Here is a 72,089-nt window from a genome sequence, read left to right on the forward strand (position 1 = left end):
CAGACGGTGACGTTCCTGCTGCATCCAATATGGAGGAGTAAGCTGATTGGACTCAAACTAAAGGAATCTTACTGTTGAAAGCATTCTGATGGTGACTCTGAGAGCCTTGCCCTTGGCCCTTGCTAAGGACATACTGTACACTGCTTGCTTCAGTTTTTTTCATCCCGTGTTGATTCAGGAAAGTTTTAAACAGAGGATTTTTTTGGCGATAATCTACATAAATACATGGTTAATAGGATAATGATCATAATTAAGTAATTCTTTAGTCACATATTTGTATTGTCATTTGTAAATTTATCCTTTTTTAATTAGTCACTAATTAGTAATAGAGAATTTTTAAAATAGAAAAGTCGAAAAAAGGGAAAAATCACCTAGAATAATCCAATTTTTTCTGAATAATATTAATTTTTAATTAATCATGAATAATTTTAATTTTAGGGTCACTCACCTAAGAATATTGTTGCCCAAATATTGATTTGATTTTTTAGATTTATTTCCAAAGATGAATTAAGATAAAAATTTAAATTCTTCAAAATGAAAAGTTAAAATTAAAAAATAAACTTACTTGATTCCTATTTTTAATTTTTAAAATTCTTTAAGATTTTTATAATTTAATTTTGTATTTTTTATTTGCAAAATGATTTGTTTTATAGGTAAGATGTTATCTTGGTGTATTCTTAACAAGCATGCCTTATAGTTAGAATTATTCATAATTAATCAAAAGTTAGGATAATTGCATGAAAAAACGTATCGATTATTTTAGGACAATTTTTTTTAAAAAAAGACTGAAGATAATTTTTAAGGTTGTCACAAAGGAGTTAGCATTTTTTTCTTTGACGCTAAACTTTTACTTTTTAAGCTCTTGATACCTTTTTTTTAGAAGGCAAGATTTTTATGAAATAGCTGATTAGTGTTCACTTTAATATTGTAAATGTAAATTTAAGATTATAAGTGTAACAATTCGACTTATCGTTGACTGAGTAATCTCAATTTCAAAACTTGAGCAAAGGGGTCATCAGTTCTAAAACATAGCTAAATCAACTAATTCTCAATCCAAACATCTAACGAAAATACAAAGTAATCATAAAAGTCACTATAATAATCCAACATAACCAATACAATCTAGTCTAATATACATTTACCAAAGCCTAATACAAAACTACAAATTCTCACGTACTCAGCTCAATATAACCTTCATGGAACTCTAATCATCACCGCTAACCCATCGTTCCCGATCGATTCCGATCTGTAAACAATCTAAAAGATGGAAACAACAGGGGGTCAGGCTAAACTGAATGAGAAGTAACAATCCAAAAACAACAAAACACAATAATTCAAATCATAGGTTTAAAAGCAACATCAGTTTCCTAGATTTATGTGCGCACAGAGAGTCTAGTTGAGAGGAACATCCATAGCTGTAAGGCTATGTCACTCTCGGGTAAGGCTAGTCAATATTTGAATGGCAATTCATCTCAAAACAGGGGAGTAGAGAGACAATGCTCCTCTACTCTGTCAATGACCAGCTCGTAAGCCCGATCCGTTGACCATATAATCATAACAACATAATCAATCAATCACATTTTTGTTTCAATAAAACTAACTTTCCAAAAACATAATTTTGATAAAACATTTCAAACAATAGTTCAGCCAAAACCTTTTAAGGGATTGCTACTACTCACCAAAAGGCGCTTCAAGGAGCTAAGTCTGGTTCTCCGTGATCGCTAGAAAGGTTCCACGATGATATCGCCTCCTGAAGCATAACAAATCACAACATCACGAAAGAGCGTTCGATACTACAATCTAGATCTATATAACTTATTGCACCTCCTCCTACGACTGCGACCTAATCAAGGATTATATTCTAACATTTCTAATCATTAAAGGACTGTGCACTTCTAACTCAAACACTCCATATCATCAAAATATAATAACTGCAATCTAGACTTGTTTAACTTCTTTTAAAGATTAACCGCGTCTCTAATTGAGCTCTTTTTATTTTCCAAATAAATACTATATGTACAATGTAACACCCTCAGAATAGGTTGGACTTTTGAAAACACCTTTAATGAAAAACATGAGCCAAAACCTACTCATGGGAGTGTTATCGCCACATCTATTTCTAATAAAATAAATGTAAGGCTTAACGACTAAGAAATAACTTGATAATTTTAAATGCAATAAAGGGTCTTACAACATAAGAGAAGACTGAAACGCAATCTATGTCTATAAAAAATTTAAACAACTAAAAAAAAAATTAAACTGAAATACGACTCTAATAAAAGCTATATTTCTATGTGATCCTCACTCCACGATTCCCACGCAATCAATAACCTGCAATATAAGAATGCAAGAAAAACAAGGGAAAAACTCCCAAAATCAGAAAATTGAGTAATTCCTACTCCATCCCGTAAAACGATTAAGTTTGAAAATGATTTAAAAAATAAAATATAATCAAATTGAAAATAATTTTAGAAAATAATTAATAGCTGAGTTTAAAAGAAAAACAATTTGAGAAAACAATATATATAATATCACATAAACCAATTTATTAATTTGATATTTAATAATGACAAATACATAATCAAATTTTTTAATTTGAGGGAACGAGAACGGTAGTAGGCCGAGGCTTTACCCCTATACCTACTTCATCAAGAAGTCGTCACCCCAAATAATTCAAGGCCAGCAGAGTAGTCTCAAGGAACCCTAGTGTGCACACCCCTTCTACTTGGATCACAATAAATAGAAGGAAGACCAAACATCGTATCAAGTATCAAAAATAATAATACATGTCGGGAGCTATACTAACCAAATAGGGCAACCTGTTCATCACCCTTATACTTGGATCACAACAAATATAAGAGTTTCATTTCCCTTGTGTTACACTTTACGTGATTTAATATATTTTAATAATCAGTCGCGTGCACACAAACATATAATCAAACATACATCATACATTTTATTTTATGATCATAGGTTTTTCCAAGAAAAATATATCTCAAGAATATTCAATTGCAATATTAATATCATAATATTTTCTCCCAAATTCAATCGCATTTAAAAACATCATTAAAATAATAATATAACTTTCATAAAAATAATAATATTATAAGTATTTCTCTTTCAAATTAAACCGTATCTAATTTCGTTATCAAAATAATAATATAAATTTTAGCAAAATAGTAATTATAAATTCAAGTTTAACAAAAATAATAGTAAATATGATTTGAGAATATATAAAACATAATATCATACAAGATAATGTCATATCAAATCATGCACCCATTTAAACACATTAATTATCACTTAGCACATAATACTAACGGGATAGTCCTAATTAGATGGACATTGAGAATTAGGTGTTACACACGCGATCCTAGACAACTTACGCTCCTAATAATCTCTGTCTATGAATCCGCTTTAATATCAAAATTTTGCCGTTTTCTTGATTAAATTTTAAGCGATTGGAAGATGGAGGGAGTAGTTTGTAGGAGAAAAAAAAGGAAATGTGAGTAATAATGTGAATGAATTAAGGGTAATTGGTTTAATTTATAATAGGTAAGTTAGGTTAGTTATAAGATTTAGAGGGAGGAGTGCGAAGTTATTTGTTAATGGGGAGTTTTTTTTTTTTTTAAATTTCTGAAATTTATTTATTTATTTATTTATTTATTTATTTATTATTATTATTATTATTATTATTATTATTATTATTATTATTATTATTATTATTATTATTATTATTTTAAAAAAATAAACGGATATTACATACAATCATACCAAAACCAAGAATACTCCTAATTCATTCTAAGGATTCCAATTATTCACTACTTCCTCTAATATTAACCCATTTTCAACAAAATTCATACTCAATAATTTCATCATTTCCTACAATGATCAACATCAAACAAAATTTAACCCAACATTAAATCCTCACAAATAATATCGATAAAGTCTATAATCTCAACATTCTTTAAACCCATACAAACACCCTAAGATTCACTTAATTAACATCAATCAACATCAAGGTTCTCTTGTTCCTTTATTTTAAAATGACTCTTTATAAGGTATCTTGAAATCACCATTCCCATAATATACTAGTAACACTCATATCCATAAATTTCTCAATCAAAAACTCATCTAATTAACTCATATTGTAACAACCCGACTTACCGTTGACTGGGTAAACAATGTCATCACTGGGTTCGTTTCCCAAGAAACTGAAATCACACTTCCAAAACTCAAGCAAAGGGGTCACAAGCTCTTCAACGTGATTAACTCAGCTAAATCCCAAAACCAACATCTAACTAATACACAAGATAATCATACAATTCTTCTACAAGTTCAATATAACCAACACAACCAAATCTAATATACATTTATCGAAAAACCTAATACAAAACTACAAATTCCTACGTGGTTAGCTTAATAAACATCCTTGGAACGCTATGCAACACTGCTAAAAGATGGAAACAACAGAGGATCAGATTAAACTGAATGAGAAGTAACAATCCAAAACAACAGTACACAGTAATTCAAATCATAGGTTTAAAAACATCAGTTCCCTAGATCTATGTGCGCACAGGGAATCTAGTTTGAGAGGTGCCCCATAGCTCTAAGGCTATTTCGCTCTCGGATAAAGCTAGTCAATATCTCAATAACAATTCGCTTCAAAACAGGGAGCAGGGAACAATGTTCCTCAACTTCGTCAATGATCAGCTCGCAAGCCCGATCCATTGACCATATCATAATATCAGCATAAACATCCACAACAAAATTTGTCTCAACAATATCCAATTCAAAAGAGCTTTAGTAAAAAGTTTATTTTCAAGAAAGTAGTCTGGCCAGACCCTTTAAGGGACTGCTACTACTCACCAACAAGACGCTTCAAAGAGTCAGGTTCGATTCGCAGCTATCAGCTAGAAAGGTTCCTCGATGACGTCGCCTCCTGAAGCATAACAAACATAATATCACAACAAAGCGTTCGATACTACAAACTAGGTTCATATAGCTCATTGCATCTCCTCCTAAGACCGTAACTTAGTTCAAGCTTTTTTTCTAATACATCTAATCATAAAAGAATTGTGCATGTTCGAACTCAAACCACAATAGGCCATCAAGGCAACATGCTCTAAAATTCATTAACATTTTCTAAAGATTATCCACCTTCATAATTCTTTTTATTTTCCAATTAAACACCAATATGTACCTTTAACCCCAACATCGAAAATCCTCAAAGAATCTGATAATCCCTTCATGAATATCAAAATATTCAACAACACAACCAATATTTATCCCACCATGAATGATTTTCACAAGAAGCTCCTAATTCAATCATGAATATCAAAATACTTAATATTTCACCAATATACCACATCTTTCAACAAGAACTCATATCTCAATGTTATGTATCCTTTCTCTTCAAATTGAATCTACCATCTTTATTCTCAAATAGAGATTTTCATTTTGCCTCAAAGATAGGTACTCTAACTTACAATCCACAATACTCCAAGAATCTAGCAATAATCAACACATTTTCCATGAATTTCAATTTAATAACTCATCTACTAATTCATACACATTCCAAGATTCAACAACATTTAGGGTTTAACACATGAATGAAAGATTGTGCAAGGGAAAGTATATGAATAAGAGCATGATTATTAAGGAAAAGCAAAAGAAAGAAATCAAGAAGGATTACCTTCTGCTTGCAGCAACAAGAAATGAAACAATTTCAGGTTCAATGTTCTCTTTTCGGCTTGAATTTGATGTTTAATCAACAGGACCAAAACTCACTCAATCTTCCCCAAATCGGCAGAACCAAGACAAGGGAGGAAGATTTCGGCTTGATATTTGCCCCAAAAGAAACAAATATAGAGTGTTGATTGTATTTTGTAGAAACTGTTTGCTTCCTCACGAAAAAATCAGTAATTGAATCTAATTGATGTGTCTTGAATCTTCAAGAATGAAAAAGAATTGGTTATAATGATATTGAAACGCATAGAGTGAGGAAGAGGATAAATTTGTTCTATATTCGAAAAAATAGACAAGGATTAAAGATGAAGGTTGTTTCCTTACCAAACTTCAGAGAATACAATGCTAGCATCGAGAAGAGGAAGTCGATTAGGATTGTAGAACCACCGTGAGAAGTGGTGTTCGTGGCTTCGGTGAGATTTGGGTCTGCTGCACAGAGAGGGAGAAAAAGGGAAAGACGGTTTTGAATCGAGAGGAAGAGGATGAAGGTTCTGCTTGCGAAAATCAATCGAGAATTGAGGATGAATCTTGCTCGTGGTATTCAAAGTCTCAAAGGATTGAGCAAGGATGAAGGTTGTCTGGTTTCAGGGTTTAACAAGGTGAGAGAGGGAGAAAGGGTTTAGGATTTGAGAAGAAAGGAGAAATGAGGAAGATGATGAATAGTTAAATGCGTGAAACTGGTTTCTAATTTCATAATTTTTTATTTTATTTTATTTTATTTTTTTTAAGAAAAGGAAAAAAAAGAAGTCAAATTAAGAATATTTTATGTCATGTGTATGTAAGGTCATTCTCACACTGATAATTCTCTTAAACTTACTCGTCTTAAAATATTAATTTTCCCGAATGTTACACATATAAATATATTTCCGAAATTCAGGGTTTAATACATGATAAAAGAATATGCAAGTGAAAGTATGCTAATGAAACTAATCTTTATATGAATAAGCATAAATATTAAGGAAAAGCAAAAAAAAGAAATCAAACCTCACTCTTGATTTTCAAAGTTTGCAGCAGCAAGGAACGAAAAAATTCAGATTCGAAGATTGATTTTCGGTTTGGATTTTGATGCCTAATCAACAGGACCAAACCTCACTCTTGAGAAGAAAAAACAAAAGAACAAGGAAAGAAAGGAATCAAATAATAACACATAAAGATTATGAAGATTCAAACCTTAACTTTTTTTTTACACCAACAATCAACAAGAAGAATAGGACATCCAAGGAGTTTTGATTCACTCGAAAATAATGGCAAAGAGAAAGAATCTGGTGAGTACTCAAGGTGGGAGATGAATGAAATTTAGTTTGCCCTAAATTTCAAGTATCAGGAAGGAAGGGGTGTTTATTCTGATTTCTTTTTGGTCTTAAGTTCGAAGATGGAGAATGGTAAGGTTGCTTGGTTCTTTTGAGTGACTACAAAAATAAGGGTTTAGTTTAAGGACCAAAATGAAAAGGAAAGAGGGTAAGGCTTAAGTTGAAAATATTTATATTATGTATATTTATTTGCAGTTAGACCCAACTTTATGACATTCTTAAACTCAAAGTCATTCTCGTACTAATAATTCTTTTAATTCACTCATTTTAAATAATTAATTTTTAAATGTTACAATAAGTGACTACTTTAAGATTATAAATTATTACTTTAAGGTTATAATTGCTCATTTGAAGATTGTAAGTGATTACTAAGGCTTTAAGAGATCACTTACTCTTATTGGAATCAAAAAGATCAAACCATACTATATCAAAACAAACTAGATTAGATCACATCAAAACAGACCATATTTATTTCGGCTGTTGAGAGAACAATCAACACTCTCAACTGTTGTGATGAGAATGTCTTTTAAGGTTCACAGTAGATGTGAACCACTGGGGAGGCTTAAGTCGCTTTCTGGGCTGTCTCACTATGTGCCCCTGCACAAAGTAACAAACGAGGGCCAAAGTGGGGTCCTCCGGGGGTCCTCCTCCCATGATTAAGTCCATAAGGTCTTAAGAAGACTGTTGTTAAAGCTTGAGCGAATATTTTGTATGAGTTTAAGTGTAGAAAGATATGTTACTCTTGGTGATGCATGGCATCGTGTATTTATAATGGCGGGTCTTAGGAGAGGATCCCAAAACCCTAAGGGCCGTTTTGGTTTTTACCTTGAATGGAATCTTTTGGGGACCATCGAAGAAAGAGGTAAAATGCCTCGTATACCTTTGTGGCATTTGGTGATTTGTTGCTCTCTGCACCATGGTCCCCACTTTCTGTTTTTCAGTACCATTTCTTAGGAAGGGTACGAGGTAGGTGTGGTGTCTCGCCTTATACGAGTGTTGACAACTTTTTCTGAGTACGACTGCAGTTGTCCTATGCCATGTCATTACATTCGTTGTTATCATTCTGTAGGATCAAACATCCTGCAGGTTCTTATGATCTCTCTATCGCTCTGCAGGGTTAATCATCCTGCAGGTACTTATGTTCTTCTATCGCTTTACAGGATTGATAATCCTGCAGATACTTGTGTTCTATCGCTCTGTAGGATTGATCATCCTGCAGATACTTGTGTTCTTCTATCGCTCTGCAGGATTGATCATCCTGCAGGTACTTGTGTTCTTTTGCCGTTCTGCAGGATTAATCATCCTGCAGGTACTTGTGTTCTTCTATTGTTCTGCAGGATTAATCATCCTGCAGGTACTTGTGTTATTCTATCGTCCTGTAGGGTGAATCGCCCTGCAGGTACTCATACTCCGTTTTCAGGGTCTTATGATTAGGGGTTATGTGTTCCAACACATACAATATCAAACCTAATTAGATCAAATCAGACTAGAAAATGTCTAATTAGATAAGACCATATCAGATCAAATCAAATTGGATTAGATCAGATCTTACTAATTTTTATAATTAATATTTATTCTTTAATACTTTATCCTTATAATTAGTGTTATAAAGTATCAGTATTATTTAACTATTTTGCATTTATCTATGTTGGCTATTATTATAATATATATATTTGTCAAGTCGATTAACAATTTTGTGTTTTATTTTTGAATAATAAGAGTACACTTGAGTTGGATGGGAAGATATACAACTAATAGTTTTAAAATCAAGTTGATTTAACTTATAGTTTCCATACAACACTAAAAAATTTAGAGAAATTTCTAATTACGTTCTTATGGCTTCCCTCCACTTCAAAATAAACATTAGTAGAAAATAAATTTTAAATGATGATTTTAATACATTAGCAATGTAAAAGTCCTATATGATACCATCAATGTCGGTTACTATAATATGCTTGGTGTTGGGGATTAAATATACTGTGTATATGAAATGTCTAAAATACCCTTGGTTATAGGGTCAAAAGTCATCATCAGCATTCAAGTCAACATTATAGTCAATGCCAAGGTCATAAATCTGCCTCAGTCCATTATTATACAGTAATTTCCCACTTCCGTTAACTGATGACACTTCTCAGAGTAACTACCCATCATTCCAGACAACTGTTGTCCATCATTTCATTTCAATGGCCATGTTCTCCATAAGGTAGCAATATGGAGATACCCAACCACCAGTTGTAACAATCATGGCGGAATCTCTATTAATACTTCCTTCTTCTACTAAAATCAGGTTACGTGATCTTACTTTCACCCTCATACTTATAGTTATCCCTTATATTTACCTTTCTTGGTATGACTTACCATCGAAGAGGCATTTTGGGACATCAGCCTCCGGTTTAGTCTTTCTTTATGGTTGCAGGTACACCATCTGCAGCCGTCAAATCATCTCACTTCCCTTGATTTGAAGGTACTTCTTACTTAAAGTTCCCTTTACAAAATTACTGTTTCTTAGTAGAAACACTTGGTATACATAAAAAGAAATTTGAGAGTAATTTATGTACGTCTTTGTTATAGATTGAGCTAATATATGTTAATCTATATAGTAGATATCTAATAATACTCTTTTTATTACTAGGGAAATTGTTCTACTATGAACATGAAAATTTTGCAGTTTAATAATATACTTCATTCTTTTTTTTTACTTGCACCCAAATTAAGTTTTGTACTGTTCATCATTCTATGATATTTTACATATTGCGAATATTATACGAGAAAAGAATATAGTCATGTGGGATTTTTGTCTTGTCGAATATTTACATAATATCAAATATTTATTATTTTTAGTTGTGTATAACTAATAGAAACTAGAGAAGGTCTAGTTTGAAACAGCTATTCCTTAAAGACTCAGTTTCACTTTGTTTATGTTAATAAGCACCACAATAACTAGAGGATATGATGGTTCGAATTTCGAAATACTCCACATAACCAACTAAGTGTGAATTCTAAGTTAGGAATACTCTACTTAACTCTACTTCACGTGTAAATTAAGAAGAAGGACTACTCACTTTCTCCCTAATCTCTTCAAATATAAACTTTGACACTTAATTCTAAACCAAGAATAAGTTAAAACAATAAGCAAAGCTTAAGTTCAAAGTTTGTTCGAATAATGCAAGTCTCATTTTGATTAATCATATTTATGAGTATATATACTACTCGTCTTACAACTCTTAGCACACGAAATTAATTCTTTTATGACTCCTAGGATTCTTTCTAGTAAATGGGAAAAAGTAGACTCTTAGCACACGAAATTAATTCTTTTATGACTCCTAGGATTCTTTCTAGTAATCATATTTTTATTTTTTGTCATTTCAATAAAAAATATACAAATATTATAAAATACTCCCTCCTATTCATTGATTTAGGGACATTTTTTTATTAGGTCAATCCATTGATTATGTCCCATTTTTATTTTTGTTATTTTTTTTACCCTTTTACCCTTACTACAGCACAACAACACATATACTACAACACAACAACACATATAATCAATGTCCTTTATAGAAAAAGAGAAATTTTTACCCACTTTAAAGTGACCTCTACCCTTCCTTGATTTTGGTGCAAAATTCAAATATCTCTTTATTTATAAATAAAAGGGAATAGTATAAAACGGATAAGAGGCAGGTGGGTATCTCTAGGCATATAGTTCTAAGACGGGTAAGATCTCACATCATAACCTACCAATTCATGGCAAATTACACTTTTTATACCAATAGCTCTTAACTACTTCCTCCGTTCCATAATACCCGCTACATAATCTATTTTTGGCAATTTTATATTACTTACTACATTTTTGTTTTTAGTAATAAAACAATCATTTAAAGTTCTACCTACCGCTATTTTTATCCTACTCTATACTCTATACTCTATACTCTATACTCTATACTCTATACTCTATACTCTATAATAAAATCTTATACTATACTCTATAAAGTAACCTAACAACTTATTTTTCCTTTTTCTTTTTTCAATTAACAATAATTAAAATACTATACTCTATAAAGTAAACAATCAGCTACAGTGTAGGTCAATCATTTTTCTTAATTCCCGTGCCCATGCAAATATAGCGACTAAAACATCATTGAGGAAGTATATCCACAAAAGTTATACCCACGCGGATCCCGACTCTACCTAATTTTTATATTAGAATCTAAAGAACCATCAAATCATTTACCCTAATCTTTAATCCGTCATCACAGCACTACATTCGAATTATTATAGGCGTTGGTTGACAATTTAGCCACAAATTGTTGATTTGCCTTATGTTGAACATATGATATTAAAATCCGGTTACCTTTCACGATAATACCTCTAATTTATTAGAAGCATAAAGCATTACACATATGACACATATTATATACAAGCAAACTCATAAAAGTATTATAACAATTTTTTTTGATATATGTAAAGCACTATTATTACACTAAATACCTTGATTAAAGCATATCATGTTCATGTATGTTTATTTAATTAGGTTAAAATAAAATGTCTAACAATTTGAAAAATAAACTTAAAAACTACTTTACAAATTTGAATACAATTTGCATATACTCTCTTTGTCCTTATGGATATTGCAACAAAGAGAAGAAAAATTGAATTTTTAGGGGATTACGGGCACTTAAAATATTTTGTTCTTTAGTTTAATGAAAGTGATAGGAAATTAAAATACAGATTGAAATGTATGAATGATATTAAAAGAAAGTTTAAAGATGTTAACAAAATTAAAAGAAGGTATGGTGAAATCAAACTCCACTTAAGAAAATAACCCAAAATTAAAGAAATAGCCTAAAATAAAAATTAATGCAAATTAATGAGAAGTACGTCTTTAAAATTCTTGTGACAAAACAAATTACAAACCCAAAATAATAAAACTAATTTCTAAAAATTATTATTGAAAAAACATATCAAATCTTACATTTCCCAACTCAAAACAATAGAGCAATTCTTATAAATAAGAGACTATGATGATGAGACAAATCCAAAAGCACACATTCATATGACATTCTGTTTAAAAAAATCTCAACTAATTAGTTTTTCGTCTATTATTATTATTATTATTATTATTATTATTATTATTATATATATATATATATATATATATATATATATATATATATATATATATATATATATATATATATATATATATATATATATATATATATATATAGCTTACCAACTGAATTAACTGAGTTTAGTTTTCGGCTTTTTCATGCGGATCTGACTTTGAAGATGATGATTGAGGGTAAATGGTGGGCCCAACATATCCATCCATAAATGATAACCAATCTTCATCCATCATTTGCATGTCCATGAGATCATTAAAAACACTCTTTTCCCCTTCTAATGAATGATCCTCATTACTTTTTTCGTGCTTCAAAATGTCAATCCTCTCATAAATCTTGGTCAAAGAATCATTAACCACCCAATTAAGATCACTTAACTCCAATAAACTCAAATCTTCAATACTCTTACCAACCAAACACTGGTGCATAATTTGAGTCACCTCTTCAACTCTATTATCCCTTTGTTGTTTTTCCAAGTGTTGCTCTGCTTTAGTCAATCTCTGCTGCAGAAAATCCTGATGGCTAACCATCTTCTCCACTTTCTCAATTTCCGGCAATTGCTCGAAACATTCGATCATTTCTCGAGCCACAGCGTGTGTGGGCCACACAACAGGATGAGGCTCATATGGAGTTTCAAGGATGGCACAAGCTTTGACGTCACATAAGGTTGTGAGTTCATCCATCTTTTTGAGTAAACCATTCTTTCGTTTTATGTAGGATGCCTTTCGCCCAGTGTCATTCACTATGAAGGCTAGTTTAACCTTCTTTCTTGGCATGTTATTGTTTGAGATAAAAAGGAGAAAAAATGGGTGTTTTTTTTATTTATGTGATTTTTTCCAATGAGATATAGGGTTTATATAGGGAATTAAGAGTTCAAGCAAAGCTTTTTAGTTCATTACTAGTTTTTGCAAATAATTTTTTAATAAATTAAATATTAGTCCCTCAGTTCTCTAATGAAGTTCCCACAAGAAATATTCGTGTATTCATGGGAATTAACAAAAATAAAATCATTTAGATAGTAGATATAATATTTTATTAAATAATAAATTTAATGGAAGAAAATTGAGAATCATAAACATTAAAAAAATAATAGTAAAAAAAGTTAGTGGAAAAAATATGAAGACCACAACTAATAAAAAATATATTTATAAAGTTAGTGGGAAACATATGGGAACCATAATAAATATAAAAATATTAAAATAAAGTTAGTGGAAGATACGTAGAGACCATAAACATTGTTTAAATATTAAAATGAGGATGAACAAGTTGAGGTATTCATTCAGGTGATCAGGTCGGTTTCGGACGGGTTTCATTCGTTTCGGTTGTATTTCAGATCGGTTAAATTTCGAATGCGTGTTACGATGGGTCACACTCGGTTCGAGTCGATTAGTCACGTTTCGGTTGAAGATCGGTTGTTCGAGCTATCGGGTTAGCATCAGTTCGGTGTCGGTTGAAGTTCGTATCGAGTTTCAATCAGTCTCGGGTTGTCATCGGTTAATAATTGGTTCATTTACCGAGTACAGATCGAATTCGGGTATATTTACAGTAGAATTCGGCTACGAATTACGAATTACTAATTACTATCGATCCAGTCAGTACCAGATTAAGTTGTTAGTCATTTTTTAATTGATGATAAGGTTCCCTTTACTTAAAGAAAAATATTTAAAATGCAAATCAATTAGTGATCATTATTACATTGTTACTCGGGTTTGGAGCATGATTCGAGTCGGTCATTATTAGGTTCGGGTAATCTCGGTTAATGGTTATGTGTCAGTTACAGCTCGGGTTCAATTTTTCCATTTTCGGTTGTCAACCGGTTCAGGTATGACTTCGGGTCGGGTAATGTCGGTTCATAAACCTAAAAAAGGAACATGTTTTCGGGTCGGTTTACTTTTGGTTTTGATTCGGGTTTTCATGTCGGGTCAGTTTTAAACAGCTCTATGAACAAGGTTATTTTGGTCCAAAATTTGTGATATAATTAGAAAGATTATTTATGGGACCACAATTGAAATACCAAAAAATGATAAATAAGAATTGCTTTAAGGAAAGGAGAGACTATTATTTAAGGTGTGTTGAGTGTAGCATTTCAAGTAGCGTTTAACGGTTTGTTTTAATTCAAAAGTACTAAATGAAAATTATTAGTGTTTAGGAAGTTGACATCAGTTTACAAAACTTAATAATTGTAGCGTTTGAACTAACAGTAGAAAATAAAATTGCGTTTAAGAAATAAATATCAAAGTTTAAAAAATAAAATAAAAGATTTGTAATTTTCTTAATTACAAAAAAAATTGATATTTTTTAAAAAAAATTCTTTAGTTATGTGGACCCCTTTCATTTTGACTTTTAATTTATTGTTTTGGTCTTTGATTTAAATGCTCTGCTTTTTATTTCATTTACTATACGTTCTACGTTCTTCGCAGGATCATTTAGTATTGTGTAATATACTGTCGTTTTGATTTGAGATTTGATTATTCCATTTCTATATGTGATTTCTTTTTGACTGATAATAAATTAAATAATGTCAAACTTAATAAATAAAAAATTAAATATCTAAACTTGATTAATTAACATAAGATATTATATTAGTATAAAAACCCTTATAATAGACGAACTATTTAGTATGAAGATACATATAAATATAATTTACCTATATACTAAAGATAAAGTAATAATTGTTAAGATATGGTGTTATGATAATGTTTGATTGTGTAACAAACTCAAATAATTTGTAAATTATTGATAAAGAAGTAATAATTGTTACGATATGATGTTATGATATTTCGATTTACATTGATCAACATTTAAATAATCTTACTAATCACTAATTATCAATATTAACTGATATGTGCATTTATTTGCACTTATATTCAGGACTAGAGTTATGTGGTTTTAATATATACTTGTATATTTTTGCCTTATAACCTCAATATTATGTTTTATGTATTTTTGACGCAAAAATTGAAGTTTTTTAGGTCTTATGAGATGATAAGAGGGTGAAGGCTCTAGAAATGAACTATAAACCCTAACGAGTGATAACAGATGAAAAAATGCACCAAGAGAAGCCACGACTCATTGCTCAAAAGAAAGGAGTCCAGATGAAAGCCACGAGTCGCTACAAAAAAACCGACGATTCGTTGCAAATTCCCTGAAGTTGCAGCAGGAGATAAATAAGAACGTGACGACTCGTCGTAAAGTTTTTGGAGATTATTCTTAGAGGAAGTAAGCAAGGGATGACTCATCGCTTTTCAGGCGACGAGTCATCGCTCGTATGCACGTTTTTCAACGTTTGGCAGTTATTGTTTTATTATTTTATCATACTTTTAGGTTTGTTTGTTAGTTACTGATTGAAAAGATTATTTCCGAAGTATACAAATAGTACAAATAGAAAGTTAGTTTTAGTGTTTCAAATAAGTAATAAGAATTTTTGGAGAGTTAGATTTTAAATTCTTTTAATTTTCACATTAAACTCAGTTTTCTTTATATTCTTCAATTTTCTAGACATCGAATGTAATTATTCATTCCAATAAAGTCTAATTGCCATTAATATTTGTGAGTGTTCTTGATTCTTGTTCTTTTAATTTTTTATTACTTGCTTTCTAATCAGTTTCCACTAAGCAGGAAAAAATTAATTTAATTTTGAAACAATCGCTTGAAAGTTTAACTTTAGTGAATTAGTATTGATATCAATATGTTGATCATAATTATAATGGTATTTGTGAGTATGAAATGTATAAAAATATAACTTTAAAGAATAATGCAAGTATGATTATTGTGATTAAATTTATCAAATATATAATTTTTTTAAAAAAAAATAATTAAAAATAATTTATCGAATACATTACTTTTTCATTTAATTAAATAAATCAAATTCTAGGTTAAATATATAGAATTGCTATAATAAATTATATAAATACTTTACCTAATTTAGCTCTAATTTTAAAAATAATCAAATTTTAAATTAGGTAAATATTGTCATTTAATCAACAATCACCCACTAAAATGATTCTATTTGTTAAGGTTCTATAAGGATGACATTTGTCATTTTTCAGCATTTTTATTAATATGAATAATATCGATACTTTGATTATAATTTACTAGTATTTGTGAATATGAAATCTGGATATAACTTCAAAGAATAATGCAAGTATATATTATCATGATTAAATTTATCGAATACATGACTTTTTTAAAGCAAAAATTAAATGCTTATTTTTCTAAAATTATTTATCGAATACATCACTTTTTCATTTAATTAAATATATCAAATTCTAGGTTAAATATATAGAATTGCGATGATAAATTATATTGATATTTTATCTAATTTAGCTCTAATTTAAAAAAAAATCAAATTCTAACTTAGGTAAATATTATCATGTAATCAATAATCTTCCACTAAAATAATTCTATTTGTCAAAGTTCTCCAACGATAGCATTTGTTATTTTTCATTTATGATTTTTATGTACATCATTATTTGTGCATTGAAATTGAGGGCATATGTAAGATCATAGTGTGATAAAGATTTTCTTAATGAATCATAACAAAATTATTTGTGGTTGCAAGATTTATTACTAGGATAAGATTTGGGTTGTGGTATTATTTCTTGCCATATATGTTTAAATTGAAGCAAATTCTTACTTTTTTGCTTATATATTTGATTACATTTGTGATTTGTTAATAAATTTAAAATTTTCACAACCATTGTATATAGACATATACTTTCTCCATTATAAAATACTCAATACATTATGACTATTGGCATTTCATTATTCAAGCTTATTTTATATATTACGGTTAATGTGTAAAAACAATTTACTCAAGCGAGATCTTGTTAGAGTCGTCTTATCGCATACTATCATGATTTTAATTTTTTTATAATTTTTAGATGTGAGTAGTTCAATATATAATTAATCAAAATAACACATTAAATTGTGCAAAATATCAAATGTAGCAAGTATAATGGAACATAAAAGTATAATGAAACGGGAAAGTATAATAAAATAATTTTGTAAATAGATCTTTTAGTATATTGGACTCTAGGGTTACGACTAGTGAATAATTATTTGTTAGAGTAAATAACATATATCCTAGGGCCTTAACAATCAGCTTAAGGTGTTATTTGTAAATAGATTGTTTGGTTGAGTTGGTTTCTTAACATTATTCATTGTATCAAACAATGGATTTATACCATCATGTATGAAGATTTTATTGATAGTATTTAAAGGTGTTATAAACAAATTCGACTATTCGATATTAACTTGATTTTTTAATCAAATTTGACTTGATTCGACTTTAAAATAAATTAAAATATATGTAAAACTCAATCAATACATAAAATGCAATTCTGAACCAAATTAAAATATCGGATGCAAAATCGACCTAATAACTCAATTAATACCTCTAATAGTATTATTGATCCTATTGATTTTGCTATAGATGCGTGGGCGTGAACGGTGGATCAGACTTCTTAAAGTTTTTTTAATAAAAACATCTGACAGAGGACTTTAGGTGAAAATATATTTGAAATCCCGCTATTTAGTTGTCGTTATTCTTGTCGGTGTATCGCCATTATTTAATGAAATTTCCAAACCGCCACTTACCCCTAAAACATCACTAAATTTACTATCAAACATCAACTTTCTTGAATTGAAAGCTTAATTAAATAAAAAACTTAACTACGTAAACGACATATTTAGGTAATTTGTAAGCAAATCTTTTGTTTTTTCAAATTTTAAAAAATAATTTCTGAACTAGACCAAATCGCACAAAACGTGTTACAATGCTTCCTTTTTAAATTTTTTCTAAAAATCCTTAATTATTATTTGATCATTAAATAGATTTTTAAAAATAAATAATAATAATAATAATAATAATAATAATAATAATAATAATAATAATAATAATAATAATAATAATAATAATAATTTTAATAATAATAATAATTTTAATATTAATATTTATGTTGTGAAATATTAATTAGTTAATTATTAATTAGTTAATTATTCATAATTTTTTATCAAGTAATTAATTAGTTTAATAATTTTTTTCCGAATAATTTATACTCTATTAAATATCAAAATGAAGCAAAAGCAAAACTCGCTCAGGAACTTAACTCCAGATTAAGGCCCCTCGAGCAGCCAAAGCTCTACAAAAAGCTCGAGCTATAGCTGTATGCACCCACCAAAATCAAAAATCTATCTAGTTATAAGCATCTCTATCATTCGGTTACTAACCCTCCCTGCAACTCTAAAAACAATATCATTAACTGCATCTTTGATATTACAAGATGAATATCAAAAACATTTTTGTTGCACTACTTTCACAACCTATAATCATCTCGTTCCAGACCCCAACAATGAGTTTAACTCTATCCGTTTTCTTTTTGTTCAGTTTGTTCATCCGCATAATCTCATCTAGGAAGTTGGTTTCTTCGAGCCTGTACTGTAAGAACGAAAACACACAGCTTCTCACCTATTGAGCCAACCTGCAGTCATAAAGCAAATGATGCGTAGTTTCTTCTCCTCTGTTGCGCATAACATAGTCTGTATCATCAATCTCCATCCATTTGCCTATTCTGCCTTTGGTTGCTAGTCTGTTTTGTATCGCTAACCATGTAATAAACCTTGCACTAGATTTAGGGATATTTTTGATTATGATATACCCCCATTGGACTTTGGGAGCATCACAATCAGTAGATCATACACTTTCTCAATCTCGAACTTGTCTCTCTTAGCTATTATGGTTTCCCATCCTCCTAATTCGGCTATTATATCCCGTTGCATGATGATTTTTTTAAAACTTCAAGAAGCATGAACCGATACCCTAACGTTATGGACATATTTTGATTTCATATAGTAAAATGTGGACCCACCTAACCCAGAGGTTATCCTTTTTTCTTGGTTAAGTTTCACAAGTGCTTCAGAAGAGCCGCTTTGTTCCACTTATACATATCTCTCAAGTTGACACCCTTTTACAAAGGGTAAGATTATTAGGTCCCAAGCCACTGTTGCTTTCCTGAAATTCCCCTCTTTTCCTGTCCAAATAAAATATCGACAAACATCCTCTACCAATTTGATAAGCTTCTTAAGTAGGCTGAAGATTTGGGTCCAAAAATTTTTCATATCCCCAATTACACTGCAGACCAATTGGACTTTCCTAGTATAAGAGAGCAATTTAGATGATTAGTACTTAACCCCGCTCAGGATTTTATCAACTAACATCCTGCAGTCCTGGGTATTCAACTCTTTGGAATGAAGGGGAACCCCTTCTATGTTCAAGAGAGCTACAAAATTGTCTTTGGTTTGCCTATCAATATCTGCTAGACATACATTACTTTTTCTCGCGTTAGCTTCCAACCCTAAAGCCTTGGAGAACCTCTCAAAAGTGTTCATCATGTTGCTCACAGAGTTAGCATCAACCCTGTAGAACATGAGGAGATCATCGGCAAAAAGAAGATGGATAATGCTCGCTTTCCTACAATGAGGATGGAAACGGAAACTCGGGCTATCATTTATCCTTTACATTAGTCTCGACAAGTAATCCATACCTAAGGCGAATAAATAAGTAGAAAGACGATCTCTTTGGCGCTAACTTTTCGCGGCTGCAAGAGGCTTTAGAGGGAGCCATTCACCAGAATAGAGAATGAGACAGAAGTGAAAGATTACTCCATTAGTTTCATTTGAAGGACGCATTTTCTTTGTTAAGTTGTATTTGAAAGACTACTCCATTAGTCTAAAGGACACCTTTTCTTTATTAAGTTGTATTTGAAAGACTACTCCAGTAGTTTTTTTATGCTTTTAAATTATTAGTATAATATCGATAACAATAAAACTTGATAATATTATGAACTCTGTCGGAGGTCCGAGACTCCATGCCGGAATAAAGTTGGAGTTTGCATAATTCGACTTTGAGTGGAGGTAGACTGAAAAATATAATTCGAGTGGATAATTTGACCGGATTTTGACCGATTTCCATCCCTAAAGCTAACTCACTACTAGAGCTGTTCAAATGTGAGCCGACCTGGAACTGAAAGTTACCTACCCCAAAAATATGTTATTTTTTAGATTTACCGAACCAACATTATCCAAACCGAAAATTAGAAAACTGAATCGGAACTGCAAAATCGATTTTTATAACTGGTAAATAACTATTAACGGAGATTACCCGAATCTAAGAGTGATCGAATTGACATTACTCAATGCTTTATTATATAGATAATGGTCATATCATACATACTAATAAAAGAATTGAAAAATAAATGTTAGAAAATAACAAAGGACATCCTTAGGGAGTCTTGACAAATAATAGATTTGAAAATATTTAACTAATTTAGGATTCGATTTTTTTTAAAGTTTGGAGCTAAATTAGGTAAAGCATTTCTATGCCTAACATAATATTTGATACGTTTAATAGAATGAAATAGTGACATATTCGATAAAAAAATTGTAAAAAAACCAGTATTTATTTTTTTTTAACAAATCATGTATTCGATAAATTGAATAACGATAATATGTACTTGCATTATTTTTGAAGTCATATTTTTATATATTTCATACTAATAAATTTGTGCATTGCACAAATTTCTATGCTAGTACACTATTCGTTTTAAAGGCAACCCTATAATATTTTTGAACTACCGAAGATAAATAATTCCAAATACCAACATTGTTATAAAAATATTTGAAAAGGAGATGTTAATAAATAATAATTTTGTTATCAATTAAAACAATTAAAAATAAATTGATAGAACAACTGGTAATTATTTTTTTCGTAAGTAAATAAGCTTATATCAATAATAAAAAACCAACTATAAGCAATGCCTTTTTGAAAAGTAAAGCCTGAATTTGATTTATGCCGAAAAAATCGAACTAATTATAGACTGATGACAACCCGACTCAATTGATACTCGACTCGAGTTTCAACTGGTAAAGAATCGGCGTGAACCCAATAACACATATAGTCCTTGTTAAACCGACCCGTAACTAACCAATCTGACCTGATTATGACCCGCCGCGGCATACAATTAAACTTTACCGATTCAAAATTCGACCAAACCGAATAATACAGGTCTGAAACTAACCTCTGTCACCGGAGTATTCAACAAAGCATGTAGCAAACATGTGTCTAAAGTTGAGTGTGGATGTGGCAAATAAAAAGTTCATTCCAAAGATTATCACATGAGTGGACAAAACAATAAAGTTCAAAATCTCAAACTTTTAATATTTTGGTCTAAAAAATTAAAAGCTACCGGGACAATTCTTGCTGGTATCAATCTTGTATGACTGGGCATGAGAGATGGATCAATAATCAACCTAGTATTGTTCCACTAGTCCATTCTGGGTCCCACCAAGCAACCTACACCACAAATTTGATTTTGTTTTCCTGTTTTTGTGGGACCATTTATGACACGTGGCCCAATCACAATTCAACTTTTGATGTTCTGCTCTCCACCATGAATTCTCCCCCTTCCCACAAGTTTTGTACCTAATCCAACTTGTTCTTCTATTTAGTCTCCTTTACCCTCCCTGTTTTCCATTTTTACTTATACCCAATTGCCCAATTCAATCTTTCTGCTTAATTGCCATTGGAGCTTTTTATTACCCTACAATTTGCTCAACTTAATTTCAACTAGTTCTTCTTCTTCTTCTCCATTTGGGTAATTGTTAAGTGTTAAGAGGTAAGTTACTTATCATTTCCTTTCTGATTATTGTAATTTTATTGAATTAATTGGTTGTCAAAACAAGTCAATATGTTAGATCTGATAATTTCATTGTCTTTTGTACTAACTGAATTCATTCAAGTTTTGCAATATTCTTGAATAAAATGTTGTTTTCTTAGATGTAAGAACTGTATTATTGGGTTTAATTTGATTTAGTTTATGAGTTTCTAATACTAGTTATCACTTTTCTAGACTTTGTTGTTAATAAACTCCTCCAATCTATTGATTTGGTCTTTAATGTTTGACTCCAACTATGATTTATCCTTATGATTCATGTTGATTGTGATGCTAGATCTATGACTAATTAACTCATACCCAGAAAAAGAATTATATATATGTAAGCTTCGTAGATAAAAAATGAAGTATTTATTTGGTAGTTATTGTAACTAAGGAGTAATTTTTTTAATACTTCCCCCTTTTCTTATTTTGTTTCTTTTATATGGAGTTTTTATTTTTTAAATTTAGTGGGTTTTATTTTTAGGATCTTATTAACGGATGCATGTGTGCTCTTTAACAAGAAAAAAATTAATAATAAATAGTAAAATAGTATATATTTTAAACTGTTTAATACTCCCTCCTATTCAGTCTCATTTAACTTTTTACGGATTCTAAGGAGAGTTAAAAGTGGAACCCTAAAGGTAGAAAAGAGAGTGGTATTATGAGTTTTTAATGTAATTGAGGAAAATTAATATGGGTAATGGAGGGTATAATTGAAAATAGGATAAAGCTACTAAGGGCATAAAAGTTAAAAACTTATATCAAAAATAGAATTGGGACAATTAAGATGACTTGACTATAAAAGAAAATGGGACACATAAGGCAAATAGGAGGGAGTAATATATAAGTATCAATTATATTACCTAATATATTGGCATATAGCGCAAAATTTGAAATTTATAACCATACATGCTATATATATTTATAACCATACATGCTATATATATATATATATATATATATATATATATATATATATATATATATATATATATATATATATATATATATATATATATATATATATATATATATATATATATATATATATATTATTATTATTATTATTCTTGTTCATTAACATCTCAGGGCATTCTTTAGCATTTGCCTTGTATCTATTATGATGAAAATTTACCGGAAGAAAGGATCATAATTAATAGGTGCATTAATTTTAATATAAAAAAAATGGAAACTATTGAGGTAAGCACAACAAGTAACATTTACAGAAAATTAATTATAGGAAATTAGTGAAGAGCCATCATAGGTAAGGATTAATTAAGAGGAATTTTTCTTTATATGATTAAAAGAAAAATATAGAAATAGTGACAAAGAAAATATCAGTAATTTTAAAAGTACCAACGGCCCGTTTGGTAATCGGTACTAAATGGTGGGAATGATAATGGAATGTTAGTGTAATTTTGGTAAGAATATCACTTGATAAATGTAATGACCATTCTTATTCTCCTTCAACAAGCTCATTTTCTTCACAAAATTCATTCCAATTTATTACCACTTAAACATGTGGTATTAGGTGGTAATGAAAAATTGTGAACAAAAAAACTTTTTTATGTTCAAACTTTCATTACCATGGTGATGACATAATACATAGCATGAAAATTTACATTATAAGTCATTCCCATTACCACCATTTAGTACCACTAACCAAACGGGCCGCAAAAAGAAGAGAGGGATAAGTAAAAAGTTGGTTTGGGATTGAGATGCTTCAAGTTCATATGTGGTCTAAAATCTCGCTCTTTCATGTCCTTATTTTTGTGTATTTTTGCCATAAGCTAGGAAGGAGTCATCACTTGTATCTTCACAAAATCAGATTACCATCTTTTCTAGTTAGGCAGCTGGAAAGTAGTGTGTCAAGTGACAGTAAAGGTCAGGCATTATATTGATATAAAAATGATTGAATCCGACTCTTCAAACTCTACCTAAGCGAGAGCTACTTGGCATTTTTATAATGGCTTCTTGTATATAATTTTTAGATACAGAGCCTAACCAAGTTTTCTCTTTACTTCTCCCAGAAACACATTGATTTTTGTAGGTTGATGGATTCAACCCATTACCCAATATTATTGGTATTGAGGCTTTGATATTGTTGTTTACTTCTTCCAAAAACGCTGGTTATGTTTTTATTTTACAGTGTAAGAGTAACATCTGGTCTTGAAAGTTTTCGTTGATGAAATTTTTGTTCGATTTTTTGTGGTCACAGATAAATATGACAGAATGGTATTATGGACATGATGGTAGTGATCTACTTGTTGTCAATGATCAAGAGTACTTTGACAGGCTTCCATCACCTGATAGTTGGTTGCAGTGGGAAACAAGTGGAACTGGAGGGAACTCTGCTTGGTCAAACACGTTCGATTCTGATAACCTTGTGAATAAGAAACCTCAGCAACGTACGATGTTTAGTAAAGCGGGAAACAAAGAGATACGTCAAGCGGGAAACAGGCTTCCATCATCTGAGGACTCTTATTCTATCAGGACTTCTGCTGCTGCTGCAGCAAGTGTTGGGCCGGACTACTACAATGATCTGATAGCACCTGATTCAGCAGATGACATATTCTTGTACAGGCGTAACCTATGGAGTTTATCATACTTGCTTTAATGCGTGTAGGAAATCATGATGTAGCAATAGTATAATTTTTAATGCTTACTATCTCTTACTTCTTTGAACTAAGGCTTGTTCTCTTCAACTTTTGGTCAAAGAATCAGTTTTGTTCGATAAAAATCAGCTTTTTAATTTTGATCCGTTAGTGTAAAGTTTTGTTGATTAGAAATGATATCGAGTCTAAAACTTAGCGGAAGAGAACAGTGCCTAAGGAAGGAAATTGGAGATCCTATTATAGCTGAAATTACATTGTTCCTAGCATTTTCATGATATGTTAATGGTGAATTTCCAGTTATTTGGGAGGTCCAATGGGAGTACACATGAATTTTGTATGCTCTAAGCAAATTCTGGTTATATATATGTCTTGTTTTTCGTTTAGTTTCTTACACTTTCAACTTGTATTTTGGTTTGTGATAGGAGTTCCTTGCTCAATGATGATGTCGTCCCATTACAATCTATCTACCTTGCAGGACCATCGAATAGTAATTCAATAAACAAAGTGATGGATTTTCAGAGCAAGTCTTGTGATACGAATAAGCTGGTGCAGACCCATGTATCAAAATCTGTGTCTGGAAACAGGTCAGATCAGAGTTTTAGTCCATCAGTAAAGGTGAGACTTCTGTCTAAACTGATACAATATTCATTATTTGCTTTCTTACATGGTAATATATCTTTATTAATTCACATTTCTTTTTTGAGGTACCGGAGACTATGGACTTGGTTCCTTCTGATTACAAAGCCTCTGGTACATTAGATGTTAATGTTATGTCTTCGCTTGAAGAATCAGTGCTGACAAAGCTCGAGAATGTTCGAAACCAGGTGAAGCAAACTATAGTAACACTATATAAACAGATTTTCAGTATGTTACTTTGATCAGTGGTTGCTAATACTATGTCAATTCCTTTTCTTTTAGTTGAATGACAAGACTAGACTTTGCCTGCGAGATTCCTTATACCGACTTGCTAAGCACTCAGAGCAGCAAACATCAGGAAATGATCTTGTTGAAGGCTTTTCTTTCGATGAGCATTCATTTCCTAGTGGAGTGTGTTTAAGGTACACTCTGTACCATTTGTACGTAGTATAGAATCTTGAGTGAAATGAATAATCTGCCGTGCCATTTATCGACAGTCCAATTCTAATTATGTATGTTCGGTTCCAGGTCAGGAGTAATGGAGGGAGCTGAAGCAGGAACCAATTGTATTGACAGGACTGTAGCGTCCCTGATGTTTAGCAAAGTTGATGCAAATGTACAAGATCATCTTCCTGTGTTGTTGCCTGAATTTGCGCAGAGGGACACATACTTTACTGCAACGGGAGCATATGACTACAATGAGGCAGCCCTGGCAACCTCTGATCTATTGGCTCAATGTGAAGTTCCTGTCTTAAGCCAACAAACATAAGGTCACTCCAATCCGAATGCATTCTGAATTTCGACAAACACAATGTAGATACTGATGTACTTAGCAGCTTCTTCTTAGGTCAGTTTGCAGGTGCACTTAAGCTGCATTTGTTGAAGTTTTGATTTTTACTGTATTTGAGGGTGTTAATTAAGTTTTTGTTTTCTAATGTGCTCTTTTTTTGTATACATAAATGGCTTCATAAGAAGAATAACTTCGTGTGATGTGTGAATATGTCATAGATTTTGAACTTCATTCATTACCTACGAATTAACATCATTTGTTTTTTTCAACTCCAGATTTATTAATACTGTATGGTCAGAATGGTAATGCAAATACTTTATAATAATGTAGTTTAATTATAAACTATTTAATTTAATTATCCGTTAACATAGAGTTGAGTAATTATTGTCTCAGTTGGAGCAAGTATCACATCTTTTACAAGATGATTTGATCGATTTTCACACAGCCCTCTCTTCAACATACCATGTAAACTAGAAAATATTTCAAAAAAAAAAAAAAACATTATAATATTGTCCACTGAAGCCAGGTAAAACATAACTGAGTTCTTTTTGTAATTGACAAATGTAAAGCCAGCTAAAAACAACAAAAACATTCACGCCCAAGGATGATTACGGGTTAAGATCTTATTAGACCTACCCCTAATTTTAAGTTATGGATTCTTGTTTTTGAGATCCAACAGGTTTGAACCTAGGGTCTTCGGACCTAGATACAAATCAGATTCTCTCTTTGAACTCATTTAGGATATAGACCTGACAGACGCACTTTATTTCCACATCATTACAACCCAAAATCAATATATTTAGTAATTTAGATGTATATACAATCTATAGACATATATTTAATACTAATAAAACCTTTAAATTGTGTAGGTTTGAGCATAAGTAATTAAGATTCATTTGGATCCCATACCCATCTGACCCTAACGGTATGAGTTTGAGTCTAAAATTTTCATATCCTAAGGGCATACGTCCGGGTCAGGATCTACCAAAAATTAATGGGTCTATGTCTAGGTCTGAGTCGTGTTGGATTTGATCCATGACCATCTATAGTCATGCCTTCATAGGTTTGGCTCAAGTTGAGTTATAAATTGTAGCCTTATAATGTACTTCCTCTGGATTTTAATAGTTGCTACAGTTTCTATAACAACTACTGTTTATTAACTGATCTTATTTGGTATATATTTTATAGTCAAGAGAGATTTTATTTGATTCGTCTTAACGCATATTTTCATAATATTAACTTTTTAAATTTTTTATCATATGAAAATAAAAATATTAAAAATTAAAATCATGCTAATGAAAAACAAAAGTATAATTAGTTGGCTTCACTTGAGATTTTTTGTGTAACAAGATTAGATGCAATAATACTTGGCTTTATCAATCTCATTCGCACCCGTATTGCCAGCATTTAATTCGGCTCATCCCCATCCCATATCGGATCTTCCCCAGCATACTAAATGGCCCATATTTATCTTATACCGCTCCATCCTCATCCCTCCCAATTTCTCACACTACTACATAACATGCTTTTAGCATCATTTAAATTAAATATCACTATTTTAAATTTTTAATAGTATACATAATAAATTTAGTGATATTTATTAGACTCTTTAACATCATATTAAAAAATCATATTAAAATTCTTCGCGACATAAGAAATGTCACTATAGACTTTAGTAACACTTACATATGCTACTAAAGGCCAAATAAAGTATAACTAAATCATTTTATAGTAAAATGTAGAATAAAAACCGACAATTATTATGCTAAAAATATAAATTAGTGGCATTTAATGCTATTAAATCTAATGTGGAGAAAAGTTAAATTTGTTGTAGTGTCAAATTAAATGATCTTATTATAAGACTGTTTCTATTGGGCTAGCGCAATATACATTTTCAGTTTCAAGTTAATTACTACCTTATAGAGATTACTTGCAATCTTAATGTGATCAATTATAACTTTAAAACTCCTTCTTAATTTGCAAGTCAATACTATGATTTGTATCTGAAGTAGGGATGCAGCCGGGGCGGGTCTAATAGAAGACCTGCCCCATCCCCGTCCGATCGGGGCAGGGATGGGTCCCGATTTGATGGGTCATGGGGCGGGTACGGGTATAAAATTCATACCCACCGCGGGGATGGGGATGGGGATGGGTTTTAGGTGATAACCGCGGGGATGGGGATGGGAATGCAAAATGGAATTGGATAGTGATGAGATTATTCTGGATTGATTTGCTTTGGATGATTTTGAGTTGATGTTGAAATACTTTTGTTTTAGACATGTATTTTTGTTTGAGACTTCGGTTATATGTTTGTTTGAGACTTTGGATATGTAATTGTTTGAGACTTTGGATGGGTGGTGGGGCGGGGATGATTTTAGGTACAAATCCATCGGGGAGAGGACGGGGAAAAAGTTATACCCGCCACGGGGATGGAGACAGGGATGGGTATTGCATTAACAGATGGGAATGGGGATGAGAATTCCAATACCCGCCCCGCCCCGCCCCGTTTGCATCCCTAATTTGAAGGCCCCAACAAGATAAAACCAAATTAACAAAAACTGTATGAACCATAAAAGGGTGAGCGAATGAAACACAATTTAAACTTTTTGTATACGGTATACAAGAAAAAAATACATGCAACAACTCAAAATCAAATACTTAAATCAATATGTATTAACCTCTAGAACAACATAGATAAGTGCATCACGAAGTACAAACTAATTAAAAGTAGCTAATTAAGACCAAAGCTTATCATACAACACATGCTCACTAACAAACAAATTACAATAACATTACATTTTTTAAAGAAAGATCAATAAAAAAAACTTGGCTAAATTAAGTATTTTTGATTTACTATTTCAGTCCCATTGATTTTGCAACAAATCTTCGAAAATCTCTCTCATAAGAAACTTAATGATTGCAAATTCTATCGAATAGAGCGAGTAATTTTACTTTTTTTTTTTGCTTTTAAAATTATCATATTATACATTAATGAAACGTAGAAACATCGGGAAATTTCAAGCTAGAGCCGGCTAACTTTTCTTCCATGATTTGACCCAACCTTTGAATCATCTCCTTACTTAAAAGATTAACCCAATCACCCACCTCACCTTTCCTAAATAAGCCCTTATTGTCAAAATTAAGTATAGATATCCCATTCTTATTCACTTCCAAATCCCTCATCTTCTCTAAGCTACACAACTTTTTAATCTCCTCAACATCTCCATTTTCTTCCTCTTGGAGTAAATGGGTACCCTAAAAACTCACCTATTCTCCTAATTTGAAGAGATACATCCATTTTCAAGTCTTCATACTTCAAAAACATGACTTTTTGTGGTGTCTTTAAGCTTTCTTCCCAATAACCTAACATATGATCCCAATAAGGACCATACCCTATAAGACCTTTACAATACATATCAAAGGCTTCTTCCAACGAAAAAGGTCCTAGATTACTAGGCCTTATTTTCTTCATAAAATGCCAAATTGACACAAAAGTATCAAATGGGTTTCTACATATATACACAATCTTAGTATTAGGATTGTTTTTGATGGTTTTAGGTAAGGAATTGTAAGGTACATGGGAAGCAAAGAACCTTGGAGAAGGAAGATTTGATAAATTTGGGATCTCATTGTTAGCATAAACCTTGTACTCAAAGAATGGTACAAGATCATGAGGGTTAGACATTAACAAAGGGTGATCATGATCTTTTGATTTGATTTCGAATCGAGCTCGGGTAACAATGGCAAAAACTAGGGCTTTAAGCCAAGTTGTGCCAGATTTAGGCACAGTGACGATGATTACATCACTATCTTGAGCCTTAAAATGGTTTTGAGCGTTGATTATGGCTTGAATTTCTTTGGGTTGACACCAAAAACCTTGAAAAAGGTAAAGATGATGAGTTCTCCATCCTTTTACTTTAGGAAGGGAAAGGAGTAGTTGCTTGCAATCTTCTGATATACCTTGGAAGTCTTCTTCCTGATTCATTATTTCTTCCTGGTTAATTATTTCTTCCTGGATGTATTTTTTGGGTGGCTACTAGCAATATTTGGGATGAAGGTCAATTTTATTGAAATTTATGGTTAAGGTTTTATTGATATATGTCTCTCGAAACTCTATATTGGAAGACAATTGTACCGACTATTAGTATAGTAAAGATTCTAATTCACGTTAAGGCCTAATACTTACTACAGAAATACAACTAATGCTATACAAATACGATTATACGACGACTAGTACTATACTGATACAACTAATACTATACAAATATGACTATTAATACGACTAATAGTGCTAATACGACATTAATACAATAAATATTATGCTAATTATATATTATACGACTAAAACAATGATACAACTAACATTACATTAATGGTATACTAATACTACTAAAATTATACTAATACAACTAATTAATCTCATCATAGTAATCATAGAAATATACTGATTGATAAACCACTGTAACACGTGGCAGATGTAGAATGAGAGTTAAGAAATTCTAATTATTCGTCACGTGTCACTTTAAATTATATTCTTGAATTAAATGTTGTTTTTTCTTATTTGCTCAATTATCATTTACTCTAGAGTCTTTAATACTGATTTTTAGCTTTATTTAGATTATTATAAAACATCCTTACCTCTGCCTCACATTCATTACTTATTTTCATCATTAAAATATATAATAATTTAAATCTTCATTATATTTACGTATAATTCATGTGGGACTAATATTGAAATTATCTACTTTGATTGAGTATGTAATTTTTTTTAATATAATTATGAAATACTTTTTTATCTAAATAATTAATAATTATGCTAAGAAAAAATTATCAAAATAATTAAAATTACTATATATGTGAAACTTTAAAAAATCTCGTGCATTGCACGGGTATTGCACCAGTACTATAGTAATACGATTATCATTATGCTAGTACACTTAATACGACTAATCATATACATATTATAATATAAGACAACCTTGTCCACGTGTCACTCTATCATGCTTTACTCTATTGATTACATCATTTTCATCATCATTTCACAAATATGATTTTCATCATCACCTCATCACTATACTCTTCAATTACCTAACCTTCAAGAAATTAAATAAGATAGAACACATTCTTATTCTATAGATTGATGTGTAGCTGATTGAGGCAACTTTATTTAGGACCATCCCTTCAATATATAGATGTCTTACAAACAAGTTATCTTTGGAGGAATATGTTCAAACATATACTTTGCACAAAGGTAATGTTGAACATTAGACTTCTCATTTTATATTATTAATATGATTGTATCATTTTACTTTGCACAAAGGTAATGTTGAACATTAGACTTCTCATTTTATATTATTAATATGATTGTATCATTTTTCAAAGACTACTTAAATTTTGCTGAATGAGATTGTAATAATTATTTCCACTTCCGCTAACCCTATGACTGAGATGCACGGTATTATGGTTATCTTTTTTTAAAAAAAAAAATTATTTACGTGTCATTCATAGAGGTCATGTTTTGCCTTTTTGTTCTAGGGTTTTGGTTTGATGTTGATTGGTGCAAAAGATATTATTTATGCTTAATTTTCTATTGTTAATTGAAAATCTTTTTTATCTAACTAAACACTCTCTAGATGTGTTCGTCACATATTTCAATATTTCGTCATAATTTCAAGCTTTATTTTGGATTATTTGGTGTTAAATCATGGTGTTTTTATTGTCAAAAAGATATAGTTATATTGTCCAAAAGTTATTGTTAATTTTTTTTACATATCATGGTGTCATTAATTATATATTGATATTTTGAGTTGGTAACATCAAAAATATATATTTTAACATAGATGTATATGTATAGCCAATTGTCCGTTCCTAAATCTTTTTCCTATCAAGGGATTGGAACAAGAATAAAGGTAAGAAAATAATCTTTTTTGAATCACCCATGCAGGTGTAGTTGTCACCAACTCTATATGAAGTTCATATACCAAATATAGCCATTGTGTTTATTTACTTTAATAATCAATGTAAAATTATTTGTATCATTAATCAATTATTTTTATATTATTTTTTCAGTATAATAAAATTGTACTCCCTCCTATTCTTTTTACTTGTTCCATTTTCTTAATGGGTAAAGTCACCTTACTTGTCTCATTTCCTTTTTTGTCACTGATTTTTTTACTTAAGTACCCTTAATTCACACACGTAAGAACCAAAATACCCTCGCTTACACTACTTACCCAAACTGATTATCTTCATAATCAGTCATTAACATCCCTAATGATTCCCTCCCTTTTAAAATCACTCCCCCCCAATCCTCATCCTGATTGAAACCCTAATGCCTTCTCTCTCTCTTCACCATCCTTGTGTGTCTCATCTTCATCTTCCTCCTTCATTTCCATTGTTACTGTGTGTCTCGATTCTCCTTCATCTTCCTCCTTCTTCACTTTGTGTGTCGATTTTCCTTCATCATCTCCCTTCCCCTCTCTCTTCTCTTTTTTCTAGTGTTCGATTGAAACCCTAATACGTTTGGGGTTTTTTCAGATTTGGGTTTTTTTTGTATTGCTTCTGGATTTTCGAATATGGAGTCACCAAGTTCTTGTCTTTCGTGGTTGTCTTCATCCCAAGACAGTGATCTAATTGGTCCTCCTAATCCTTGGTTTGACTTCTACAATCGAGCTCCTCCGACTCCTACGAGCTCTATTGAAACGAATCCTAACTGGGGAAGAACTTTAACTTTTGAGGATAAAGAAATTGAGAATTTGTTTGATTTACAACTAAATCTGCAAGATCTTTATATTGAGAACTTTTTCCCTTTCTCGATGAAGAATCATTGGATGATGATGATTTGATGTCTAATTTTGATGTTGGAGGACAATTCTCTCGTATGGACAAATCTTTCCTTTTTAACTTATGATGATTTTATGTATGTGTTTTTTATGGTATGCATGTCTGTGTTGGTGTTCTGATTTTTTGCCCTATAATTTTTTTTGAGGGTAAACATTTGATTATAGCTACAAAAACCCTAAATCAACTTATTTTTCCACCAATCTAGGGTTTTCAGTTCATAAGCCACCAAACATCATGTTTAGGAGGCTATATTCTTACCAGATTCAGGAGGCAATTACTATGGTTTATGGGTTATCTGTGATGAGAACATTTCGTTCTCTGAGATGAATTTTTTCGATTTTGTTTTTGAAGCCTTCAATAATCTGTTGAAGCTGTCGTTTTCATTTAAATGTTTATGGTTAAATAACTTGATGATTTATTTTGCTACATCATGTTACACCTAAACATTTACCTAACATAGTTCACCCAAAAGTGAGTATAAACATGTAACCCAAAAGTATACTCAGATCTGTCATATATACATGATACTTGTGTTCATGCTACTGGTGCTGGTTGTTTTGATGTTGATGCGTATGCCACTGTTGTTGGTTCTGTTGTTGCTGTTTTCTCTGTTGTTGTTGGTATTGGTTCTGTTGTTGCTGTTTTCACTGTTGTTGGTGTTGTTTCTGTTGCTCTTGGTGTTTCTGTTGGTGCTGTTCTTTCTGTTTGTGCTGGTGTTTCTGTTGGTGTTGTTGTTAATTGTTGTTGATCAAAAAATTGTTCATCTTTGATTCCCAAGTAAAATAAGATGACCTCAAATGTATTTTGATCCACCTTTGTGTCCAAATAACGAAGTGCCTCGTAAATAAATTCCCTTCGTACCCCCAAACAATGTGGAAGTCTCCCTTCTCTTGCAAGCTTTGCTTTGTTCAGGTGTGGAATGTGATAATCTATACTACCTAAGTTCTTAATAACCTCAACTTTACATGCTTGTAAAGTGATCCATACAAACTTCAATGCATTTGGTTTCAATGCATTTGGTTGTAGACTCTCAAATGTTGCATTCACTGCCTTAACCAACTGTGCATAATTGTCTGCTGATTTTTTATGCTGCAATGCTTGTATAGACCTAAAAATCCTAAGTCTAACAAATTCATATCTGGTGAGTTAGGAGGTTGTTGCACTAAGTGGAAAATAAATCCATCAAGTGTTGCTGCCTCTCTAAAAACTATGTCATCATCTAAAATGTGTGGCTTAACATTGTCCTGTTGAATGTATATCATTTTGCTTAAATGTGCTGGCCATTTACTTCTAATTTCAGGTAGTATCTTGTACACAATCATATCTCTCGTGTGATTTTTAGTGATTGATTGTATGGGTTTGGTCTCTGGCTCTCCTCTGTTCCTGTTTTTTGAACTTCTTTGTGCTGGCACTTCTTGTGTAAAAGGAAATATGCCTATCTTTCCATCATCAGCTAACCTTCATTACAAAAGATTGGTCTAGCAACAGTACACATAAACATGATCTTAGGCACATATCGTTTTGATTGGATTTCTTTATGTGGCTCTACCTCCCAAGTGTGAGATAAGATGTTTGTTGTGTCCTAGTGAAGTAAAACAACTTTTCATGTATGTGCACTACATTTGACATGTCATTAAACTTGAAATTGCTTGTGTTCTCATCTAAAATGCAACTTGTAAGACAAAAAATTAACTTGTCGAGTTTACTTTTGTAACGGTCCGGTTTAAGTGGCCCGGAAATCCATATGAAAATACAAATTCCAGTTCACCTTTTTGGACATCAGAGAAGACTTTTCTCTAGGACCGTCAACGTTCCGTCGATAAAGAAATATAGATAAAACAAAAAAAGTACCAGTGTGAAAAATAATAAGTCAGCGGAAGTTCTAACGTACAACTTGAGAGCCTAAAGGAGAGCCTAAAGGCCTCTAAACCAACTAATTGAAGTAGCGGAAGCGAAAAGAAAAACTACTTTATATCCTGGTACATACATTCTACTCATAATCTAATACAAAAGATAATAGCATAGTCTTGATGATTACAGGTTCTAAGTCAAGACCTCACTCCAGATCCCACCTGCAATCAGCCTACTAGTCGTCGTAAGACAACAAAAGTAGGTTTCAAAGAAACAATTCGATACACGTCAGAGACTTCATACAAATATCAACCAGGTTGAAAAACATGCAATGTGTTCATCCTAGCATGCATAGGCTCTAATACATTCATAATTCCGATAATTCCAACTTGTAACGTTGCCCGTCCTGTTCGGGTCGTTCAAGTATAATCATTCATTATTAGATAATTTCTAACTTGAAACGTTGCCCGTCCTGTTCGGGTCGTTCAAGTATAAAACCAATCCATTTGGTGGAATACACTTGGGAGAGCTAATCCCAAGGCAACCACCGACCTAAGACGTTGCCCGTCCTGTTCGGGTCGCCAAAGGCTAAAGTATGCATACCCCCATGGTGACCGTAATGATCCAAAACTGCCATGGGAACAATAATTATAATAATCCAAACCAATCGTTAACCCCTTTGGGTAACATAACCAAACGTCAACCCCTTTGGGTGACAAGCACATAAATTCAATTTTCAATTAATTATTTCATATTATTTGAGGTGTCTAATCCTTATGTGATTTACAATGCCTCGATTAGAAATGAAACAACACTACTTGCACAACCACATAAACAGTATGGTCTAAGCGTGTACCTTTAAGCACTGCAACCAAACAACGTTTAAGCACGATAAGAATTTCGCCTTCTTATGAATCGAGGTCCTAAATAACACACACACAAAACGGTCACGTATTAGAACGTGTTTACACATTTAATCCACTCCATACTACTAAGATATTACTAAGACTTGATAATTTTAAATGTTTTCATCCAATTTCCAATGATTCCAAATTTAATTTCTGACCAGAAACTTTATTGGCCATTTCGGACAGTTTAGAAAATTCAAATGAAAAATCCGACTTCACCACTGCGTCCGGAATACATCAATTACCTTGGGTACCAAATTTCATAATTTCTAACATCCAATTACTATTTTTAATTATTTCAACCGTTTAACGAGTTTTTTTTTAACGCATCGGATACACAAACCAATAACAGAACACGACTAACGTTTCCGGATCGGCACCTTTACCGGGACAGAACAGCTGCTGCCCGAATATTTTTTTATCATTAATATTATTATTATTTTTATTTTTATTTTTATATATAAATTATTCAAATGATTTAACTTTTAAATCCTATGTCCAAAATACATCTAACAAAATCACATTCACAAAATCTTTCAAGAAACTTAAAATTTCATAAATTATGATAATTAAATTAAATACTTAATTCTCTTGACAAACTAAAATTTTGTAGAGAATGGTAAAACCCAAATCACCCTTTTAAATCAAAACGTATATGTATAAACACAATCCTTCAAACAAATCAAATTTTGCTAAAGGATTTATAATCTCTTGAATAACTACACTACTTGGTTTATACCATTTAAATTTCATCTAACAATTGAAATTTTGTTAGAGAAAAGTAAACCATAAAAATTATTTAAATATCAATATAACTTTAATTCTTAATTCTTATAACAAATTTAAATTTAATTAAAGAATATTGATCAAGAAGTTCTTTTCTTAATCCTTTTAACAAATTAAAGTTTATTAAAGAATTATTACAGAAAATTTTCATATATAAAAGAAAAATATTCAATCCTCTTATAAGTCATTGGATATCATCATACATAAAATATAATTCTTTTTAGAAATCTTTGTATATAAAATCTATAATTAACAATTCAATTAAACTTACCCTTTGATCAAAAGATTGGATTGAACAACAAGAATTTTTTTTTCCTTTTGAATGTGCCGAATTCAAGGAGCAAAAAGGGAGAAAGAATTTCTGAATTTTTTTGTTTACTTGAAGTTTTGAAATGGTGAGGAAAATCAAAGGAGTTTAAGGATTAATAGGCACTTAAGATAATGGCCATAATTGTGCCATAATACACAATTATGAGAGGAGTTACAAGACTCCTCCCATGCCTCCACCAACTGGCCACCCCCTCAATTTCCCCTAATTATTATTATTATTATTTTTTTAAAAAAATATTAATTAATTAATTAAGTAATTATTATGATATTGTTAAAACAGAAAAGAAACGTTACGCGATGACATCGTACGTGATAAAACTCGTTACCGTTAAAATTTAATTACTTTATTCTTATAATTATATATGTAAAATATTATAATTTAATAATCTTATTTATTTTTATTTTATTATATTTTCTTTTTAAACCCGATAAATCATGGGGTGTTACAATTTTTGTCATTAAGAAACAGTTTTATTGCATTGGTGTGCTTTCGAATGTACTTCTTCTTTTTCCATCTCCAAACTGTGCTTTGGCTAACCTCCATGGCCTTTGCAACTGCAGTTTGACTTGTCTTTTTTGCTTTTTCTAGTCCCTTGAATTTTGTGTCATCAAAGGGAATCTCAGTCCTTGACTTCTTCCCTATCCTCTTACTGTTGACATTGATTTGGAATTGATTCTGTTGTTATTGGTGATTTATCTGTCCCCATATCCTTGATATTGTCTTCCTACTCACATTGTACTTCTTCGACATGTCACCGATGACCCCATGTGTTGACTTCCCTTTACTGTTGACTGACAATAAAAGTTAATGCATTATTTGCTTCCTACTATAATTATCTAGCTCTCTTGATTTTTCCATGGTTGTACTTGAATTTTGGTTGGTGGAAATTAATAAGTGATGATCTATTCTTTATTTAATGCTCCCCTTATATAGTTGCTATTTTGTTCCCTTCTTGGTTTTGGGATTTGGCGTCTCAGATTTTTACTTGTATGTGTTGGTGTTCTCTTACTTGGCGTCTTTCTAAAATTTTTGGGTTTTTGTTTACTCTTGCTTCCTATTTGGAATTGGCGCCTCTTTGCTGCCTTATGATGTTACTGCTCTGTTGTGTTCTTTGTATCATGACTGATTCCAGTGTTTGATGGCTTTGTTTCAAAATCAAAATGTTTATTTTTTTCGTAGCTATTTAATCAATTTTGAACACTAAATACATACCGTATTTTTTTTTTAATCTGAAGTCAATGAAAGATTTAATATCCACATGCGCATGTGGCGAAAGGGTTGTTCGTTTTCGGTTGCCGTTCAAAAAACGTTGAAGAAATCAAGGAAGAATTAAAGACTTAGTTTATTTTTTCAATTTATAACGTGTACTTTAGTTTATGTAATTTTTTTGTAATTTAAGTTAAGTACTTTTATGCTTTGTTAATTAAAAAACCCGAAAATGTATTATTGTCAATTAATTTTATTGAAAATGTGAAACCCAATTTTCTCTCCAAAATTCAATTATATCTACTTTATTTAACAAAAAGGAGGAAATCATTAACAATTAATTCAATCACTTAAAATACCCCAACTACCACTTATTTGGTGGACCCCCTGCTACTCTTAATATCCGTGCCCAACTCAAATGTTCCAAGTAAAAAGAATGGGATGGAGTACATTTTAATTGTTTAAATTTGAATTTGTATTCTTAATTAAATAGTTATATACATATGTCGTTATTGTTTAATCACGTTCATAACTTAACCAATTTTGCGATTAGCAACATTGGTTAAAAATATATTATAAATATATTATAACAAAACCCTTTGAATATCGTGCATAGCACGGGTAAATACCTATTAATATAATAATACGACAAATAATATGCTCATCCGACTAATGCTATGCTAATTACATGTTGATACAAATAATACCATAATAATATGACTAATATTAAACTGATACTACATTAATATGTATAAGACTATACTTGTACGGCTAGAGGTGTTCTAAACAGACTTGATGACTTGACATTTACCCGAATCTTTTAACCAAATTCGAATATGACTCGACTTCATAATAACTTTAAAAAATATAAAAGCCAATAACATACGATCTGATTTTGAATTGACCAAAAATACAACTAATATTAAAAATATAAGTCATTAGTCCATATCCATATGTATATAAAGTTCATAAAAAAATCAACAAAATAGTTTGTAGCCTAGTAGTTGAAGTGTTGAAGTGTTGTATATGGCCTTTGTTGCACGAGGTCTAAAGTTTGATTCCTAATTCTTATAACTTTACAATATGGATATTTTAAATAGTTTTGCCATCACTATTTTTAATTATTATTTATGTATTTTATCTCATTTTTAATTCTACCCAAATATTTTAGCGACTTTATATTGTAAAAGTAAGATAAAGTATTCTAAATAAATATTTAACTTATGATAATGTATAAAGAGGATATACACAACATTAAAAAAACGTGAGCAATGTGTATAATATTTAAAGCTAAATTTAAAAAAATTGTAATAGTTGAATAAAATTTATTATGGGTCAGTTTGCTTTTATTAGGTAGCGATTGATACATGAACGGTGAAATCAAGTTTTGGTGATGGCAATATGGTGTATGTGACAAGTGTACATCGCCTTCCATGTGATGTGACTTATTTTGTATATTAAATAAATTTTTTTTAGAAAAACTTGTTGGCCAATGTTGGGTAATTGTATTTAGCCTCATTGCGACTTGTTTTAATTTTTTTAAAGGTTTTAAATAAAAAATTATGAATAATGAAAAATTTGAAAACTTTTTTAACATTTTAAAAATTTTTTTGTCGATATTTTATTTTATTTAACTTTTTTTTTAAAAAAAAAAACTTGCTATAGAAAGTCATTTTATTACCGAGTTTACTCTAGGCAAATACCCTTAGAGTTTGGATTATTCATGGTTAATCAACAAGTGTGTTATTGTAGGAAAATCTTGAAAATATTAGATAATTCTAGATAATGTTTCCTTTTATTTCAACACATATTTGAACATATTTGAGAATATACAGTGTTGGTTCTGATCATGAGTTGAGTAGCCGACTGCCTAGGGCATTTAGAAATAAGGGGCCTCAAATATTACAGTGTTATAAGCCTGATTCTGAGCAACACTTTTAAGTGATTAGTTTGTAAACTTTTTTATATTTGAAGTAATTTAGAATATAATATTACAATATATTTATCATTGAATTATTTCTCTAAGTGGAAAAACTTTATATTTTGATATGATGGGTTAAAAGCTCGTGAATATCTTCTCAATAAGTTTCCAAATTTTATTAAATTTTCTTAATTTTTGATTATCCCTAAACCTGATACTCCATACTCCCTAATTTAATCAAGATTGAAACAAACCTTTCTTTTTCTTGAAAATGAGTATTAATATTAGTGGGGTTTCATGTGATTTAATGTTTATATAAAAAAAAGTTAATGATATTTACAATTCTTAGGCCTTTACATCAAAATTAACAAATTTTATTAATTACTAAAAATTTAAATTTTTCAAGAGAATTTAATTTAGAAATTGGAAAACAATTAATATTTTATATAATTATTTTTACTTTTCAAAAAACAATAAATGTTAAAGTAATAAAGTATAATTAAATTTTTATGTTTCCAAAGCAAAAATTATATTAAATTACATAAATAAAATTCAAAATTCTATCTTACATACAAATCTTAGGACTGTATATATCATTTTCCAAAAAACAAATAGTGAATAAGAGCCCCCAATTGATTAATGTCTAATGAGCTCTACACTATCATAAACAATTCCTGGGGACCCATCTACGGATGTGCACGGGTTTAAACCTAGATCAAACCCGTTGGATCGGAGATCGAATTTTTGAATATGCTAAGATCAAACTAAAGGACAGAAGATTTTTAAATATTTTAGCAAATTAACAATCGTAAAATAAAAATATTTGAGTTAGATTTTTTCTAAAAAATAAGTAATAATATAGAGCCTTTTATTTTAAGTATATACATAAAAATCTCAAATATCCTCTTAAATTATATACATAAAAATCTCAAATATTTCATATGAAAAAAATTGCTCTTAATCAATTAATCTTATGTCAAACGAGGGCTAATCAAGATTATTTGAAAATACTTTTTAGGGTTATACTTGGATTGAAAAAAATTATTTGTATAAACTATTGGAGGGTTATTATTTTCTAAAACTATCATTTGTACAATTCTATATATCTTCTCTAATTTGAATCCATACAAAGGTAACTAGTTCCTCGTCTCTTTTCTTAATTAAAATAGAACATTGTTGGCTAAAATCGCGATTCTGATATACGATTCTACGACTTTACGATCCAAAAACAAGTGAGCGATTTGAATCGTAGGTAGAATCTTAAAGTTGTAGAATCTTACGATTCTAGTTGGAATAAAATTTTTAGAGGTAGAATCATAACTCTATTCTACGATCCTACGATTTAACGATTTGATTCTACTAATTTAGTATCAATTATTATTAATTTTTCTTATGTACCATCTTTCACTAAGCTCATTCACATAAATAAATAAATTTCAAATTTTCCATCATGAAAACTATTAAAATATAAATTACTTAATTTGTATGAAGATTTAAACTAATTATTAAAAAGTTATTTTTACATTCTTAAAAATAAAGTCAAAGAAACTTTAATTCATAAATTTAAACTTTTCAAATGGATAATAATGATAACATACTTGATATTTTAATATATTTAAGTTTATATGTAGAATCATATGATTATACGATTCGATTCTACCTCTGTAAAATTACTTGGAATAATCCAACATTTTCATGATATTCCTATAATAATCTCACCTATTGATCAACGATGAATAATCTCAACTTTGAGGGGTATTTTCCTAAAGTAAACCCGGTAACCGGATGACTTGCTATAGCAATTTTTATTTTTTTTAAAAAAAGGATAAATTAAAATGAAATGTCAAATAAAAAAAAGTTAAAAGAATGTTAAAAAATTTATAATTTTTATATTATTTAGAAATTTTTTATGTGGATTTTTAAAATTTTTCTCTCATTTTAAATTAATTTTCATTTTATTTTTTTGTGAATTATCTACTATAGCAGATCATAGGTGGAATTATTGTAGGAAAATCATGAAAAGGTTGAATAATTATAGGTAATTTTTCCTATTTTAATTATATGAAAAATTTAGACACGTAAAAAAAATTATAATTAATTTTGGAGTATATGTTAGTTATATTTGTTTTAGGGACCAAAATATTGCATATTAAATTAGTGTAATATTATTGTTCATAGTTGAATATGAACTAAAGAAACCATATATATTGATTTTTTATTTTTGTATTGTGCTTCCACTATTTGATAAGTAGTTTATAAATTTTACTTTATTTTTGTAAATAATAATAAAAGAATGAGGCTACGGTACCGCTTAACCCTTGTACCAATCAATCCTCCCCTAGAGTGAGGTGTCCTAGTGAACATCAACACAAGGGTGTCACAACACCTAAACCCCTTTGCTGCCCTTGAGATTGAATCAGATGATATACATAGGGAGGAAATCAGTATACAGAAACTTCCAATCAAAGCGTGGGGGACTTACCCCATCGATGATAATGAATAACATTCTTATATGGAATGTGAGAGGGCTAAATAAGGTAAATAAACAGACAGAAGTGACGAGATTCATTTCTAACCACAAACGTCAGCCTATTTAGCCTTCTCGAAACCAAGGTAAAGCGGCAAGGATTAGGTGCCCTTTATAAAAGAATTTTCCCCTCTTGGTGTTTCACTTATAATCTGGATTGGCATAAGGAGAACGTATCATAGTTGCTTGGAAAAGTGATGAGATTAGCGTGGATATTCGACATTGTAGCAGTCAGGTAATTCATGTAGATGTGACCCCCCTAACTGGAGATAAATTCTCCTGCTCCTTTGTATATGGTGCTAGTGATAAGAAAGGGAGAGAGGACCTATTCACTTAGCTAGAAAGCATTAAGAATCACATTGTTGGTCCGTGGCTACTTATGGGTGACTTCAACTGTATAGCCAACATAAATGAAAGAATTGGTCGAAGACCTCGTAGTAGTGAATTGGACCCCTTAAGGAAACGTATGGAGACTTGTGAGATTCACGATCTGAAAAGCACTGAGAGATTCTACACCTAGACTAATAAGCAAGAGGGTACTGCAAGGGTCTTAACAAAATTGATCAACTTATGGGCAACCACTCTTGGAAAACCACCTTCCTTATGGCTGAAGCTGTTTTCCTCCTGGAGGAGCCTTTGATCATACTTCGATGTTAGTCCACTTCTTCAAACATCATAGAAGGAGCCGACCATTCAAGTTCTTCGATCATTGGGGGAAACGTGAGGATTTCGTGGGGGTAATTCAAGACATATGGAATACCCTTATCCAAGGCCCAAAGAGTCATCAAATCATTCAGAAACACAAGCTTATTCAAGCTACCTGAAAACATAAATTCAAGAAGGATGAACAGACAACGGTGATCTTAGCTGAGAACAATCTGCTTAATGCTCAAGTGGAGGTACATGCTCATCCTACTAATGTTCATCTTATTAACCTTGAATGTAAAATGCCAGATTTTCTTCAGAAGGCAAAGGAGGATCGGGATTCGGCTCTTAGGCAAAAGGCCAAAATTACATGGCTTACCTTGGAAGACGAAAACACCAAGTTCTTCTATCAGTTTATCAAGCACAGACATAGATCAAGCACCATCAACGTGCTTCAAATGGGTAAGGAGATCATCAGCGAACATGCTAAGATCTAAGAGATCTTTCAGAAATACTACACTGATCTCTTATACAAAGATATAGAAGATATACGTCTAATCAAAATGAATATTATTCAAAAGGATCCAGTCCTCATAGCAGCCCATCAAAAACTGTTTTCCTTGTCGCTCTCCGAGGCAGAAATTAAAAAGGCATTATGGAGTATTCCTGAGGATAAAGCTCCCGACATAGATGGTTTCAATAGTGGTTCTACAAAGCTTCATGGCTAGCGGTAGGTAGGGATGTAACCAGAGTAATCCAGCAGTTCTTTAAATCCGGGGTCCTACTGAAGGCTTGGAACGTATTGGCTATCGTTCTGATCCCAAAGACTCAATGCCCAAAAGGCCCAGGGGACTACCGACCTATTTTCTATTGTAATGTCATCTACAAATGTGTCACCAAGCTCATTTGTAGTAGGCTCAAACTTGTCCTAGGGGTCATCATAAGCCCTAATCAAAGCGCACTTGTGGAAGGTCGCAACAATTCTCAACAATATCCTCCTATGCCAAGATGTGGTAAAACACTACGGAAGGAGAAACTACATGCCTAGTTGCCTACTGAAATGGACCTCCGAAAGGCCTATGATACTTTGAATTGGGGCTTCCTAAAGGAAATGATGATTGCCTTCAACTTCCCCGCCCGGTTCGTAAGGAGAGTTATGACTTATGTATCTTCCACCCAATACTCCCTTATCATGAATGAAAATCCTCTGGAAACCTTCAAGGCTAAATGCGGAGTCAGGGAAGGGAACCCATGTCCCTCCTACCCTTTGTCATAGGCATGGAGTACCTTTCAAGGATACTCACAACAGCAGGTCAATTTGAGGGCTTCAGTTTCCACCCCAGATGCTCCAAGATGAAACTAAACCCTCGATGTTCGCGGATGACTTAATGTTATTTTGTAAAGGGGATATGCTTTCAATAAAAATCCTCTGCCAAGGGGTGCAACTCTTTTCCTCTAGCTCTGGTCTCGAAGCCAACTATACCAAATCAGGTATTTACCTTGCAAGGGTCAGGGAACACTTCAGACATATGCAACTAGTACCCTTGATTTTACTTTTAAGAGCCTCCTTGTGAAGTACCTCGGCATGCCTCTCACCTACAAACGGTACGCAGCAGCTGATTGTGACTACCTCTTGGATAAGATGACTAACCGGATTCGTTCATGGTTTGCCAGAAACCTCTCCTATACAGCCACACTCCAGCTGGTTAACTCGGTTCTTATTAGCATCTCTAACTACTGGAGTCAAACTGTTATTTTTCCCAAACGAGTCCTAAACCAGATCAATGTTGTGTGTCGTTCATACCTCTGGCATGATGAAACAAATAACAGAGCTCCAAGAAATGTGAATTGGGAGAAGGTCTGTAGGCCTAAAAAGGAGGGTGGGCTCGAAATTCGAAACCTACAACTCTGGAATTTAGCAGGTGTAGATAAAATAGCCTAGCACATAAGCACAATGTAAGACTCTTTGTGGGTAAAATGGGTTCATGAGGTGTATATGAAAGGTGGTAGATGGGACCCCCATCACTGCGAGCTGGGTGATTAAAAAGTTATGCAAGGTTAAGGAGACCCTCAGGGAATGGATGGAAAGCCCAAAATACTCCATTGACGTCGTCTACAAAGACCATAGGAGGACTACAGATAAAGAACGCTGGGCAAATACCGTATGGAACCGTGTTGTCATTCCTAGAAGCCGATTTGTGGTGTGGTCGCCTACCATGAAAGACTCAAAACAAAACACCGGCTCAAAAGCATGAGAGTGGTGGATGATGGTATATGCCCCATCTGTGGAACTCAACCTGAAACGATTGAACACCTCTTCTTCAACTGCAACTTCAACGTTTAATGTGTGAAAGCCCTTAAAAGTTGGTTGGGCATTAACTGGAACATCAGGAATATGAAAGATATGCTCCGAAAACACTATATACCCAAGGAAAAATCGTGTTTCATAGTTGCAACCTTCTGCAACCTCATATACGCTATTTGGAATGTTAGAAACGACACGGTATGGCATAAAAGGGTAACGACAGTTAGGTGGGTAGTTGACACTATTAAAGCAGACTCCAAAATCAGATTCGACTCCCTATCTCCAAATGGGCCCATTGCATCCTGGTTGAGGAATCTGTAGATGAGCTTGATCTTTCTGTTTTTGTTGCCTGGTTCGCCATGTTTTGTTTTGCTGCAACAAGGCCCCTGCGGAAAACTAATGTCTGTTTCTTTTTTTGTGTTTCTTATGCTTGTTGGCTTAGCTCTGAGTGGTTTGTATGTACTTGATGATGCAGTTTTCTAGGCCAAGCTTGTATCGCCGTGTGAGGCGTTTTTTGAGATATTCCAGTTTCTCACGTGCACATGAAAAGTGAGGCGAGAAAACCCTTCATAGAAGGTGGGCCTCGTTTTCACACTGATGCAATCGATAGGGAGAACTCTAGATATCTGGGTTGCCTTACCCCGATTGTAAGTATTTTGTTTTGTGTTAATAGAAAATCGTTTGTCAAAAGTTAATAATAATAATGATGATGATGATGATAAAATTTTATAATTATCTAACTAAAATTTGATTGGTTTTGGTGAATTAGTTTTAGTTGGGTGCAAATTAGGCAATATCTTTTCTAATGTTGTAGAAATTGAGTAAAGTGTAAGTCTTCAATTGTATTGTGGAATAGTTATCTTGGATTTGAGGGTATACTTTTTTGTTAGAATGTGTATTATTAACGTTAGGGATTCTATAGTTTGTAGAAAAAAGGTAATTAATCATTGTATACAATAGCCTACAATTAGTTAAAAACAACCATTTAATTTTATTTTAGTGATTTATTAGTATCAATGTACTTATATTTAGGTGTGGCAGTGGCCTAGATTGATTAATCAAGAGATAAAATCTACTACTTTGCTCACGTTTTAGTGTTGATAGAACTAAAAACTTGTAATTTTGGTGATAATGGCAATTTATCGGTTCATTATTTGAGGTTATTGAGTTAATTATCAAGCTTTTGGTAAATTATTATTTTGGACCAAAATGATTGTTTTTTTTAATGTATTTTATTTGATAACATTATGAATTTTCAATTTTATTATTACTTTTGAGATGTTAGGAATTTCGTTGATGTAATTGTAATTTGGAGTAGAATAATACTTTCGCTAGTACCTCTTTGTCAAGAATGAATAATAGGGTTGACTTTTATTGACTACATCAAATTTGAAGTTGACTTTATTTCCAAACTCAAACATTACTCAAAACATTAGTTTTAGTATTTATATAAAACAATTTGGAATTTATTAGTTGAAAATATTATATTTAAAAAATAAATTTTATTTGATAAAGTATATGTAAGTAATTGAAAGTTGGTTATTGAGTGTAAGGCCTATTTTGACGGACGATTAAAGTTAAATATCTTTTGTGAGAATAAAGATATAAGAGTGTAAGGTCTGTTTTGGCATATCTAAATGGTTAAAACATGATATATATATATATATATGTGTGTGTGTGTGTGTGTGTGTGTGTGTGTGTGTGTGTGTGTGTGTGTGTGTGTGTGTGTGCACGCGCGCGTGTTAATTGTTGTCGTCCCGGTACCCAGTGGTGTAAGGAAAAAGAGGCATCCCATGCTAGGGGAGAATTGGTCATTCTTCGACAAGTGTATTTTAGTTGACTAAGGTTTCGCTTGACAAAACTTAGAAGGTGTTAGTATAAGGCCTTCTTGTGGGCAACTAACACCGGCGTTCGATCATTCTCCACTTGTTGTTTTTGTTTTGGATATTATGAAAATATACCTTTTTCAATTTACAAAGTTATTTAAATTAATATATGAAAGCTGTAATTGTTTTAAATTTGTTTCTCGCACGTTGACTTGTTATTTTTGGATTTATTTATACGTATAACTAATAAATACATGTGTAAGTTTTTCTTTGTAATTAGAGATGATATTGTATTTGTATTATGATTAGGAAGCACAACTAATTACTCCCCGCTGATAGTGGATCTATATTTTATACAGATGGTAAATGATTACATGATCTGCGGGCTGAAAGTGTGAGAGTGGACTTAGAACTTTTCTAGCTACCACATGGTTTGTTGCTTTTACACTTTGAGACTTTTATTTCATTTCTTTTAAAGGAGTTTTGCTCTACAATGATGTAATAAGGCTTAGAAACTTTATTTTTTATATATTTTTAGGTTTGTAAGATTTATATTATTGTTGTTATTTATTTAAGAGTAAGTGACAATAATCTTAAAGGTTATTTTCGCAAATCTTTTCTTGTTTAGAAAGATGGATTGTTACAACTAGTGAGTGTGCAGTAACAATATCATTTCCTGGAGGCGACATATTTGGTGTAATTTGTACTTTCGAGATTGTCCTATTGTTACTAATGGTGAAGAATAATTTGTGGATCTTATTATAATGCATCTTGAAGATTTTGACATTATTTTAGGGATGGATTAGCCGAAGAGGTATAAGTCTTGTTTTGATTATGCACAACAGATTGTGACAGTTAGAAACACAATATAAAGCAAAGAGTTCCTTATAAGGGAATTGAACTGAAATCGGGCATTCAAATCACCTCAGCAATGAAAGCAGCTAAAGGGGTGAAGAAGCATACTTGTGCAATGTGGAAGATAAGAAGGCTCATGAGCCAATTAATTCAAATTCCTATTGACAATAAATTTCTAAATTGTAACATCTCAGAATAACTCGGGTCGTACGAAAAGAGAAAATGACCTTTTAAAAACGAGACAACTATAATCCGAGTCAAACCGGGATGTTAGAAAACAGTTTAAAACGGTTTTGAAGTTAAGGAAAACGTGCGGATCGAGTTCTATTAGCGTTATTAAGAACTACTAGATAATAAGAAATTCTTAGCAGCGGATAAGAACGAAAAGTTAAATCTACTTATTACAACTTGAGAACGAAAGTCGTCTCATAAAAACCAAATGTTCTTTAAACTAAATTTTGAAGTTCTTATTAAGACTTCTCTACCCTAATAATTTATTTCTTCAAGGGACAATCCTCACTCCCCAGACCTGCAACTTAACTTACTGCTAGTCATTGCCCAGATAGGAAACAACATCATCGCAGGGTCGTTAAGACCAAAAGTACACGTCAGCAAACGTCGCATACCAAATAAATAATAACACAAGAGAAAGTTTTAATTAATTAGCTGACAATTCACAGAACCGTACGCTTCGATCATGCTTATTAAGAATATTTATTTGCATGTAAAAGTTAGTCAGCCATACTGCTGTACTATCCAGCCATACTGCCGGTACACTCCAAACTCCATAAGTGAGACAATACATTAGGGGGAGCTAACCCCTAAGCAAGCCTCTACCATAGACACTCGCCTTACTTCGGTGCCTATGGTTAAGTATGCATACCCCCGCGGTGGCTCATAATGCCCTCATATACCGCGAGTTTAATTCTTTTCCACCAATTGACGTCATACTACGTCCACTTTAAAGTTAGTGAGGTCATACTACCTCTGCTTATCAAAACAATGTATAAAAATTATTTATTCGAAAGATAACATTATCCGTACTATATATCCATGCCTTACTTTTGTATACCATTATTATATGATACATCGGACTAATGCGAACCACGCTGCGTGTACATACCTTAAGCAAGATAACCAACTCGCAAGCGTCTTAATCAATTCCCGGTCAGGAATCGACTTCCTACAAGGTTCAATCGTATTCGGGAAATAAGCACACATACACATTTTCCTCAAATCATCCATAACACACATATACAATCACATCCATACCTAGAATACTACACCCAACATGAACATCCATCACATACTATGACATGGTATATACACAAAACCGGACAGCCTATACAATCTGTCCAGAAACTCATCTTAAAACTGTCAAACTGAAAATCCGACTTCACCGTTGCGTCCGGAAGGCGTCAAAACCCCCGAGTACCAATTTTCATAATTTATAACATAGTATAAGTATTTTTAACTTAATTTTAAAGCCAAAAATGCTCCAAAAACACAATTTTTCCATCATCTTCAAAACCTACGGGATCTCATTTTTTTATCACAAATATATAAATTTCAATGCTTTATTCCCTATTAAATCTAAACAATAAAATTTACATAATTTTCATGATCACATTCAAAAATAAATTTTAATTATTTATTTATATTTTTCTCAAAAATAAATCTTTTTACACCAATTTACACACACAAACACACCACACATATACATGTATATTTCTCTACCAACATTATAAATCTCCACTATTTATCAATAAAAATAAAAATAAATTTCCATCACCACATATATTTTTTTTTTATATGAGCAACCATTTTTTTTTTTTTGTATATACATATATATATATATGTTTTTTTTTCAATCATTCTTCAAACAATTCTTCATACACATGTAAACATATCTAAAACCCTAAAACCATACATTAATTTAAATGGAAAAACATCATACTTCCACACATGAATTTTAAATCATGAATAAATCATAAACTATAAAATAACACACATAAAAATCATAGAAATTTAAATTAAAATTTAAAAAATAAAAACTAGATTAAGGATTACTCACAATTGCTTCAAGAACAAAACACCAAAATTGATGAACCAAGGTGGAGGATTTAGGCGTGAGAAATGTAGTGTTTTGGGAGTGTTTTCTTACTTGCAAATGGTTTGAAAATGAAAAGATGTAAGGTAATTAGGAGATTAAGGAAATAAAGGAATTAAGGAAATTAAGGCAATAATTATAGAAGGCAATAATTCCTTGATCTTCAATCTTCCTAAGAGGTTACTAATCCCCCCTTAACCCTCCATATGGCCGGCCAAATGATTCCACTTCCCATTTATTTATTTATTTTTTTTTTGTTTTTATTTTTATTTTTATTTTTATTTTTGAAGTTAAAGATAGATTAGGAAAAAGATTTGGGCTTAAAATGATTTTAATTGCCTTAAAAGTTGAAGTCTCATGATTTAATCTACTAACAAAATAAATAATAAAAAGAAATATATATTTTTTCTAAAAAGAATAATAATAATAAAAATAATAATATTACTAGCAAATCATTTAATATATCGGGAAAATATCGGGGTGTTACAGACTACCCCCCTTAAAAAGGTTTTGACCCCAAAACCTCAACGTACAAACACAAACACACAACAATCACACACATAAAAAAAAACGACAAAACATGCACACAACAAAAGAAATAGATCAAAATAAACCTCAAAGCGCGTAAAACGCAAAATTCTACCGCTTCCTACCCCCCTTAAAAAGTTACGTCCCCGTAACTTACTAACCTGAGGAAAAAGATGCGGATACTTCTCTCGCATTGAAGCTTCTGTTTCCCAAGTTGCCTCTTGTGACCGATGATTTGACCATAGAACCTTAACCATTGCAACATCTTTTCGCCGAGTACTGCGAACCTTTCTATCTAAAATCTGAACAGGTTGCTCTTCATAGGTGAGACTTTCATCAAGTTCTAACGGTTCCGGGTCTAAGACATGCGAAGAAGCCGCAACATAACGTTTTAACTGGGAAATATGAAAAACGTCATGAACTTTACCCAGCGCATTAGGTAACGCTAACCGGTAAGCTAACTTCCCAATCCGCTCCACAATATCATAGGGGCCAATGAAACGCGGGCTTAACTTCCCACGAGCACCAAAACGAACCACACCTCTCATCGGAGACACACGGAGTAGAACTTTGTCGCCCACTTCGTACTCATCAGGCCGTCGTCGGAGATCGGCGTACGATTTTTGTCTATCCTGGGCTGCCTTCATTTTTTCGCGAATTAACTTTACTTTCTCAGTCATTTGTACAAGCATATCAGGTCCTAAGGTGACAGATTCAGTAAAATCATCCCAACATACAGGACTACGGCACTTACGACCATAAAGTGCTTCAAACGGAGCCATTTGAATTGTTGCCTGATAACTGTTATTATAAGAGAATTCCACTAAATCCAAATGTTCATCCCATGAACCTTGCCATTCCATGGCTATTGCTCTCAACATGTCTTCTAGTATCTGATTGACACGTTCAGTCTGACCATCCGTCATAGGGTGAAAAGACGTACTATGAAGAAGAGTAGTTCCCAAAGCCTGCTGTAATGATTTCCAAAAATGTGACAAGTATCGAGTATCACGATCAGAGACAATAGTACGAGGTATTCCGTGATATCGAACAACGTATCTAATATAGGCACGAGCAAGTTGTTCCATATCCCACTTACAGTTCATCGGAATAAACCTTACAGACTTAGTAAGCCTATCCACGATAACCCAAAGAGTATCATTACCAGCTTTAGTTCGTGGCAACCCTAACACGAAATCCATAGATATGTCATCCCACTTCCAGACCGGGACTTCTAGAGGTTGCAGTAACCCAGCTGGTCTTCGATGTTCACTCTTAACCTTTTGACACGTTAAACACTTGGAAACAAATTCAGCAATATTCTTTTTCATACCAGACCACCAAAACATGCATTTTAACTCTTGATACATCTTATCCCCACCAGGATGAACCGAGTATCTAGAATAATGAGCTTCGTTCAATAATTTTTCCTTCAAGGAGTCACACCCATCCGGCACACACCACCGTCCCTTAAAACGAAGACTACCGTCCTCATGAATTGTAAAACCTTCAGCTTTCCCTTCACTGATCTGCTCCCGAAGTTTAATGAACTTTGGGTCTTCCAGTTGCTTAGCCATAATCTCTTCGAAAAAGGTAGGTTGAATAGACAAGGCACTCAACTTGGCTTCCAATTCCCCTTCTTGGATTATCTCCAAGTTCATTCTCCCAAACTCCTTACACAACTCCTCAGAGGTTATTAACGCTGAGACGGAATGCCTCGATTTCCTACTCAAAGCATCAGCGACTACATTCGCACGGCCTTCGTGATATGAAATCTCTAAATCATAATCACTGATAAGTTCTAACCAACGTCGTTGGCGCAAATTCAACTCGGATTGAGTGAACAAAAATTGCAAACTTTTATGATCCGTAAAGACCTTGCATTTGACACCATAAAGGTAATGTCGCCAGATTTTCAATGCGAAAGCCACAGCAGCTAACTCCAAGTCATGTGTTGGATAATTCACCTCATGAGTCCTTAGTTGACGTGAAGCATACGCCACCACCCTTCTATCTTGCATTAAAACACAACCTAATCCATGTTTAGAAGCGTCACTGTAGACAGAGTATTCCAAGGATGGATCAGGTAAGGTCAACACAGGGGCTGTAGTTAACTTCTCCTTCAACAACTGAAATGCCTTCTCACACTCCTCAGTCCATTCGAACTTCTTTTCTTTCTTCATCAAGGCTGTTAATGGACGAGCGATGCGAGAAAAGTCCTTCACAAAACGACGATAGTATCCTGCTAATCCCAAGAAACTCCAGATATCTGTAACATTCCGAGGTGTAGACCAATCCCGAACAGCTGCTACTTTTGCTGGATCAACGGAAATTCCTTCCTTAGAAACAATGTGACCCAGAAAAGCCACTTGCTCTAACCAAAATTCACACTTCGAAAACTTAGCATACAACTGATTCTCTCGCAGAATCTGCAAGACTATCCTTAAATGTTCTTGATGTTCTTCTTGGCTCTTGGAATATACCAAAATATCATCAATGAACACCACCACACACTTATCGAGGTACGCGTTAAAAACCCGATTCATCAACCCCATAAATGCTGCAGGTGCGTTGGTCAACCCAAAAGGCATCACGGTAAACTCGAAGTGTCCGTATCTGGTTCTAAAAGCTGATTTACTAATATCCTCCTCCTTGATACGTAACTGATGGTACCCTGACCGCAGATCAATCTTGGAAAAGACTCCTGCCCCTTGCAACTGATCAAAAAGATCATCGATCCGTGGTAACGGGTACTTATTCTTAACAGTGACCTTATTAAGTTCTCTGTAATCAATACAGAGACGCATCGTTCCGTCCTTTTTCCTTACAAACAACACTGGGGCTCCCCAAGGCGACACACTAGGTCTTATATAACTCTTCTCTAACAACTCCTCCAATTGGATTTTCAATTCTTCCATCTCCCTTGGGGCCATTCGGTAAGGAGCTTTTGAAATCGGTCCTGTCCCAGGGATTAAATCAATCGAGAAATCCACGTCCCTTCTTGGCGGCATACCAGGAAGTTCTTCTGGGAAAACATCTCTAAAATCACAGACCACTGGAATGTTCTCAAGCTGCAACTCCCGCTCCCCTACTTTACTTATACTACACAGAAACCACGGTTGCCCTTGCTTAATTAACTTCTTGACTTTTAATGATGATACGATTTTTATCCTCGGTCCCTTAGGAAGACTCCTATATTTAACCTTCTCCCCCCTAGGTCCACTTAAGGTCACTGACTGTTCTTCACAATCTATTATTGCTTTGTATCTACTTAGCCAATCCATCCCAAGTATTACATTTAAATCATCCATTTCTAGAGAAAATAAATTACTTGGAAATTTCACTTTCCCTATCTTAACCGGCACTTCACGGAACAACGTATTACATTGAAAAGTCTCCCCAGAAGGAGTAGAGACTGAAAAAGATGTTTTCTCGGGGTTCTCCAATTCTAAATCTTTAACTCTAGACTTTGAAACAAACGAGTACGATGCACCAGAATCAAACAGTACTTTAACGGATTTTGTATTAATACAGAACGTACCTATGACCACATCCGACGCTTGCGCTGCCTCCCTCGAGTTAACTGCCGAAAGCCTGCCGTCGTTCTGGGTAGAAGTAGTAACACCTCCTTGATTACCACGTTGGCTTGAAAAGAAATTCTCGTTTCTAGCATTTCCCGGTCGTTGCTGAACACCGGAGTTATTTCCCAGAAACCTAAGGTTTGAGGCACCTCCCAAGTTTCGGCCAAAACTTCCACCATTGTGATTCCCCCTTCCAGCTTCATTACTACTTCGTCCGTTAGTGAGTCTTTGCTGTTGGAAACCTCTATGATTTCCCCCTTGCAACTCTTGTTGTCCTATGCGAGTATAACACTCGTACATTCTATGGCCCGGCTTACCACAGTAAGAACAGTCCACTAACGCCCCCCGGCAGTCCCTTCCTGGGTGATTCTTTTGGCATCTCCTACAGTTGAAGATTCTTTCCTTCCCATTACGATCATACAAAGGCTTCTGCATTCTAGCCTCTATTCTCGAATTTCCCCCATTCTTGCTGTTTTGACCAGAATGGAAACCTTTCTCCTGAAAGCCTCCAAACGGTTTGTGCTTCTTAAATTGATTTTGGACTTGATTACTCGCATTCGTATCATTCTGAAACACGGGTTCTTTTCTCTTTTCTCCGTTATGGCCCAACTTCTCTTTTTCCTTCCTAATAACATTCCCAATCTGCGCAGCTCTCTTATATAGCTGGTCTAACGTATCATATCTATCAGTCTCAATGTGTTTTTGGATCTCATACGATAGACCTAACTCAAAACGCTGTATTTTCTTTCCCTCAGTTGGGACATCGTCAGGGCAAAACTTCAAGTATTCCATAAATTTCTGATAATATTCATCTACCGTTAGGTTTCCCATTTTGAACCTAGCAAACTCATTTGATTTGTCCTTCCTAACATGAGGCGGATAAAATTGGTCCCTTAACGCCCCCTTAAATCCTTCCCAGCTTAAGTCACCGTCGTTTTCTGATATCAACCTCATCTTACTATGTGTCCACCAATAGTCAGCGTCTTCCACTAGGAAAAACGCGGCTTGGTCAACCATGAGCTCAGCAGGACATCTCACCACACTAAAAAGCTTGTCAAATTCTCTCAGCCAGTTTTCCAACATAGAAGGTTCACCTTTTCCACTATAAGTCGAGGGTTTACTCTGGGCTATTCTCTTACTAATTGACGAAGCCTTTTCCTCCAAGGATTTCGGTCTCGGATTCCTTGCACCAGCTAGGGCCTTAACTAGGTTTCGAAGCACGCGATCAGAGTTTCCTCTTGGCACGGACCTTTTCAAAAAGGGTGGCATGATGGCAGGTATACTGCATTAGGTTAAACAAGGTATGTAAATACATTTCTATAGCGTTTGAGGTTTAAGGAAAAACTCATTCTGTTATTGCTCTAAAATATACAAGGTAGTAGCCCTAAAGGTAAAAAGGTTGAACAATGAGTCTATAATCAGATTTATTCATTTTTCCATAAATACAACACTGAATCGATCCTACTTACTAATGTTTATATTTTTAAAAACAAAATTCAAATTCAAAACAAATATACCATATACTTCCAATCTAGAAAGAATACTTGGGTATAAATTCCCACATAGTCATTGTTCAAAACTACAAAAGTCCGAGATTAACAACCAAATCATTTAACCAACAAAATTGTTCGCAATTTATTCTACTAAGGAACTAGACATACGAACTCTAACACATGCATAATCAAATAAAGTAAAAAAAAAACAATCAGGCAAATAAAGGTGACGCATCCATGCGGTCCCGATCCTCCATGTATTGATCAGGGTCAAAATCAGCATCACCAGAGTCATCGCTAGACGCGCTATCGGAATCAGATGGGGTTCTTACAGATAAGGAATCACTCACAGTAAGTCGCGCTACGGAATCAGAAAGCTCTACAATTATTGGCTCGGGTGGTTCCTCCTCCCACATCATGATTTCACTCTCTTCCTCGCTCATAAGATCCTCTCGCCTCACCGGCCAACCCCCTAAAATAATTACCCCGCTATCATCATCACTCAACATTCCATCTCTATCAGCTAGTTCCCCCTCCTCATCAGCATTATATCCATCCCCTAAGTTATCCTCATCAGGATCTTCTACCACTCCTAAAGAGACCTCCTCCATGAATTCTCCCTGCTCCTCATCAGAATTTCCTTCGAAATCCTCCTCAAATTCCTCTTCTGGGTCCTCATCGGGGTCCTCCTCCGGATCCTCTTCTGGATCCTCTTCTGGATCCTCTTCGGGATCCCTCTCGAAATCCAACTCATCGAAGATTATAAATGGCACTGAGTTTGGGTCTACTACGGGAACATCCTCCTCATTATTATCTCTCCTTGCCCCACTAGGTTCTGGAACGTCAAGTACTCCGACCAGACCCTCAGTTTGCACTGCTCTTACCCTTCTGTCAATCTCTAGGTGAAACTGGTCACTCCTCTCTTTCAGTGCAATCATCTCCTCTTCCATTATTCTTTCATACACTAATTTGGACCTTTTGTAGATCATTTCCATTCGTCGGGTGTAATCCAAATCACTTTCTCCCTCTTTTCTATCCCAAATTCCCAGAGCCTCTATTTTGCATAAATATCTAAATATTTTGCATAAATATCTAAAGCCCCTATACCATATGGCTTCGGCATAATTAAAAGAGCTAAAGGCATAGTTAGAAGCATTGTTATAAAAAGGATACATACACCCAAGTGTATCCCTATGGGGTGCACTTGTACTTTTTTTCAAGAAGAAGGATGGGAACATGAGACTATGCATAGATTATATGAGCTGAACAAGACCACAATTAAAAATCAATATTCGTTATTGAGGATAGAGAACCTTTTTGATCAATTATGGGGAGCATGTGTTTTCTCAAAAATTTACTTAAGGTCAGGATATTACCAACTAAGGAATAGGAAATAGGGCATACCTAAGACAACATTCTGAAGCTATATGATCATTATGAGTTTGTCATGATTCCCTTCAAACTCATCTATGTTCCTCATCTTTTCATGGTGTTGGTACTACACCAGTGTTGGTAGTGCAATCGAAAAATGACAATTTCATGGTGAACACAAATGCTTCTAAGTAAGGGTTAGGGTGTGTTTTGATGCAAAATAATAGGGTGATCGCCTATGCTTCCAGGTAGTTGAGGATTAATGAGAAAATTTATCCAACCCACTTAGAGTTAGCATCTGTTTTTTTTTTTTGCTCTTAAATTTTGGAGACATTATTTGTTTGGACTTTAGAGTGATTTCAGTTGTTCATTAATCATAAAAATCTTAAGCATCTATATAATCAGAAAGACTTGAATATGCACCAACATTAATGGATAGAATTTCTTAATGAATATGATATGGACTTAGCTTACCATTCTGAGAAAGCCAATGTTGTAGAAGATGCCTTAAGTCGTAAAACATTTCATAGTGCATGAGATATGGTGGAGATGAAGGGGAAGAAACTTAACTAGGAATATTGAATGTATTAAGTTTACGACCTAATCTAGTTTCTGAGATTTTTGTGACTCAACGTAATGATGTGAACTTGGAGAAACTTTGAAAAATGTCAATGAAGAAAGAGACAAAGGCATTTAAGGTGCATAATGATAGTGGTTTAAGATTTTGGGATCAGTTGTGTGTGTTCGCAAATGATGTGTTGAAGAAGAAAGTTTTGAATGAAGCTCATAACTCTTGGCATTCGGTACACCTCGACAAAACTAAAATGTTCCAAGAATTAAAGTCTTTTTTGGTGCATTAGGTTGAAGAAAGAGGAAGCTTTTTATGTGACCAAGTGTTTTACTTGTCAAAGGGTGAATAATTTGTATCAGAGGTCTCCAAATTGACACTACCTTTTTATATTCCCGAGTGAAGGTGGGAGTCAATATCCATAGACATTGTGATGGTTCTTCCAATACACAGATTGGGATGAATGCAATATGGGTGGTGGTTGATCGTTTGACTAAATCAACTTATTTTCTACCTATGAAGAACACTTAGAAGTTAGTTCATAAATGAGATTGTTCGGTTACATGAAGTTCATAAATCTATAGTGTTTGATAGAGACCCAAGATTCGAGGCACGATTTTGGAAGGGACTTCAACATGCTATGGGTTTGAGATTAAAGTTTAGCACTACATTTCATCCGTAGAAAGATGGACAAACAGAGTGTATGACACTTACGTTGGAGGAAATGTTGAAGGCGTGTGCCTTAGATTTTAAGAGGATTTGGGATGAACATTTATTCTTAGTAAAGTTTTCCTATAATAATAGCTATTATTCAAGTATTTAGCATGAATCCTTGTGAAGCATTGAATGGGAGAAGGTGTCGTACTATGTTGACTTGGTGTGAGGTTGGTAAAAGACTAATAATAGGGCCCGAATAGATTCACGCAATTGATAAGATTCAAATAATTCAAGCTAGAATGAAAGCAGCTCAGGATAGACAAAAGAGTTATGCTTATCAGAAGAAGCGACATAAGGAATATGAAGTTGAAAAGCATGTATATATTAAAGTTTCACCAGTGAGAGGCTTGAAGAGATTTTTCTAAAATGAAAAGCTAAGTCTAAATGCATTTGGCCGTATGAGGATTGAGCGAATAGGTGAAGAGGCATACATGATTTCCTTGCCTCTAGATTTGGATTGAGTTCATAATATGTTTCATGTCTCTATGTTGTGAACTTATATTCACGATCCTTCACATGTGATTCAACGCGAGCCTTTACAATTTAATAAGCATGATATTGTCATTTACAATTTATATATAACAACTATAACCGTAAATATGTTAATAATTTAGGAATAAACACATTAATAAAATAATAGGGTATTGGATTGATAATGATGCTGATGCTGATGCTGATGATGATGAATTGTATTAGACATAAGACACTATTCATTAGGAATTACTAGCAACAATAATTAAATATTAAAAAAAAAAAAGAAAAGGAGTAATAGTGATGAAAATAATTGTAAACTAATACTATGGTACTTAATAGTACTTTGCACCAAATGAACAATGAGATTTGTTAAATGAAACAGTGTAATTGCATACTGTGCATTTGGTTCCTTCATTAATGGCTTTAACTTCTCATCTTTCCATATTCTTCTATAAATAACTGTCTATAATGAGAAGCCAAATACTGAACACTATATTTATCTTTTCCATTACAATAATAATAGATTTCTTAGTAATATTTACAGTATTAGAAGACACAAAGTCCAATTAGTAGGTGGTTCATCTTTATTTCTTTTAATAACTTCATGACTTTGATTTTTGTAAAATGATATCTTTAACATATGAAGCAAAATGTATATAGAGTATTATTGTAAATGTCATCATTTATACTCCCATTTTGAGTGTGTATTAAACTTTTAAATTATATCAACATGTTATAAAAATGAAATTCAAAGTTTAGGTTGCTACTACACATGTATTTTTGATATCACATATTTTGGGTATAACATTATTTTAAAATAATTGAACTTTGGTAGTTTCTTGTTCTTTAAAGATTTTTTTGTGAATAATGTGGTATGGTTTTTAATGTGAATTATTTGCTAAACTTGGTGAAATCATTTTTTGCCTCAGGCTGTTTAGGATAGATCAATCCTTAGTGCATCTAAACGTGACATATGTGTATATTGTCAAAGGCAAAGTTTTCATCCATAAGGTGATTGGTGTTATTGGCCTTTTTGAAGGAGTCTTTAAAAAAGAATGTGTAATTTTTATGACAAATATTATATAAATATACATTATGACCTAATTTACAAAGTGAATTTCAGATTTTAAGTTTAATTTTAAAAATGATGGGATATTGAAAGATGGATAAAAGTTGGTGGGAAAGTGAAAAAAAACTCAAAAATGATTGATGTTAAAAAGTTAAAATTGGTAGAAAATTGATAAAGTAGAATTGGTGGGAAGTTCAAAAAGGGATAGATTAATTAAATTAATCGCCTATGATTATAGAAATATTTTATCTCTCCCATGTGGTGCCGTTGATTATTTTTTAATTTTTACGCATTCAATTGGGACAATTAGCAATAATAGAAGGAAGTAAAATTCATTACTTCTTTCTATTCATCACAAGTGTCCTATTTACTTTTTAGATACTATTTATCTTTTACTCTTAATTTGTAATTTATTATTATAGTTAAGTAGGATCTTGTTTGATTCGTCTTAATGCAAGGATTATTCATTTCAACTTTTTATAATTTTTAATTATACACGATTAGAGATATTAAAGATTGAAAAGTATTGAATAGAGTGCAAAAAACAAATAACATACTTATGGTAAATAAAAAAAAGTATAATTTTTTAACTCAATTTAAGATTGTCTAAGGATAAAATGGTTTTGAATTAGAATTTCCAAAACATTTTTTCCAAAGAGTTTGGATTGGCATAGTACCCTCTACTAATGTTTAATAACCAAATGAGACGAAGTATTATTATCTTCAAAAATCTCCCAAGATAAAAACCAAATCCAAGTGCCCCCTTCTTTCCAACCCTTTATCTCAATTCTACTTCCCCTCTCTTCGATTTAATTCTTGCATTTCCTCAACAACAGCAATAACAAAAAAGTTCAATTCTTGCGTTGTTGCAGTATTGAAAATGAATGCTTTAGCAGGTTCAAGATTTTGTTTCCCATGTGTAAAACCCCCAGCTTTGAATCATCATCTTCATGTTAGAAAACTACGGTTAATGGTCACTCGAGCTTCCATTGCTGTCGAGCATAAAAACCCTGATTCCAAACTTGCCCTTGTCAGAATTGGCACCCGAGGAAGGTACCCATCTTTTTATTTTACTTCGATTTTTCATTTTCATTTCTGGGTTTTGTTTATTTTACTAAATTTCGTTCATTCACGTTTTAATCTAATTTTTTCTTCTGAATTCTTTGTTTTTTTTTTTTTTTTTAATTATAATGTATGCATTTGTTGACTTGCAATGGTTTTTAGCTTGTACATTGGTTTGACTTTTATTTTTGTTGAAGTTTTGTATGTGTCAAGAAATGATGCATATTGATTAATGGATCAAGAATCAAGATTGATCAATGAGATTGGGTGCTTATTTTAACATTTCATGAATTATTAATAATTGGCAATAAGTATCGCTCTTTTACTTATAAGTATAGTTAGTCAAAGTTGTATTTGCTTCTTGGCTAGAAAGTGAAAGGTGAGAGAAATGCAAGGGTATACATGGAGGGTAATGGTTCCCATTTTGTTCTTAAGAAACTAACCTCTCTTATATTGAAGAGATTTGGCAAGGCATTGGGAATTGAAATAAAAGACTAAAGACCTCACAGTGCTCAAGAACAAGATGGAAAATGCAAGTGAAAACATATCATAAACAATGGAGCAGCAAAAACAAGAGCAACATCACAAAGATGTTTAATGAGGTGAGTTAGGCAAGATTGTATTTCATTAACTAATCAGCATTACATTAATGAAACAACCTTCACTAGCCTTGAGAACAATCTCTTAAGCTCAAAGATCTCACCTTTAATGGAGACCACACACACTATCAAAAGCACTCTCTGTTTCCCAAACCTCTTTTATCTTGTATTAGACTCCACACGTTATGCATTTTAATTTAACAAAGGGCCCTTATATAGCCCATAAGTAAATAGAATAGTTCTAGGACACAGTAGTAAACTTGCCCCTCCATTATTGTGCAAGAATAGAAAAGTCAAAACTTCTCTGCACTAAGGTGCTTGAACGAGCATTATATGTGTTCGAATGATCACCAACTCAATGCCATTCCCTGCTTCTTGCCTCTTGCTGTTGGCCGCCTCATTCAAGGCACCTTTCAAACCATCCTTGCTTCATTCAAGGCATGAGCCAAGACCCTTCTTGTACACCTTCTTACCTTGTTCAAAGACTTTATTACCTTGTTCAAGGCACCTCTTTTCTTGTTCAAGGCACCGCATGCACCTCGTTTATCACCTCATGTATTGATCCAAACCTCAACCTCCTATACTTTCTTGCACACCCAACGTTATCCTACAATATGCATGCTATAAAATCAGCTTTGAGATGATCAAAATCATCTGCCAAGCTAGGAGAAATGACACTTGCACTAATAGGAATTAAGTCCTTGTTAAGAACACAACAAATGATGATGGTATGGATGATTGATGGTATGAAATTTGTAGTAGAATAGTGCCTTTTTCTAGTTGTGTCAAGTTTCCCCATATTACCAAATAATATTGCTAATTATTTGTGGAGTTGAAGGATGATTCTAAGGTAACAATATTCAAATATGGGTTAATATTTAGAATAAATAATTTGAAGGAAGAAATATCTAAAGAACGATCTATTATGAAAAGACTAGATATTTTTTTTGATTTTTTTTTTCAATTTAAAAAGTAGCAAGGCATTAATGGTCCTAAGCCTTGGCTCTAAGTGGAAGATATTGTTGTTAGCCTTTAAATGTGAGGCTCACCTAAATACCAAGGAAATTTTTTTTTCAATTGAAAAATATAAAGTAGATAAAGACGAAGAAGAGAAGAGAAACAAAAAAGAAAAGTAGAGAAAACATACATGGTGGTGCCCATATTAAATGGGCTTCTTTTGAGGCTAGGGCTAAAAAGAGTTCACAAAAAGTGTGATATTCAAAAGTTAGTTTTATTGTAGGGAATTGCCTCCTCCCTATGGCCCTTATGAAAGCACCTAACCCTCACCTAGCCCAGCCAAAACATGCAAGCCTTGCCTAGCACACACTTCATGCCTTAGTTGTGGCTAGGCGCACTTTTAGTTAGTGAGTGTTTGTTTTGTTTTTAGTGAGCAAGATGCTGGAAATTCCGGAAATAGCTTGATGCATGTGGATATGTTTTTTGCGTTGACGTTCGAAGACTATGTTAATCGACATAAATAATATTGTATTGTTTTCGTACCTATGCATGTATAAATAAAGGTGTTTGATCATTTGTGAGGCTAGCAACGAATATAAGCTTAGAATCACTAATGTTGCAAATGTAGTATTGAAGTGAAAACTTTTTGATGTTCCTAATGAATAAAATTGTGTATCTAGCCAAGTAAGTGCAAGTTTGTCTGTAGAGTTATCATGGTGTAGTGTGTGGAAAAGTTGATTTTGAGCCAAAGTGTTGTGAGACTATTGTAAAATCATTTGTGAAAGCTCTATTGATGAGTCTCATAATAGTGTGGTAGCCAAGTGAACTGTTCTCTCAATGATATCACAAAGTTAGATTGCCTAAAGTGAGAGTCCCATAAAAATGTTAAGTGCGTGTGTGTGTCCTCCCAAGTGTCACATAAATCGGTGCTCTTACCCACAAATTGCAATTTAATTTGATTTGCGGGTTAATTTGCCTTGGTCTGTGATTCAGATCGTTAAGATCTAAAGGTACGTTACTGGTTGTTGCATGTAAGGATGAGAAAGGAAGAAAATGAAGAAAAAAGGTACTAGACTAATTAAAAACAAAGGGAAAAAAACATAGAAAAGAGTTGACGAAGAAGAGAGTAGAAGAACAATACCTTTTTTTCTTTATTGGATATTGGAAAGTGGAAAGGTCAAAAACTCCTTATTTATGGTAGGATGTCGACATCCACATTATATTTATATTTTTTTTCTTTCACTTTTATTTCTATTATACTCCTTTCTTTCTTAACTTTTTATTACCCTTCCTTTTTATTTTCCTTTTTTTAATTATATGTTCACTTTTCCTCTTTTCAAAAAGCTTTTTCATTTATTTAAATCTAATTTTTTTATTTATTCTTTGTTATATATTCTAAAACTTAATATTATTAAAAAAGTACATACTTTGTAAATTTAATATTATTTGACCATACTCTACTTTGTCAAAATAATATGAAAAAACTTTAACGAATCAAATGCACAACAAATGATTTTGAATTCGTACAAGGAATCAAACCGAATCACAAATCGTGTGACACTGGTCCTCCCTTCAAAAGGTGAGTGCACTTTGAAATGTACTTTTGTAAATAATATGACAAAATGTTTTAGGAAAAATTACCAGCAATAATACAACCTTTTGCTTATTTTCCTACAATAATAATAACTTTTGATTAACCATGAATAATAACAACTTACGGGGTATTTTCCGAGAATATCCCTAACATGCTAAAAATCAAACTATAGGAGATTATATAACAAAAAAAATTGGTAACTTAGTCAATAAACTAAAGTTGGTATTATTCTTGGAAAAAACCCCTCTAAGGTGATATTATTCATGGTTAAGCAAAAGTTGGTATTATTGTAGAGAAATTGATGAAAAGTTACATTATTCACGACAAATTTTCCAATGTTTTATTTGTGAGTATTATTTGCCTTTTCCCCTGTACTCCATCCAATGACCTAATCTCTTTCTCCGTGTAATCCAAATAGGGAATAGTTGTTCTCCTGACCCTTACCCTTTCCTTACTTCGTCTTCGTTCCTCTCCCTTTTTTCGCCAAAAGGAATCCAAACAAGTTGTTTGTAATTTTGTATAAACATTAATATAGATGCTAATATGACTCAACTCTAGAATAGAAATTGCAACAATGGCCTGGCTAGCCAATGAATGAGAAAGTGTTCTCTTAATGAGGGGCCACTAATTGCACGTGGGTCATTTGATAAGTAAGTTATTGTTTATTCCTTTTTATTGATCGATTGATTATGTCTTATCGCCTTGTTTGTTTTATCTTTGTATGATATAAATAAAATGCTCATTGTCTATCCTCTTGATAGAAAATCTTCTCTTGATTGATGTAAAACTTTTGGTCTTAAAACATATTTAATTTGGAGTATGTGTCTTTGCTTGCGTAGGACAGCCCGTTAGCACTTGCTCAAGCTTATGAGACACGCGCTAAGCTCATTGCAGCTCATGAGGAGTTGGCCGAGGAGGGAGCTATTGAGATTGTGATAATAAAAACCACCGGTGACAAAATCCTAACTCAACCACTAGCTGACATTGGTGGGAAGGGCTTGTTTACTAAGGAAATCGATGAGGCCCTTTTGAATAATGAGATTGATATTGCTGTCCATTCCATGAAGGATGTCCCTACTTATCTACCAGACAAGATAATTCTTCCTTGCAACCTTGAGCGTGAAGATGTTCGTGATGCCTTTATTTCTACCACTGCAACTTCTCTTGCTGAGCTTCCAGCCGGAAGTGTTGTTGGTACTGCATCATTAAGAAGGAAATCTCAGTTACTACACAGATACCCATCCCTTGAAGTAAGTCTAAATTCAGCCTTTTTTTCTCCATTATTCTTCAAAGCTGGTAAATTATGAGAAATGAATGACAATTACTTAAATATAACAATGTTTTCAAGAAATAAGGTGATTTTGTTATCTTTTAAGTTATAACACTCATATTACCTATGAAAATGAGAAAAGTTTTTCTTACTAAAGATTCTTAACTTGCATTTGCAACCTTGGAAAAACCCATTAAAGAGATCTTGAATCTTGATTGTGTTCATTGTCGGGGTTTTTGCTGAATAAATCGAGGTCTAATAATCAGAGTTATAAATGATGTACTTTTCTAAGCTATTAATCTACTTGATGATTGAGCGTACCTTGTGCACTGTGGGTTTTAAGTTCATGTAATCAAGGTAAAGCATACAATGCTTTAGTAACTTTAATTTTATAGTTGGTGGCCTAGATCGTGCCATTTGTGATTGGCCACTAAGATGATCACTTTGTATGTCATTGAGGAGTAGCTTCTAAGATTAAATTTGCTTGGATTAGCATCTCTATTATTCTTTTTTCTAATATTGAATTCACTCAGATCAACTTTTCAATTAGTCCTTTTTTTCTTTTTCCAAATAAATGTGTCTTAGGGTTTATTAGTACACGACTTATCATTTAGTTCAATATATATAGAAAAGAACATATGTTTACTTTTGATCAAAAATTAAATATAATCATGGAGATCAATGGATGAGTAGCACACATCTAGTATTTAAGGATGAGAGAACAACAATGATGCTAAAACTTTGATTCTAACTTGTGGGGTCAACTACATGAACTAATAAAATCAATATAAGAGATCCTCATAAAACATTATACTTTAGGTGACCTATTCTAACACAAATTTACAATGAAGAATATCAATTTTAATTATAATCCACGTATACTCCATTTTCATTCATTTCTATTCATGTCATCTACTCTTTCAAATTTTAATTCTTCATGTCTTTTTTGGATTATCTTCTCCCTTTTCACCTTCTCCAAGTTTCAACCTTCACATTTCTAATTAGTTTATTCTATTTTTCTGTCTTTTGTTCATTTTCAAACCCAATTTAGAGTTTTTTTAATTTATTATTATTATTATTATTATTATTATTATTATTATTATTATTATTATTATTATTATTATTGTTATTATTATTATTATTATTATTATTATTATTATTATTATATTTATTATTATTATTATTATTATTATTATTATTATTATTATTATTATTATTATTATTATTATTATTATTATTATTATTTTCATTTTGTCGTGCAAGTTAAAGAATCTTTCCTATACTTTCATTATAAATTATATCCATATGATGTATGTCTACTTATACCGCCTTCATCCTATAATGATATTTTCCGAAAGCCCTTCACCTATATAGTAGTGTTAGAGTAATGGTAATGCGCAAGAATTTTCTGTTTAACCTATCTTGATTACATATTGTTTTGGTCGCACCTCTTGATTTGAGTTGCACTTTGAATCGTATGCTTCACACATTAGTCAATATTGTCATACTTGTGAAGAAGTGATCAAGGTACTTGAAACACTCGCTAGGAAGGAACTTTTTTGTTTCTAATGTTAGAGCGTCTTTGCTACGATTAATCTTGACATGACATTAACTCCTTTCATATAGACTTGGCTAAGCCCTTTTGATTTAACTCCTGTGTCCACTTCTCCAAGTTAATGTTGACCCTTCTCTAATTCGTCCCCATTCAATTCCAAGAGAAAAAAAAAAAATCAAATCTATACTTTAGATGAAAACTCGAGTTTAGCAATTTGACATAAGATTTCTTGATGGGCATAATTGGTTAATTTAGCTCATTTCTCAGCTGCTCAAACTTCTCATTATTTTGGTATGTCAAAAGTATATTAGAAATGGACCAACTAGATAAGATTTATTTTTGTGTTGCCGTAATTTCGATGTACATAGGGTGGCATGGACATGTAATACTTAGTTAAAAGGTGCATTGATATAGCTTAGCCGATCTATTGTGTATTAATAAGGTTTGAAATATAGTTCAAAAATGAGACTTATCATATTGTATATGCAAGTTATAAATAATTTTAAATATATCTAAAGAATGGTATAAAAAATTTGCATGTTAGGCATTTTCAAGGGATATTTCACGGTTTCAGCTGATATTTGACAGTAAGGCAAGTGATGACACACGCTACCACATCATTGTTATCATTGTCACAATCGCAACTCAAACGACATCTTTGAATACGGTTTTGGTCACGGTCGTGGTGATGATCGCGAAACGAATTTTGTGGTCAATGCGGATGATTTCACGATCGATACAACCTATATTTCGGTCATTGGAAACTCAAACTTATGCGACTGTATTTTTGCACTATGGTACAACTCATCTCAGTTACAAAATTGTCTTTGCCCAAAAGGTAGTTGTCCAAAGGATGGAAATATTAAGTGTTTGTGCTTAGCTTATAAGTGGCTTAGGTAATGGAACATGAGACTTCCCCAGTGTAGCTAGGATCGATGCTTTTAGCCCCAAAACCGCGATCCAGTTCCTTTGACCTGAATCGTGGGTCATCCATGATTTGGATTGCTTGGGTACACATTTGGAACGTGATATCAGTCGATCCATTTTCAGCTTTGAAAGGAATCTAAACAGTCCAGAAATATTGAAGAGAATGAAGAAAACGGGGAGGAGAAGAGAAAAGGGGAAAGAAAAGGAAAAAGAAAAGAAGAAAACTTATTATTAATGGTGTAGATAGAAGCTTCACTTCAATGGTGTGGGTATTCTTGATGAAAATGGAAGAAATTGCTCTCAGCTGCCGTAGTAGTAATTACTTTAGTCCCTTTCCTTGCTTTAGCCCCTTTATTAGGGTTTTTATTCTTGTTTTTATATGATACTTTTATTTTAACCGATAGGTAGAATAATTAGGTTTTGGGCTTCAGGATACTAATATTTTAAGCCCAATTCTAACCCTACACATTTCTAACCACATATTTTTAAAAATTTCAAAAACAAAACAAGTCAGATGTTCAATTCTATTTTTTTTCTTTTTCTTTTTCTATTTCTTATTTTTATCCCTTGTTTCTACAACTATTTATTTTAAATTAAAGTAAATGATCCCAAATAGTACCTCGATCCGAAACAAATTGTTTTGCGACCCCTAAAATCTCGAACCAAAATTTTTTCGATCCCACCTCAAAATTTTAAAATTAGCGAACTGTGATCTTAATCTCGTTCCGCAACCTGGATCATACCTCGATCCTGGTAACTATGGGCTTTCCTACACCCTAAGCATTCAAACTAACGCAGGCTTTTGACTTCATATATTGACTTTATGTTGCCTGTACTTCTTAGTGAGCTCTTGATGACCTTTTTTTGCTAACGTTTTGTCCATGTGATGTATAAACCTATATAATGAATTAGAGTCACTCGACAAGATCATGTGAGTTTGAACTTTAATTGGAATGTTCTAAGGACATTGTTCACTGGTTACATTTGATGTTCAATTTTAATTAGTCTCTTGAGAATTTATTGTCTTTGTGATTTATACATCTCAAAACCTTTGAGGAGGTTTACTTTGTGTATCTTCTTTGAGCAATATCCCTTTAAATTATAGCCATCAAGTTAAAACGCAAAAACACAAAATTAGAGTTCATTTTTTCTTGTTTGAGGTTTGGATTCACATCACATCTACTACCACAATGTCATCATCAAACAGAATGCACCCCAAAACTTCTTGAATTGGCTTTGTTATTTAGTCTAGGATTGTAGGGCGCAAAGGATAACTTTGATGCAAACCACTCGTTATTGGGAAATTTAAGTTGCTCCTCTATATGTCTTGACATTTGATTTGTTTTCTTCATATCATTCTTGGACTATACTTATAGTTTTATTTCTAACATTATGTTCTATATCAAAGGAAAAATGCTTGATGGCCTTTTGCATGAAGGTGGAATACCAAGTGGTAGACCAGCTCTACCCGCTTATGCATTCAATAACATGGATAGATTTGTTTGCGAAAGATGTAATCTTGTTGGGTCAACAAGTTGAGATTTATGTTGTGGCCTATTGCCAACATATTAATTGATGCAAGATTGTTTACTTGGAATTTTATGGACATGGAAAAATTCATCAACCTAACCATGTTAGAGATTTAGTTGTGATGCCATTTACTTTTGTCATTACTGATGACAAGGTCACAAGGTTGTCCACTTTTCCATAAGCTTTTGAAAACTTGAGGATAAGGCATAGTGCAAAAACAAGGCCGTATCGTAAAGGTTTCACGTTTATTGAACCGATATTAACTGTATCGTAAAGGTGTAAAAAATCGTGTTTTAGGCCTTTTCAAGCGATATTTCATGGTTTAAGCCGAAATTTAGTGATACGATAACCGCATCACCCCCATTTTTGTATTACCGTGTCCGTTACCTTCTATCGCACCTATTATCGGATTTTTGCACCGTGGGATTATGTCCCTTTTTTAATTTGCTGTTCTGGAACATGATTATTACATTTATTGTCTATTTCATGATTAGTCATTTTTCTGAATAGATTACCCCAATAATTTGGGTATTGTACTCATTGCTGGTCATGCTGTCATTTCTTTGAGTATACGTGTGTGTGTGTTTGATATTTAAAGGGGAGATTATATCTGAAATCTGAATAAGTTTGTGCAACTTTATAGTGTTTATTTACATGTGTATGTAGGTATTGGATAACTTCCGTGGTAATGTACAGACACGGTTGAGAAAACTTAATGAAGGGCTGGTGCAAGCAACATTGTTGGCCTTGGCTGGCCTAAAGCGCTTAGATATGACTGAAAATGTTTCTTCTGTTCTTTCAATTGATGATATGCTTCCAGCTGTTGCTCAAGGGGCAATTGGAATTGCTTGTCTACAAAATGACGATAAGATGGTAAGTTTGATTGTACCAAGAAATTCTTAACATACTATATATAGTAATTTGATGAGATTGGCTGTTTTTTTGTCTTTTAAATTTCCTGTTCATGCTTTGGAGAACTGCTGGTTCTTTGTACTAACTGTTCTTTTTTTCTTAGTTATGGCTTTTTTTTTTTCATTCCGATGCTCATTTTTGACTATAGAATCTTTGGTTAGTGTCAACAAAAATTTTGAGGAGCTATGTGAAAAATTTATGTAGAGACAATTTTGACGGTTAAAGTTGTATAAGTTAGTTAAAAATTATGGTCCAAGAGTGTGAACGAGTCCTATGAAATATTTACGTAGAGACAAATCTGACGGTTCAAGTTGTATGAGCTACTTCAAATTAGTGACTGATAGATGATTGGAATTTATGTATACCGGTTACCAATCATCAATCAAACATCTGATTTCCATGTAGAAAATGTATCTGATTACTATGTGTAAAATGTACTTGGTGATTTTCCCTGAAGATAGTATTTTTGTGAGACAGCTATTTAATGTTCTATGTTCAGAATTTTCTGCCCTAAATTTTAGCGATTTTTTCTTAAAATTAAGCGTCAGAGTATTTGATAATTCCTGTTGAATGTATGAGGAAGGTACTGAATCATAGAATGTGGATGGGGCATACTTTGTTCGGATAACAATTTAGGATAGAAAATAAAGGTAAGGAAGGGGAATAATGGAGGGAAGAAAAGGAAGGGGAGCGAATAGCATGGATCATGAGGTGTTTAGTAATTTCTTCTGGCTACTTTGCAAAAATGTGTCACATTTTCCGAGTTAATGTTTTCTTTTGTCTTCTTAACCATCATTTTCAGGCGAAGTATCTAGCCTCATTGAATCACGAGGAAACTCGATTAGCAGTTGCGTGTGAGAGGGCTTTTCTTGAAACTTTGGATGGGTCTTGCCGTACTCCCATTGCTGGCTATGCTTGCCGAGATGAAAATGGAGACTGCTTTTTCAGGGGGCTTGTCGCTTCAACTGATGGAAAACAAGGTACACTAACTCACTGATCGTCCAGTTTGAATGTCTTTTGGGGTTTGGCTAGTCTTCAGTTGTTTCCTTCCATTCTACCTTTGAAATTGCGATGTAAATAAATTTTGGGGTACCTATCTTGCAGTAATCGAGACATCTCGAAAGGGTCCATATGGTTATGACGATATGGTATCGATGGGAAGAGATGCTGGAAAGGAGCTTCTTTCACGGGCTGGTCCTGGATTTTTCGATCCAAGATAATCTTGTCTGAGTAAGGCTAACTTTTTGTAGTAATGAGGCGTCTCTCCAGATTTGCTATTGATACTTCTGTAGCAGTGGTATGCTGAGGGTTCTGTAGGATTTAGTATTTGGGTCCTTAAATTAGCTATAGTTTAATTATATCAATGTACAATCTAAAAATATATTCATATCTCCAACTAAAAAGTGTTGAATCCTTGTAACTTATCCAAGTTAAGGTTGCTGTCAAACATTGATTTTTTGCTCAAACATGCTTCGGTTTTTTACTCCGTAAGAATGTAGTTGCTGTTATGTGGAAAAAAAAAAAGTGTTAGCACTTACATTTCACTTTATCTTATTGCTACCATGTAAAATTTTCGTTATTCAAGTGATGGATAATTGTACATTTTAAAGGTTTTTTTGGTGACAAATTTTAAAGCTTTTTATCAGACATTATTAACTTGAAACACATGAAATGATAATATAGTGTGCAATCAAACTTTAATCGATTTTGGGTCAAATACCTCAATTGGTTAGAGCCATATAGCCCTTCATTTGTATTTGATCAATGTCTACAAACTTTGTGTTTTTCATAATTAGAATCACTACTAGTACTAACTTAATCATGAATTACATTGAC

General features: G+C 32.7%; 6 protein-coding genes across 7 annotated transcripts in view; 3 read left to right on the plus strand and 3 right to left on the minus strand.

Moving 5' to 3' along the window:
• LOC130818841 (uncharacterized) overlaps positions 1 to 349 on the plus strand; it is an 18,280-nt gene extending 17,931 nt beyond the window's left edge. The window contains exon 14 of the mRNA XM_057685075.1: positions 1 to 349. This exon is cut by the window's left edge and continues 232 nt beyond it. Coding sequence (XP_057541058.1) covers positions 1 to 41 — 41 coding nt within the window. The 3' untranslated portion in view covers positions 42 to 349.
• Positions 350 to 12,289: 11,940 nt separating this feature from the next.
• LOC130818845 (agamous-like MADS-box protein AGL80) lies at positions 12,290 to 13,045 on the minus strand. Its single transcript, XM_057685084.1, has one exon. It carries the CDS (start codon positions 12,952 to 12,954, stop codon positions 12,307 to 12,309), a length of 648 nt encoding a protein of 215 aa, XP_057541067.1. The 5' UTR covers positions 12,955 to 13,045; the 3' UTR covers positions 12,290 to 12,306.
• An 8,618-nt stretch (positions 13,046 to 21,663) lies between these two features.
• LOC130818847 (protein LNK3) lies at positions 21,664 to 26,201 on the plus strand. Its single transcript, XM_057685085.1, has 6 exons — positions 21,664 to 21,852; positions 24,110 to 24,468; positions 24,929 to 25,121; positions 25,211 to 25,330; positions 25,425 to 25,564; positions 25,671 to 26,201. The coding sequence occupies exons 2-6, from the start codon at positions 24,116 to 24,118 to the stop codon at positions 25,909 to 25,911; spliced, it is 1,047 nt and encodes a 348-aa protein (XP_057541068.1). The 5' UTR covers positions 21,664 to 21,852; positions 24,110 to 24,115; the 3' UTR covers positions 25,912 to 26,201.
• A 2,417-nt stretch (positions 26,202 to 28,618) lies between these two features.
• LOC130818848 (cytosolic sulfotransferase 15-like) lies at positions 28,619 to 30,151 on the minus strand. Its single transcript, XM_057685086.1, is given in 2 exon segments — positions 28,619 to 29,173; positions 29,175 to 30,151. Coding segments are annotated over 2 exon segments (996 nt in total). The 5' UTR covers positions 29,918 to 30,151; the 3' UTR covers positions 28,619 to 28,920.
• Positions 30,152 to 60,491: 30,340 nt separating this feature from the next.
• LOC130818849 (porphobilinogen deaminase, chloroplastic-like) lies at positions 60,492 to 71,747 on the plus strand. Of its 2 annotated transcripts, none has more exons than XM_057685087.1 (5): positions 60,492 to 60,900; positions 64,904 to 65,309; positions 70,008 to 70,214; positions 71,056 to 71,233; positions 71,358 to 71,747. In XM_057685087.1, exons 1-5 carry the CDS (start codon positions 60,728 to 60,730, stop codon positions 71,471 to 71,473), a joined length of 1,080 nt encoding a protein of 359 aa, XP_057541070.1. In that variant the 5' UTR covers positions 60,492 to 60,727; the 3' UTR covers positions 71,474 to 71,747. The 2 variants fall into 2 exon arrangements, with proteins under 2 accessions (XP_057541070.1, XP_057541071.1); XM_057685088.1 differs by lacking the exon at positions 60,492 to 60,900 and adding an exon at positions 61,031 to 61,511 and having other exon boundaries at positions 64,899 to 65,309.
• Positions 71,748 to 72,068: 321 nt separating this feature from the next.
• Positions 72,069 to 72,089, minus strand: part of LOC130818850 (protein MIZU-KUSSEI 1-like) — an 876-nt gene continuing 855 nt past the window's right edge. Inside the window, exon 1 of the mRNA XM_057685090.1 lies at positions 72,069 to 72,089. This exon is cut by the window's right edge and continues 855 nt beyond it. The gene's annotated coding sequence lies outside the window, so the exon portion shown is untranslated.

This window comes from Amaranthus tricolor, chromosome 7 (assembly GCF_026212465.1).
Source record: "Amaranthus tricolor cultivar Red isolate AtriRed21 chromosome 7, ASM2621246v1, whole genome shotgun sequence".
NCBI lineage: Eukaryota > Viridiplantae > Streptophyta > Magnoliopsida > Caryophyllales > Amaranthaceae > Amaranthus > Amaranthus tricolor.

What these genes read in the sequence shown, in the direction of transcription:
- LOC130818845 (XM_057685084.1), bottom strand. Translation starts at nt 12,954, where the DNA reads ATGCCAAGAAAGAAGGTTAAACTAGCCTTCATAGTGAATGACACTGGG.
- LOC130818849 (XM_057685087.1), top strand. Translation starts at nt 60,728, where the DNA reads ATGAATGCTTTAGCAGGTTCAAGATTTTGTTTCCCATGTGTAAAACCC. An exon ending in AGAATTGGCACCCGAGGAAG is followed by an intron (nt 60,901 to 64,903) that starts GTACCCATCTTT and finishes TGCGTAGGACAG; the next exon opens with CCCGTTAGCACTTGCTCAAG. An exon ending in TACAAAATGACGATAAGATG is followed by an intron (nt 70,215 to 71,055) that starts GTAAGTTTGATT and finishes CATCATTTTCAG; the next exon opens with GCGAAGTATCTAGCCTCATT.
- LOC130818847 (XM_057685085.1), top strand. Translation starts at nt 24,116, where the DNA reads ATGACAGAATGGTATTATGGACATGATGGTAGTGATCTACTTGTTGTC. An exon ending in GTTTTAGTCCATCAGTAAAG is followed by an intron (nt 25,122 to 25,210) that starts GTGAGACTTCTG and finishes TTCTTTTTTGAG; the next exon opens with GTACCGGAGACTATGGACTT. An exon ending in CCTAGTGGAGTGTGTTTAAG is followed by an intron (nt 25,565 to 25,670) that starts GTACACTCTGTA and finishes GTTCGGTTCCAG; the next exon opens with GTCAGGAGTAATGGAGGGAG.